Source organism: Nicotiana tabacum, chromosome 17, assembly GCF_000715075.1.
Source record: "Nicotiana tabacum cultivar K326 chromosome 17, ASM71507v2, whole genome shotgun sequence".
NCBI classification, from domain to species: Eukaryota; Viridiplantae; Streptophyta; class Magnoliopsida; order Solanales; family Solanaceae; genus Nicotiana; species Nicotiana tabacum.
The window spans coordinates 72,553,384-72,625,472 of NC_134096.1; the positions used below are offsets into that span (position 1 = coordinate 72,553,384).

At 38.2% G+C, this 72,089-nt stretch overlaps 2 protein-coding genes and 2 non-coding genes across 4 annotated transcripts; all 4 read right to left on the reverse strand.

Annotated features, from left to right (window-relative positions):
• Positions 1-30,616: 30,616 nt before the first annotated feature.
• LOC107786841 (CASP-like protein 5C1) lies at positions 30,617-34,000 on the reverse strand. The gene is made up of 3 exons (XM_016608341.2): positions 33,676-34,000; positions 31,024-31,156; positions 30,617-30,939 (listed from the first exon to the last, which is right to left on the reverse strand). Exons 1-3 carry the CDS (start codon positions 33,804-33,806, stop codon positions 30,745-30,747), a joined length of 459 nt encoding a protein of 152 aa, XP_016463827.1. The 5' UTR covers positions 33,807-34,000; the 3' UTR covers positions 30,617-30,744.
• Positions 34,001-37,718: 3,718 nt separating this feature from the next.
• Positions 37,719-39,819, reverse strand: LOC107786842 (oxygen-evolving enhancer protein 1, chloroplastic-like). The gene is made up of 2 exons (XM_016608342.2): positions 39,439-39,819; positions 37,719-38,644 (listed from the first exon to the last, which is right to left on the reverse strand). Exons 1-2 carry the CDS (start codon positions 39,679-39,681, stop codon positions 37,889-37,891), a joined length of 999 nt encoding a protein of 332 aa, XP_016463828.1. The 5' UTR covers positions 39,682-39,819; the 3' UTR covers positions 37,719-37,888.
• Positions 39,820-40,366: 547 nt separating this feature from the next.
• Positions 40,367-40,440, reverse strand: TRNAI-AAU (transfer RNA isoleucine (anticodon AAU)). Its single transcript has one exon. It is a non-coding gene; the product is annotated as a tRNA-Ile (tRNA).
• A 7,097-nt stretch (positions 40,441-47,537) lies between these two features.
• Positions 47,538-47,624, reverse strand: LOC142172310 (small nucleolar RNA SNOR75). Its single transcript, XR_012701678.1, has one exon. It is a non-coding gene; the product is annotated as a small nucleolar RNA SNOR75 (small nucleolar RNA).
• Between the last annotated feature and the right edge of the window lie 24,465 nt (positions 47,625-72,089).

Below are 72,089 nucleotides of genomic sequence, written 5' to 3' on the forward strand. Positions count from 1 at the left end.
ACATATTCGACTACGGACCTCCAAATTACAATCCGGACACACTCCTAAGTCCAAAATCACCCAACGAAGCTAACGGAACTGACGAAACTCCATTCCGAGGTCAAATGCTAAAAAGTCAAACTTGGTCAATTCTTCCAACTTAGAGCTCAAATCTTGAAGTTCATTCTTCCAAATCGATTCCGGATAACTTGAAAAACCAATACCGACGATTTACGCAAGTCATAATACATCGTGCGGAGATACTCGAGCCCTCAAAATACCGAGCGAAGTGCAGATACTCAAAATGACCAGTCGGTTTGTTACAATATCTCTATATAAAGCCACAATCCCAACATGATATACAACATCCCAAAACTGGTATTACAAGTCATAAGCTCTACTAAGTTCACTAGAAAATTCCTAAGTACAACTGTTTCGGAATAGAAATAAATAGTACAAAATAAACTTCAGAAGGTGACTCTGAGGCCTGCGAACGTGACAACAGGTATACCTTGAAGTCTCCACAGAAATATCTGATTATCTATCTAATGATCAACAAGCTCTGATGTACCAAGATCTGCACAAAAATGTGCATCAAGCATAGCATTAGTACACCACAGCGGTACCCAGTAATTATCAAGACTAATCTCGGTGGAGTAGTGATGAGGAACAGTCAAGACACCTACTAGATATAATAACATGTACAAGTATGAATATAAAACTAATAAGGAACAATATCAATATTAAGCTAAGCATGGTAGAAACGACAAAAAATACTTGCAATAGAAAACTAGAAGCAACAATTAGAAACAAGGAACAAACATATAATAACGCCATAGAGTAAGCTGAATACAGTTAAAGTCCGGTGAAATCAAGTAAGGAAAAATAAGTAACAACCCAATAAACAACCGCTTTCACACAAGATTTATACAAGAATTTTCGTGAGGTGCTATACCTTATTACCATAATTTGCGGGTCCCAAGTCACGAATCATAATCACTTGGTATCCTGTGCCCACATTAAAATCACAACCACACGGACAACTCACGTTTTACACGGACAACTCACATGTCAATACCATTAGTACCTCATATCTACACAGACAACTCACGTGCTAAGAGAGTGATAATATCTCATATCCGCACGGACAATTCACGTGCTAGCAATAACAATACCTTATAACCGCACGGACAAATCACGTGCCAATAATACAACTCTCACACAGAAGGCAAGTATACGAGAATACATGAAAATGATCAATAAACATCATGGTTCATCTTTTTACACCGATATGCGTGATTAATTACGTGTATACTTGTAAAAGTGTTCTATCACAACTCGAGTCAACAAGTAAGAGCAGAGACAACGAATGGCACATAGGAAACAATACAACCAAACGTAAAATGCATGACTCACACAAGGTAGGCACACCACTACTCAAATATCATCACTAACAATGTCCCCAGGCCATTACAAGTTATCACAAATCATCCCCGATATAGCCTCTTTGTCTCGCCATATGTGCAACAATAAAGTAAATGCACGCCTTGTCTCGCCGCACGCGCATAATAATATTTCCACCTTGTCTCGCCACATGCGCAAACCCACATATATAGCCCGCCCTCCCCCATATATATATATATATATATATATATATATATATATATATATAGCCCGCCTTGTCACGCCGCATGTGCAAATATCAATAATAATAATAGCACGGACAACTCACGTGCGAACACCCCGACAAACCTCTCAATAATATCATGTGTGCCAAAAACATAACAACACAATATAACAACTCGCACCATATGTGCCCATATGCCACAATATTTCCTCAAAACAATTCCATTACCACGACCACACATAACCCTCGACTCAACAACACTAAGTACAACAACAACAATAATATGGGAGTACGACAAGTAAATCAACACAAGAATTTCTAAACACAAATAATGGAAGAACGAGCTCACAATGAAGACATAACAAGTAATAATGGTTTCAACAAGAATAATTCAACAATGAGAGAGATAGTGTATAACAAGGATATCAAATAAGAGTAAGTCAACAATGGAAGAGGTAACATATAACAATGACTTCGATAAGGATAAGTCAACCATGGAAGAGATAACAATAACTTCAATTAAGGATAAGCAATTACGGAAGAGATAACATGGCAATAAAAGAGGCAACAACTTCAATTAAGGCATATAAGAGTATATTTGGCAACAAGGGTAGAACATGAATCCAATCAACTTCAAATAACACATGTAAGGGTAAATTTAACAATGGAGGATATAACATGATGAGACAACTTCATTTTAATGTACATGAGAACCTAAGAGTCTAAGTCGGTCAAATTTTCTCATATAAGCCTTGTACACACTCGTCACCTCGTGTACACGTCTTCCACGTAGTTCAAAGAGTGAAAACAAACCAATCCCTACAGGGTAGTTTCCCCCACACAATATTAGGCAAGATACTTACCTCAAAAGCCCTTAATTAATACTCATAAATAGCTTTTCCTTTACAATTCACCTCTACTCGACGAAAATCTAACCAAAATCGACTTAATAACATCAAATAATGCAAGAGAAATCAATTCCAAAAAATAAAGCTATGATCTTTACATAATTCCTCAAAAGTCAACAAAAGTCAACCCAGGGCTCGACCGGTCAAAATCGGGTCAAATGGCAGATTCCGACTATCCATGACCCCACGAGTTCATATATGTGATTAGTTTCAAAATCAGAATCCAAATCGACTCTCAAAACTCAAATTCTTATTTTTCAAACACTTGACAAATTCTCACAAATTTACACTTTGATTCATATGATTTTGATGTTAAAATCTAATATACATTGATAGAATATGATTAGAACTAGATTAGAACCACTTACCCAAAGTTTGTAGATAAAAATTTCCTCTCCAAATCGCCTCCTACCGAGTCTAGGGTTCAAAGATGTGAAAATGAGATTAAAAATCCCGTCCCTCAATTTTTTGTTCATTCGCAGTTGTCGCAAATGCGAACCCCGCAAATGTGAAGAATGGTTTGCAAAAGCAAAGGCCTCACAGTCTTGCTGACATCGCAAGTGCGACGTTTTGTTCGCAATTGCAAATAATGGACATATCACAAAAGCGATCAAATTGATCGCAAATGCGACTCAGCCTATCCCAAGCTCCCTATCGCAAAAGCAAATTTTAAGTTCGCATATGCAAACCTAACAGATTCCAGCCTTTATCGCAAATGCAATCCCTTTCTCGCATTTGCAACAGTCACAAATGCGATTCATATCTCGCAAATGCGAGACCTGAAGCATCTGTGCAAAACCAACAATTCTAGAATTCTTCCAAACACTCCGCAACGCGTTTGAAACTCACCCAAGCCCTCGGGTCTCCAAACCAAACATCAACACAAGTCTAAAAATATAACACAAACTCGCTCACGTGATCAAATCATCAAAATAACATCCGGAACCACAAATTGGACCTCCAAGAGAGATGAAATCAACAGGAAACTCAAGAACTTCTAAAAACGCAATGCCTGTCCGATTCCTATCAAATCAACTCGGAATGACGCCAGACTTTGCGCACAAGTTCCAAATGACAAAACATACCTATTCAAGTCCCGAAATAAAATCCAAATAGGATAGCTATAAAGTCAATCTACGGTCAAACTTGTAAAAATTCTAAGCCTTTTGGGTGTGTTTGGTATGACGAAAAATATTTTTCCATTTTTCACTGTTTGATTGCACAAAATAGTTTGGAAAATATTTTCCTAAATATTATATTTTTCTGAAATTGAAGGAAAATGACTTCCTTAAAAAAAGTTAGGAAAATATTTTCCAAAAACTCTACCTACCCTCACATCTAACTCCAAACCCCTCCAACTTCAATTTTTTATTTTTTTTGTTTTTCTACGCCATCCACCCACCCCAACCCTGTCACCCCACCTCCACCATAATTTTTTTTTTTACCCTTTTTAGTATTTTCAATTTTCTGTTTTCTGTTTTTTCGTTTTTCTGCACCACCCATCCCCGCAATTTTTGTTTTACTTTTTTTTTGTATTTTTAATTTTCTGTTTTCCATTTTTTCATTTTTCTGCACCACCACCCTCTCCCGCAATTTTTTTTTAATAATTTCAGTTCTTATTTTTTTTATTTTTCAAATTACAGATTCGAAATTTTACGAGTTCGGAGGTTTATGTGTTTGGAAGTTTGCGGGTTCGAAAGTTTGCGGGTTCGAAAGTTTAGCAGTTCAGAAGTTTATGAAATTTGTGGGTTCGGAAGGTTGTTCGTTCGAAAGTTTATGGCTTCATGTTTGTTGTATCTAAATTATTTATGAATACTCTTGAGAAGTTATTTTCTTTAATTTGCATACCAAACACCGGAAAATGAGTAAGATAACTACTTATTTTCCAAGAAAATATTTTCCATTACACCAAATACACCCTAACTGCAATTTTTAGGCAAAACAACACAAATCAACCTACGAACCTCCGAAATTGATTCTGGACATATGTCCAGGTCTAAAATCACGATACGAACCTATCGGAGCCATCAAAATACCGTTCTGGGGTCATTTTCTCAAAGTCAGACATCAGTCAATGTTTTCATTCCGAATCATCCGAAAATCAAATCCAAGCATGCACGCAAGTCATAATACACAATATGAAGTTACTCAAGACCTCGAACCACTGAACAAAACCTTAAAGCTCAAAACGACCGGTCGGGTCGTTATATTCTTCCCCTCTTAAACAAGCATTCGTCCACAAACATGCCAAGAGTCTTTCGCAACCCATCAAATCACCGTATAAACTCTCCATGCACATATACACGGGTGATCCCATGTCACCCCAAACCACATAAAAACCGACAACATCATCTCAACCGGAGATTATTCCTTTTACTCATGCCGATAAGTCATAGAATCACATTTCCACATCTACCAAGGGCCCTATTATCACACAAACACACTGTAAAATCCTCAACTAGCTGCAACATCTCATGCAATCACCCACAAGGTATAATCACACGATATAACACATCATCCATATGCCCATAGCAACAACTCTGACCACTATAGCTGCCTATTACCAAGCCCGGTACCGGCAAATTGACTCATATCGACTAGAACCTTGTTCCAAACCTTCACAAAGCTGAAAATAATGCAAGAAACATGCAAAACTCATAACTACTCATCCGATCAATAAGCCACCTCAAACGCTACCTGGGCACACATATCGCAATCCAAACCCAATAAGCACAACTCGAATATGACTGAATATGAAAATAGGAACATATGAGAGGACTGTCAAACAAGCCAAACATGTACAACTCCCCACTGATACCATATTGCGGATCCAATCCACAAGGAAGAAGCAATACACATGCAACAACCACAACAAATCTTACCTTAATATGACCTCACCGCGGTGCATAGCCTGACACCAACACACCTATTCGCAAAGAACACCAGGTCCCCATCATCCACTCAGAATCACGAGTAAGGTAAACATCTCAGCAACTAAACCATTCTACTAACTCAACCTCGTAGAACCAGAACCAGAACCACAACACGTAACAACTTCCCATACTTGTAGAGCACCCAAACCACAAGTCCGGCTAAACCATCTGGAGATCATATCAAATCCTACCGTGTTTAACTAACAGAAAGTCCATCCAAGTCTCATGACCTACAATAGCAACCAAACCAGAACGATAGACACGGGCTATCACAATAAAATTCTCAACTGGCATGAACAAATGAACAGAGTACAAGAATCACAAAACACTACTATATCTGAAGCAAGGTAGGAGGAATCTTACCAATAAATGGGACCGGATCGAAGTAACACAAACACATCTCTATACTCAGTTGAAACCATACCTGTAAGGACATCATCTGGTGTATCGTCCTCTGCCTAACCAGGAAGAGCATAACAATGGGTTCGGCCTCCCCCTCTATGGCGACCTCTACCCGCCTAACCTCCACCCCTAGCTGGCGGTGCAGGTATAGTAGCAACTGGAGCAGAACTCATAGCTTGAATACCCCACTGTGACATATTTGTCCGGAGTCTGGGACAGTCTCTCACTATGTGGCTAGTATCTCTACACTCAAAGAAACCTCTCTGCTAATGTGGCTGTGGAAGCTGTCCGGTACGGGTACTCTAGGACCCTGAATTTCTGAAGTACCACGTGAAGCCTGAAGTGAAAACTGAATTAGCTGACCCACAATACCGCTACCATGATGTTTTCTTTCTCTAAAATAGGGATCAGCAGATCCTCCCGTTCCACGAGGCCTCTTAGCCTCCCTGTCCTCTCTCTCCTGACTCCGTATACCCTCTAATCTATGAGCGATCTCTACTATATACTGAAACAGAACATCCATCTCCAACTCCTGAGCCATGCTAAATTGGATACAATAATTAAGTCCCTCAATGAACCTAGGGACTCGGTCTCTAATAGTAGAAACCAAAGCACGTGCATGCATGGATAGGTCACTGAATCTAATTGTAAGGCCTTGTGAAAATTTTTACTTAAAATCCGTGGTTTCGTGATGTCTAGGTGGACTTATGCATTGATGATTGTAGACATTTCGCGGGTCAGATATTTTTGGTTGAACAATGCGTTAGGGAGTTGAAGAAAATCTTTGGAAGTGTACGGCATTTTTGCGATTCATTCTGCGATTGCAGAATCACTCTGAGGGCCGAAACTTTGCCGCAGAGTGGAGCAGAAACATGAGCTAAATTTTAAGGACCATTGTGCGGTCCATTATGCGGCTGCATAACCATTTTGCGGGCCGCAGATCCCATCGCAGAGCCAACATGAGAATATTTCGAAGAAGGTTATGTTGTCCATTATGCGACCACAGAATAGGTCTACGGACTATAGACCAATCGCAGAACGAGGCAGAATCGCAGATCTACGTCGAGGTTTCTTTTTTTAAAAAAATTTTGACCCGACCCTATTTCGATATATTGAAGTAGAAGGACTCTTTTGAAGCAAAAATCTGATATTTTAGAGAGAAGTGAGAGTGTTCAAGAGAGAGAGAGAGAGGAAACCCTAGGCTAATTGTTCATTTATTCTTGCTCAAGACTTGAAAAATTCACAAGAAAAACTCACAAGGTCTTCATCCAAGAGGTAAGGTTCAAACACTAGTCTTCAATTTCGAGTTTGGGTATAAGATGGGTAATTTGGGAATATAATTTTTGGGTATGAGAGTTGTTATTTATGCATGCATGTGGCTATGAGGATGGTGGGGAGGTAATTGAACTAGTATGAGTAAACTCTTGGTGTTGAATTAGTTGTGGAGTGAAGGAAATCTCATGGAAGAACCTTGTAATCAAATTCGCACACCTAGTGTTTGATAAAATGCTCCAATGAGTTGAAACCATGAATATCTTCCTAATTTGTGTTCAATTTTGCTATGTCTCTAAATAGATCAAAGTTGCTAGAATTTTTGGAACTATGTCGTGAATTGAGGAAAGCTCAAAGCGAGGTATGAAGGCTAAACTCTTTTTTTCGTATTGGAATTACCGTGTTCTTACAAAACTCCATCGTGTAAAATTCGGACATGGAACGTTATTGATGTGGAGTATTCTAACTAGTAAAATTGATTCCCGATTGGCATAACGTGTTAAAACCCTCGTGTGTTAATGATTCTCTATTTTGACTTAATTATGTTATACCCCTTTGGGAAGAAGATCTTGTATGAAATTAATGTGATTAAACACTTAATTCTCATATGATGAAACTTTATGAATTTACACTTGCTAAGGCCAAAGGTGCCAAACAGTTGATTAGAAGGGAACTCTTTTGTACATATTATTATCATTTTGGGAACTCGAGCTGTGGCATTGTGGTTAAACCCGAAGGGTATGGGGAACAAACTCTCTCAAGAACATCACTAAAACTGAGTCCATGAAAGTGAAGTTGCATCGGTTGGGCTACCCTCCTCGTAAGCCCGCCTCCACTGATACGCTGCTCTCGATAGCTGGAATGTAGTAAAAGCAACCCCGTACTTCTCTAGAAAACCGTGTGCATCCTCTGAATCTAAGCCACTGAAAGTAGAAGGACGATACTTCTTGAATCTCTCAAGTCTCAGTTGCTCCTCCTCAGATTCCCCTGGCCTGACCTCGGGCTAAACCAGAATAATAGGTTGTACTGGCATGACACCTGGAACCTAACCAGTATTGATCCGCTACTCTAGAGTACGGGCGGCGGGAGTTTGAGCTGCTCCCCCGGTCTGTGAAGTAGCCGGTGCAACTGGAATCAATCCCACTTGAACCAATGTACCAAACATGCTCAGGAACTGTGCTAAAGTCTCCTAAAGACCCGGGGTAGCAACAGGCGCCTCTGGTGTTTGTCCCCTAATCAGAGCTACTGGTGGCTCCTCAGCTGATGCTTTGGCAGGTGATCTAGTTGTAGCACATGCTCCTCCTCTTCCTCTTCCTCTACCTCTGCCCCGGCCCCTAGAAACACTGGCTCTAGGGGTAACGTCATCAGTAACTGCAACTCGTGTTCTCACCATCTGTGAGAGAATAAAATGATAAACACTCAAACTCTGAAATCAATAAACTCGCACAATTGGAATGAAAGAAGTGAAGTTTCCTAATAGTTTCATAGTCTCTCGAAGATAAGTATAGACGTCTCTGTACCGATCCACAACTCTACTAAACTTGCTTATGACTTATAGCACCTATGAACCTATAGCTCTAATACCAACTTGTCACGACCCAAAATCCCTCCTTAGGATTCGTGATGGCACCTAGTCTCTAAGACTAGGTAAGCGTAACACTTACTGAATTAATAACCAATTTTAACCAAATAACTGTTTTGGAATAGAAATAAACAATACAAAATAAACTTCAAAAGGTGACTCCGAGGCTTGCGAACACGACGACTGGTATACCTTGAAGTCTCCACAGCAATATCCGATCAACTATCTAATGATCAACAAGCTCTGAAGTATCTAGATCTGCACAAAAATATGCAGCAAGCGTAGCATGAGTACACCACAACGGTACCTGGTAAGTATCAAGACTAATCTCGGTGGAGTAGTGACGAGGAACAGTCAAGACACCTACTAAACATAATAACATGTACAAGTATGAATGTGAAACTAAAATGGAACAATATCAATATTAAGCTAAGCATGGTAGAAACGACAAACAATACATGCAACAAAACACTAGAAGCAACAATTAGAAACAAGGAATAAACAGGTAATAACGTCGTAGAGTAAGCTGAATTTAGTTAAAGTCCGGTGAAACCAAGTAAGGAAAAACAAGTAACAACCCAATAAACAACCGCTTTCACACAAGATTTATACAAGAATTTCCCTGAGGTGCTATACCTCATAACCACAATTCGCGGGTCCTAAGTCACGATATCTAACCACTTGGCATCTTGTGCCCACATTAAAATTCACAACCACACGGACAACTCACGTGTCAATACCATTAGTACCTCATATCTGCTCGGACAACTCACGAGCTAAGAGAGTGACAATATCTCATATCCGCACGGACAACTCACGTGCTAGCAATAACAATACCTCATAACCGCACGTACAACTCACGTGCCAATAGTACAACTCTCACACAGAAGGCAAGTATACGACAATACATGTAAATGATCGATAAACATCAGAGTTCCTCTTCTTAATCCGATATGAGTGATTAATTATGTCTATGCTTGTGCAAGTATTCTATCACAATTCAAATCAACAAGTAAGAACAAAGACAATGAATGGCACATAGGAGACAACACAACAAAACATAAAATGCATGACTCACACAAGGTAGGCACACCACTACACAAATATCATGAATAACAATGCCCCCGAGCCATCACAAGTCATCATAAATCATCCCCGACATATCCCCCATTTGTCTCGCCATGTGCACAACAATAAAGTAAATGCACGCCTTATCTCGCCGCACGCGCATAATAATATTCCTACCTTGTCTCACCACATGCGCAAACCCACATATATATATATATATATATATATATATATATATATATATATATATATATGCCTGCCTTATCACGCCGCATGTAAAAATATCAATAATAATAATATCACGAATAAATCACGTGTGAACACCCCAACAAACTTCTCAACAATATCACGTGTGCCAAAAACATAACAATACAATATAACAACTCGCACTACATATGCCCATATGCCACAACATTTCCTTAAAATGATTTCATTACCACGACCACACATAGCCCTTGGTTCAATAACACTAAGTACAACAACAACAATAATATGGGAATACGACAAGTAAATCAACACAAGAATTTCTAAACCCAAAGAATGGAAGAATTAGCTCACAATGAAAGAGATAACAAGTATTAATGGTTTCAACAAAAATAACTCAACAATGAGAGAGATAGTATGTAACAACGATAGCAAATAAGAGTAACTCAACAATAGGAGAGATAACATGTAACAATGAATTCAAATAAGAATAATTCAATCATGGAAGAGATAACAATAACTTTAATTAAGGATAAGCAATTACAGAAGAGATAACATGACAATAAAAGAGGCAACAACTTCAATCAAGGCATATAAGAGTATATTTGGCAACAAGGGTAGAACATAAACCAATCAACTTCAAATAAGACATATAAAGGTAAATTTAGCAATGGAGGATATAACATAATGAGAAAACTTCATTTTTAATGTACATGAGAACCTAAGAGTCTAAGTCGGTCAAATCCTCACATATAAGCTGTGTACACACCCATCACCTCGTGTACACGTCTTTCATGTAGTTCAAATAGTGCAAACAAGTAAATCCCTACGGGGTAGTTTCCCTCACACAACGTTAGACAAGATACTTACCTTAAAAGCCCTTAATCAATACTCAAAATAGCTTTTTCTTTACAATTCACCTTTGCTCGGCACAAATCTAACCAAAATCGACTTAATAACATCAAATAATGCTAGAGAAATCAATTCTAATTGTTACAACCCAAATTCGCATATCATAGATCACGCCGTAAGGTAGTCGACGTAAATCCAAGAAGAGATTATCTTTGAGATGATAATAAGTTAATCCTATTGGTCTTAAACGATACAAGGGTGTATAAGAGTGGTTAACAAGTATTTGAAGTTAAGCTAATCAAGGATGTTGTAACCCGTATTTTCGGATAACACTAGAGGTGATTAACTGTCCCAAGAGGTCTTGTTTTAATGTATTTGAATCATATAATATCCGCATCATAAGTCTTGAAGTCAAGCGAGTTATGAAATAAAAGTCGATAAAAGTTGTCGCAACTTAGGTTTATAATTTTACTTAAACTTTAGGTCAAATGTTACTGCATTTTACTCCCAATGTGCTTGGAATTATGGGGTGATCTACCTATCAAATTGAAGATCTATGAGTCTAGTTTCCAACGCATTAAACCGTTCGTCGATACGATCTCGGAATAGATAGATATTCGCATTTTCGCGAGAGTGCGCCAAGCTGCTCTCTATGGGGCCCACAAAGGCGGTTTAAGACATTTGGACATATATAAGATAACTCAACCCCGTTTTAAGTCATTATTTTTCAGTATATTCAGACCTTATAACCCTAAAAACATTCTCTCAAGGTTCTCTCATGATCCAAGACCCAAACAAAGGGCAAACAACACAAATCAAATATCGGGAATCCCGTGGTGCTAGTAAGTTTCTTGTTTTTCTTGTTGTTGCTGATTTTTGTGTTGTTCCAGCTCGTGTGGGAGGTTGTTTTAAGTTCTTTATGTTCTGTAAATACACCTTCAAGTTTTTAATATCAACCCTAGGTGATTTCAAGTCTTCTAAAGTAATTCTAGTGCCGAAAAACCCGAATTAATTGCTAGTTTCGCTTCCTTGTTCTTGTGGCAGAATTGAAGGGATATTTCGTGGAAAATTAAGGTCAAATTGGAGTTGTTCTTTCTGTTTAAAGGTAATTAACCTCTTACTCTATATATATTTAAGATTATCCAAGTTGTGGCTAAGTCGTTGATGCTAGATTTTGTGAAATATATATCGAAAGGCTTGGTAGTAATGTTGTTAGTTGGTGGACTGTTTTGGAGGCTCAATATGATTATTAATGATGTTGTTTGGGCTGTTTGGTGATTGTATTGACTTGTGTGAAGTCATATAAATAGGGGAGGTGCTGTCCGTTTCATCGTAAAATAGGTTGCGGTCGATACATAATAGTTACGACGCTTAAACGATAATGATAGTGTCATTTCTTTTATTGTAGACTAAGAAGTCGTGACATTTGCATAGCTTGAGGTTGGGCAGTATATACAAGGTATGTGAGGCTATCCCCTTCATTCTTTTGCACGACTCCAATTGTACATAATGTAATGAACGAGCTCCCAAAGATACTCTACTCTTAGAAGCTAGCAGTACTTACATTGCTGCCCTTCTTATGAAACGATTGATATTGATGTTACTTCTCTTATTCTTATATTATCAATGTTGTTGGTAGTTCCTGATTCTTATAAGATTCTTGATGAAGAGTTAATCCTAATAACGTGTACGAAGGATACCGACCTTACGTCACTCCGAAAGGTTCAAAATATGATTCCAACGAGTCCAGCATGCATCATATATATGTATCTATTTTACTCTACCGAGCCGCGCTATAGTCGGCCGGGTATGGCACCTATTGTGCAACCACTGATCAGTTGGGTTTTACCGAGCTCCACGTGGCCGGGTACGATTCTACCGAGCCCTATGATGGCCGGGTACGTTTTACCGAGCCTATTATGGCCGGGTACGATATGATGATGATGATGCCCACAAAGGCATATGTTTTAAACGTTTATGTATATATATATGTATGTATCATGTATTTCATGTCAGTAGCCCTCAGAGGTACCCAGATGTCACAGGTTGTATATTCCCTATCACTGTTTACATTATTGTTCTTACTTATGCTATTCTGCCTTACATACTCAGTACTTTATTCGTACTGATGTCCTTTTTATTTGTGGACGCTGCATGTCGTGCTGCAGGTCCTGATAGACGGGTAGACGCAGCTCCCCCATCACAGTAGGCTATCCGGTTCAGCGTTATTGGCAAGATCCTTTCTCCGGACTTGCCGTGGTCTTGGTATGCATTTTTGTTATAGACATTATGGGTATGTCGGGGCCCTGTTCCGGCAATGTTGTAGCACTTATGTTCTTTTAGAGGCTCATAGACAGGTGTCGACTCATGGTAGCTCGTACCTTATATATAGTTTCTTGACAGTCTTGTCGTCCCATGTTATGTATGTTCATGACATTATCTTTCATTGTTGGATGTTCATGATCCATGTCTTTCATTTATATTGGTCTTGTCGGCCCTTAAAGATAATAAGGAAGGTTAGATAAAATGTACGTTGGTGCTCGGCAAGTATGGCCCGGGTGCTAGTCATGACCCTCCAGTTGGGTCGTGACAAACTTGGTATCAGAGCAAGTCTGTCCTAGGGGTTGTCTATGAGCCGTGTCTAGTAGAGTTTTGATTATGGATGTGTAGCGCGCCACATTTATAATCAGGAGGCTACGTGACATCTAGGGTTGTTACTTTCTTCCTGAATCTAGATCGTGCGTAGAGTTGAGTCATAAGTGTTCATATCTAATATTCACCTTGTTTTCTTTTAGCGATGCCTTCGACTAGGAAGAAAGAGATTAGTAAACGGCTTGATACAACTGTGGGAGAGGGTAACATTCAGGTGCCTCCAGCCAGAGCAGGCCAAAGTGAGCCTCAGAGTGAGATGCCGTCTCATACCTCTCTGTCTCCTCCAGAGGATATTAGGAGGCACCCAGTACATCCAGTTCCTCCGTCTGGCACTACAGACCACGATATGCGCAGTGCGGTGCAGTTGTTAAGTAGATTAGTAGCTGCTCAGGCTCAGAGGTAGAATACTGGTGCTGCTGATAAACCGGTTAGTGCGAGAGTTCATGATTTTATTAATCTAGACCCTCCAGTGTTTACCGGATCAAACCCCAAGGAGGACCCGCAAACATTTATTGATCAGGTTCATTGTACATTGCGGGTTATGCATGCTAGTGATACAGAGGCAGTAGAGTTGGCTTCTTATCGGTTACGGGATTTAGCGATTTTATGGTATGATAGTTGGGAGAGATCTAGGGGTCCGAACGCTCCTCCAGCCGTGTGGAAGGAATTTTCTGAGGCCTTTCTTCGTCACTACTTGCCAGCTGAGATACGACGAGCTAGAGCTGATAAGTTCTTGAACCTTCGACAGGGTAATATGAATATACGAGAGTATAGTATACAGTTTGATTCTTTAGCAAGGTATACTCCCCATATCGTGGCCGAGATGAGTGATAGGGTGCACCTGTTCGTGAACGGGTTGGGACCACATCTGATAAATGAGTGCACAACAGCCTCCTTGGTAGAGGGCATGGATATTTCCCGTATTCAGGCTTATGCCCAGACCCTTCAGGATCATAAGTTATATGCTAAGTTCTCTAAATGTGAATTCTTGCTGAACTAAGTAGCATTCCTTGGCCATGTGATATTTGATGAGGGTATTAGTGTCGACACTCAGAAGATCGATGCAGTGAAGAATTGGCCGAGACCTACAACACCGTCAGAAGTCCGTAGCTTCCTGGGGCTAGCAGGATATTATAGGCGGTTTGTAGAAGGGTTTTCCTCTATATCAGCACCATTGACTAAGTTAACACAGAAAGCTACCAAGTTCCAGTGGTCTGATTCTTGTGAACGTAGTTTTCAGGAGCTAAAGAATCGATTGACATCTGCGCCAGTGCTCACTCTCCCAGAAGGAACAGAAGGTTATGTGGTATATTGTGATGCCTCAGGTATAGGTTTGGGGTGCGTATTGATGCAACGTGGGAAGGTGATTGCTTATGCATCACGACAATTGAAGAAGCATGAAAAGAATTACCCAACTCATGATTTGGAATTGGCTGCAGTAATATATGCTTTGAAGATATGGCGGCACTACTTATACGGCGTCCATATTGACATCTACACAGATCACAAAAGTTTACAATACATCTTCAAGCAGAAGGAGTTGAATTTGAGGCAGCGTAGGTGGCTTGAATTACTGAAAGACTATGACGTCGAGATATTGTACCATCCTGGTAAAGCCAATGTTGTGGAAAACGCTCTCAGCCGTAAGTCAATGGGAAGCTTAATACATATTGAGGCAGGTAGACAAGGGTTGACCAAAGAGCTTCACCAGCTGGCCAATATGAGAATCAGATTGTTGGACTCTGATGACGGAGGTGTTACTGTACAGAATACAGCAGAATCATCTTTGGTAGCCGAGGTAAAAGCACGGCAATATGAAGATCCTACCTTAGTAAGATTGAGAGAGGGAATTCAGCAGTGTAAGATTACAGCTTTCAAGATCGGAGGAGATGGGACACTGAGATACCAGGGCCGATTATGTGTGCCTAGTGTGGCAGGGTTGCGAGAGAAGATTATGATTGAGATTCATCAGTCCCGATATTCTATCCATCCTGGCTCGACAAAGATGTATCATGACGTTAAGGAGCAGTATTGGTGGGACAACATGAAGAAGTCTATTGCAGAATTTGTAGCCCAGTGTCCTAATTGTCAACAAGTAAAGATCGAGCATCAGAAACCCAGTGGATTGATTCAGAATATAGAGATTCCGACCTGGAAATGGGAGGTGATTAATATGGACTTCATTATTGGATTACCTCGCTCTTATCATAAGTTTGACTCCATTTAGGTGATAGTTGATCGACTTACAAAATCTGCCCATTTTCTACCAGTTAAGACAACTTACACGGCTGAAGATTATGCGAAGTTGTATATCAAGGAGATTGTTAGGCTTCATGGTGTGCCGGTATCTATTATATCAGACCGAGGAGCTCAATTTACGGCTAACTTTTGGAGGTCTTTTCAGAAGGGTTTAGGCACACAAGTAAATCTCAGCACTGCATTCCATCCGCAGACTGACGGACAGGCTGAACGTACCATCCAGACGCTGGAAGATATGCTACGAGCATGTGTTCTAGATTTTAAGGGGAATTGGGATGACCATCTGGCACTTATAGAATTTGCCTACAATAATAGCTACCATTCCAGTATTAAAATGGCCCCGTATGAGGCACTGTACGGGAGGAGATGTAGATCACCAGTTGGATGGTTCGAAGTCGGTGAGACAGAATTATATGGGCCAGATTTGATTTACCAAGCCATTGAGAAGGTGAAACTGATACAAGAGCGGCTGAGGACGGCACAAAGCAGGCAAAAATCTTATTCCGATGTCCGACGTCGTGATCTGGAATTTGAGGTTGGTGATTGGGTTTTCCTGAAGATCTCGCCGATGAAGGGTGTTATGCGTTTTGGGAAGAAGGGTAAGTTGAGTCCACGGTATATTGGGCCGTACAAAATTCTTCGACGAATTGGACAAGTTGCTTACGAGTTAGAATTGCCATCTGAATTGGAATTTGTCCACCCGGTATTCCATGTATCTATGTTGAGGAAATGTATTGGAGACCCTTCTCGGGTCATCCCTATCAAAGATGAACAAGTTACAAAGGATCTATCATATGATGAAGTGCCAGTGGCTATATTAGATCGACAAGTCCGCAAGCTGAGAACAAAGGATGTAGCTTCCGTGAAAGTATTATGGAGGAACAAGAATATAGAAGAAATGACATGGGAAGCAGAAGAGGAGATGAAGTCTAAATACCCTTACCTATTCCAGAGTGAAGATAACGAGGATGCCGGGGGAAAGAAGGACGCATTATAAGGTGAAACGGCTCTATGAGGTAAGCAATAGCTTGTGAATACTCTTTTTTTAATACAAAATGGTGATATGCAGATAATGTACATATCCATAATGCTTTGTATAGTCTTGTATGGCCATAGGTTGGGTTTAACTGCTTGCAAGTTTTGCTAGTGTCCATTTTATAAGGGAAACTCATCCAGAAATCTCCGTCGGAATCCACGATAAGTTAGACACCCCATAAACCCTTACATTCGAGGACGAATGTTCCTAAGGGGGAGAGGATGTTACAACCCAAATTCGCATATCATAGATCACGCCGTAAGGTAGTCGACGTAAATCCAAGAAGAGATTATCTTTGAGATGATAATAAGTTAATCCTATTGGTCTTAAACGATACAAGGGTGTATAAGAGTGGTTAACAAGTATTTGAAGTTAAGCTAATCAAGGATGTTGTAACCCGTATTTTCGGATAACACTAGAGGTGATTAACTGTCCCAAGAGGTCTTGTTTTAATGTATTTGAATCATATAATATCCGCATCATAAGTCTTGAAGTCAAGCGAGTTATGAAATAAAAGTCGATAAAAGTTGTCGCAACTTAGGTTTATAATTTTACTTAAACTTTAGGTCAAATGTTACTGCATTTTACTCCCAATGTGCTTGGAATTATGGGGTGATCTACCTATCAAATTGAAGATCTATGAGTCTAGTTTCCAACGCATTAAACCGTTCGTCGATACGATCTCGGAATAGATAGATATTCGCATTTTCGCGAGAGTGCGCCAAGCTGCTCTCTATGGGGCCCACAAAGGCGGTTTAAGACATTTGGACATATATAAGATAACTCAACCCCGTTTTAAGTCATTATTTTTCAGTATATTCAGACCTTATAACCCTAAAAACATTCTCTCAAGGTTCTCTCATGATCCAAGACCCAAACAAAGGGCAAACAACACAAATCAAATATCGGGAATCCCGTGGTGCTAGTAAGTTTCTTGTTTTTCTTGTTGTTGCTGATTTTTGTGTTGTTCCAGCTCGTGTGGGAGGTTGTTTTAAGTGCTTTATGTTCTGTAAATACACCTTCAAGTTTTTAATATCAACCCTAGGTGATTTCAAGTCTTCTAAAGTAATTCTAGTGCCGAAAAACCCGAATTAATTGCTAGTTTCGCTTCCTTGTTCTTGTGGCAGAATTGAAGGGATATTTCGTGGAAAATTAAGGTCAAATTGGAGTTGTTCTTTCTGTTTAAAGGTAATTAACCTCTTACTCTATATATATTTAAGATTATCCAAGTTGTGGCTAAGTCGTTGATGCTAGATTTTGTGAAATATATATCGAAAGGCTTGGTAGTAATGTTGTTAGTTGGTGGACTGTTTTGGAGGCTCAATATGATTATTAATGATGTTGTTTGGGCTGTTTGGTGATTGTATTGACTTGTGTGAAGTCATATAAATAGGGGAGGTGCTGTCCGTTTCATCGTAAAATAGGTTGCGGTCGATACATAATAGTTACGACGCTTAAACGATAATGATAGTGTCATTTCTTTTATTGTAGACTAAGAAGTCGTGACATTTGCATAGCTTGAGGTTGGGCAGTATATACAAGGTATGTGAGGCTATCCCCTTCATTCTTTTGCACGACTCCAATTATACATAATGTAATGAACGAGCTCCCAAAGATACTCTACTCTTAGAAGCTAGCAGTACTTACATTGCTGCCCTTCTTATGAAACGATTGATATTGATGTTACTTCTCTTATTCTTATATTATCAATGTTGTTGGTAGTTCCTGATTCTTATAAGATTCTTGATGAAGAGTTAATCCTAATAACGTGTACGAAGGATACCGACCTTACGTCACTCCGAAAGGTTCAAAATATGATTCCAACGAGTCCAGCATGCATCATATATATGTATCTATTTTACTCTACCGAGCCGCGCTATAGTCGGCCGGGTATGGCACCTATTGTGCAACCACTGATCAGTTGGGTTTTACCGAGCTCCACGTGGCCGGGTACGATTCTACCGAGCCCTATGATGGCCGGGTACGTTTTACCGAGCCTATTATGGCCGGGTACGATATGATGATGATGATGCCCACAAAGGCATATGTTTTAAACGTTTATGTATATATATATGTATGTATCATGTATTTCATGTCAGTAGCCCTCAGAGGTACCCAGATGTCACAGGTTGTATATTCCCTATCACTGTTTACATTATTGTTCTTACTTATGCTATTCTGCCTTACATACTCAGTACTTTATTCGTACTGACGTCCTTTTTATTTGTGGACGCTGCATGTCGTGCTGCAGGTCCTGATAGACGGGTAGACGCAGCTCCCCCATCACAGTAGGCTATCCGGTTCAGCGTTATTGGCAAGATCCTTTCTCCGGACTTGCCGTGGTCTTGGTATGCATTTTTGTTATAGACATTATGGGTATGTCGGGGCCCTGTTCCGGCAATGTTGTAGCACTTATGTTCTTTTAGAGGCTCATAGACAGGTGTCGACTCATGGTAGCTCGTACCTTATATATAGTTTCTTGACAGTCTTGTCGTCCCATGTTATGTATGTTCATGACATTATCTTTCATTGTTGGATGTTCATGATCCATGTCTTTCATTTATATTGGTCTTGTCGGCCCTTAAAGATAATAAGGAAGGTTAGATAAAATGTACGTTGGTGCTCGGCAAGTATGGCCCGGGTGCTAGTCATGACCCTCCAGTTGGGTCGTGACACTAATAAATAAAGCTATGATCTTTATATAATTCCTCAAAAGTCAACAAAAGTTAATTCAGGGCCCTCCCGGTCAAAACTCGGATCCAATGTTTGATTTCAACTACCCATTACCCCACAAGTTTTTATATGTGATTAGTTTCAAAATCCGAGTCCAAATTGACTCTCAAAACTCAAATTCTTATTTTTCAAAAACTTAACAAAGTTTAACAAATTTACACTTTGATTCACATGATTTTGAAGTTAGAATCTAAGATATATTGATGGAATATGATTAAAAATATATTAGAATCACTTATCCAAAGTTTGTAGATAAAAATTCTCTCTCCAAATCGCCTCCTACTGAGTCTAGGATTTATATATGTGAAAATGAGACTAAAAATCTCGTCCCTCAACTTTTTATCCAGTCGCAGGTGTCGCAAATGCAACAAGGGGTTCGCGAATACGAAACACGCAAATGCGAAGAATGGCTCGCAAATGCGACATGGGATTCGCAAATGCGAACCCAGCAAATGCGAAGAATGGTTCACAAAAGTGAAGCCCTCACAATCCTACTGATGTCACAAATAAGACGTTTTGTTCGCAATTGCGAACTTTGGACATATCACAAAAGCGATCAAATTGATCGCAAATGCGACTCAGCCTATCCCAAGCCCCCATCGCAAATAGGACTACTTATCGGGCGGATCGGACGGTTATTTACTCTTAACGGTTTGGCTTATCGGTTATCGGCTTTTAAATGTATTAATCCACTAGCCACCCGATAAGATATCGGGCGAATTGGTATCAGTTTAGCTATTACCGGACGGTTATCGGTTTAGATTGTGCCTTTTTAATTAGTAAATCATATAATAAATTGAAGTAAAAATCTATGACACACAGAGAAATAGCATTTCAGATCTGCACGAGTTCCAGCAGCAGCATCACATTTGAGACCTTTCTTCAATATAAAACTTGTTCCAGTGAAGTTCACTGAGTGAACAAGCATGTTGGGTCAAAGACTCAAAGTTAAAAGTGTCATTTATACAAGTTGGGAGTAATAATTAAACACATGTTTGGACTGACTACTTTTATTATGGGACCGAACTGATAAAATTAAATAAAAGGGCTACTGGAACAAATATTTATAACTACAATACCTCTGCCCAAATAACTAATTAACCCTCTACTATTCTCTGAAAACCCCATCCTCTCTCTGTCACTTCTTCTTACTTCTCCAAACATGGAAATTACATCTGTCAAAATGAGTCCAGAAATCAGATATCCTGTCAAACAAAGTAAAAAGAAAATGAATCAAATACTATTCTGCCTAAATACTAGTAGTATATTGTATGAACTTTAGAATATCTTCTCAGCAAACTCATAGATAGGATAGTTTAGAATACTTTAGAATCAGATAACATGAGTGTCTGGTGATACTTTTGAACCTCATAGATCCATTCCACTGAATTTGATAGAACTCACTGGTTTAACCTGCACTTATCTTTTATTAGGTGGGGGAAGTTTGTCTTAAGTAGTAGTTAGGATAGTTTTTAGTGTTATGTCATTCCCCCGTACCCCTGAAAAGAGCAAGCGATAAGAGTCTATGATTTCAAGATTTGAGACACCTAATTCTTTTTAACTGGTGAATCATCATTGAAAGAGAGGCCATCACTGAAATCTTAAAGGTAAAAGTTGTCTCGGTAGGTTCCATGTTTACTACGTACTATGAAAGAAGTGCCACATGGGAAATGTTCTTTGTTGGGCTCCAATATAGGTAAGAAATGCAGGCTAGACAGAGCTATTACATATGCTTCACAGAGCTATAAACCTGCACTTATCATGATATTAGCCATTACATATGCTTCACATAGCTATAAACCATAAGGAAGTAATATGACTGATGCACATCCATAATTCGAATTCTTACCAGATATATTAACACTACACGTCAATTACGGAAGGGTCTTTTCCATCGCTAGCTAAATCTGAAGAAAAAAATTAAAATAATGAGTCGTGCGATAAATATAAGCATATCTACAACACTTATATACAACAAATATAGTAACAATATTATTACCTTGTTCACGCTGCTAGATTTTATCAAGATCTTCCTCAACACTAACAGGTTGTTTTAATTTTTCATTTCGAAGCCAATCTTGAAGACATACTAGAGCTTGCACCAATTTAGGAGTTAATGAACTCCTAAATGAATCAAGAAGAAGTCCTTCCGTACTAAACGCACATTCGGATGCCACACTTGAAACCAGAACAACTAATACATCACGAGCCATCTCCGCAAGAACAGTCACATCATTTGAGCTTGCATTATCAACTGTGACAGTGAAGATCTTATTTATCCCTCACTCACGTAAGCGCCCACCAATATCATTTGCCATATCTTCGCCTTTATGACTAACAATAGGACAAAAATTAATTATTCTCTTATGCATATTCCATTCACTATCAATCCAATGGGCAGTGATACACAAGTAATTGATTCTTTGTATAGAAGTTCATTTATTAGTGGTAATACATACTCTTTATTTCGTTTCTATAAAAGACCTCTTCAACTTTTGCTTTTCTTCATTAAAAAGATCAAAAAAATCCCTAGTTACAGTACTACGGGAAGGGATCCGAAAATAAGGTTGTGCCGCTTTCATAAAGTCTCTAAAACCTTCTTTCTCAACAAAGCTGAAAGGAAGCTCATCAACTATTACCATATGACATAACACCTTCCTACACTCTTCTTGATCAAATTTCCAAGTAATAACAACTAAGTCGCCCTGACTACCCCCCGGAACAGATTGAAAGCCTAAATTTGATTGTGTTTTATCAATCATAGCAGGGCATTTAGGACACTTAAACATACGAGAAAGAAGTGTCGATGTACCGTCTTTGGTCTTAAAACAATACTCAATAAAGAAATAGTTACATTTTGCTTTTGTACTCCCTTCGGAAGTAATAATTTCTGTAAAATGATCCCCTGCATCAGAGCTTTTTTTCCTTTTCTTGGTTATATTTGACTCTGTTGTTTCAGCTTGACTTATTGCATTTGAATTAGATGCCCCACTTTCACCCATCACCTTATCACTTTGTATATTTTCAGCCATGCTACAGATTAAGGAACTAACTGCAGAAAAACACAAGATCACATTAAGACAGAAACAATAGTTAGTTTGAGGAAACGATTGGCAAGGAGCTAAAAGAGATAAAACCCTCAACTAAAAGACTCGACCCAAGCTTTGTTCAGATAGGAAAAAAATAAATGAGCCTTACCAAATATTATACTAGATGGTCTAAATAATCATTTTTTTTCTCCAACAGCAATTATAACAGAAATATCCCAACTCCAAGCCACACCCCTCCAGAATACCTCCAGAATATATTTCTGACAAACTCAATAGAAAACAATGGTAAATACAAAAGAATAAGGTCATACAACATTGCCTTTCCTGTGTTAATTTGGAAAGTTCAGAGGATTATCTACAGAAATATTTCATGCCAAGCAGCAAATGCCAAACATACATGTGATTCTACAGGGATTTAACTGCAGACTAGAATGAAACTAGATGCAAAAATAATCCTAATAGATACTTCAAGAATGATGTTATTTTCATATCCTTCAAATGGCTGAATACTTGAGATACACTCTGATTTTAAAGGTGTAAACAACAGTGAGGACCGAATATTCTGAAGACATCAACAAGAAAAGAAACTTACCATCTGCTGCTCTGGCTATGGCGAGAGGCGAGAGGGAGACGGCGAGTTGGCGAGTTGGCGAGAGGGAGAGGCGAGACAGCGAGAGGGAGAGGGAGAGGCGAGACTCCAGAGGGTTGACTGGCCGCTGGGTTTCTAAGGGAAATTAGGGACTTAGGGTTTCTAAAGTGTAAATGTCTAATAGAGTAATACCTATTACTATTCTAAGAAAATAATTACAGTAAAATCACATTAGTTTTGTGTCTTAAGTTTAGTAATATATGGATAAAAATAAATTATATATATATATATATATATATATATATATATATATATATATATATATATATATATATATATATATATAGGATTTTTATTATTTAAGTTTAGTAATATATGGATAAAAATAAATTATATATATATATATATATATATATATATATATATATATGGGGGTTAATGGATTATCCGTTAAGAAAATTAAATAATCCGCCCCCAAACCGATAAGCAGTTAATAAAAAAATTTCAATATGTTACCCATCCGTTAAACTGTTAACCCGATACCAATAAGCCATTAAGCCACTTTTGTGGTTCGATTTTCGGTTTCGGTTCGGTTTTGAACACCCCTAATCGCAAAAGAAAACTTTTAGTTCACATATGCGAATCTAACGGAGTCCAGCCTTTATCCTAAATGCGATCCTTTCCTCGCATTTGCGACAGTCAAAAATGCGAGACCTGAAGCATATGTGCAAAACCAGCAATGTTAGAATTCTTCTAAACACTCTGCAACGCGTCCGAAACTCACCCGAGTCCTCGGGTCTCCAAACTAAACATCAACACAAGACTAGGGAGTAAGGTGCTTATCCTGTGCTTGTTTTTGGGATTGTTCTGTGCGCCCGCAATAATTCTGGAAGTATTTCTGGCCACAGTCCCTTGTCCTCCTCGAGTTTCTTCTTTATGATGTTTAAGATAGACTTGTTGGAGGACCATGCTTTCCCGTTGCCGACTGGGTAGTAAGGGGTTGAAAGTATCCTTTTAATGTGCCATTTTTCGAAAAACTCGGTGATTTTCTTCACATGAACTAGGATTCGTTGTCGCAACGTATTTCTTTAGGTAGGACGAATCGAAAGATGATGTTCTTCCACATGAAGGCGATTACATCTTGCTCGCGAACTTGGGCGAATGCGCCTGCTTCCACCCATTTAGAGAAGTAGTCAGTCAAAACTAAAAGGAATTTAACATTACCTTGTCCTGGTGGAAGCAGTCCATGATGTCCATTCCCCACTTAATGAATAGCCATTGAGAGGTGACAAAGTGGAGGTGTTCGCCTGCTTGGTGGATTATCGGGGCGTATTTCTAACACTGCTCGCATTTCTTTACGAATTTCAGGGCATCTTTCTTCATGGTGGGCCAATATTATCCAGCCCGTATGAGGCACCTGACTAGTGCTTGGTTACTGGAATGACTGTCGCAGTGGCCTTCATGGACTTCCTCGAGAATGCGATGGGTTTGATTTGGGCCCAAACATTTTGCTAAGGGGCCGCCATATGTTCTCTTATTCAATTTGTTGCACCAGAGGCATTATCTAGCGGCTTGCATTCTCAGCTTCCTGACTTCCTTTTGTCATTTGAAAAGGTACCATCCTACAAATAGTTTATAATATAATTGCACCAGTCCAAGTTTACTTTATAGATTTTACCTCGATGTGGTCTAATATTGAGCCGAGGAGATGTACCATGCACCTATCCCCAGGCCGCCCGCCTTGACATTCTGAGTTTATAGAATCTAGTCGAGCTGGCATTCGTCGAACTTGGGTAACAATTTGCATATCTCTAGATGGTATTTCTACAACCCTTGCTCTTTGATCTGGAAAGTCTCGGTAACTTGGTTGACTACAACTGAGAATCACAGCGTAGCTTTATTCGAGTTCTAGTCTCAATCTTGCAATTACAGTCTCATACTCGGCCTCGTTATTAGTCATATCTGGGTATCTTATTGACTGGTGAACCACTTCGCCAGTGGGAACTTTGAGTATGAGTCCCAGTCCACTCCCGCAGGTGTTGGACGTGCCATCAATGTGTAAGACCCAGAGGTCCTATGTTAGGTGAGAAGCTTGAGTAGTTTCCTTCTCATCCTCGGACATCACTTTGGCACTGAAATCTGTGACAAAGTCGGCGAGCACTTGTGATTTTATTATTGTGTGAGGCTGATAAGTGATGTCGTGCTCACTTAATTCGATCGCCCACTTGGCCAGCCTCCTCGATAACTCGGGTTTGTGCAATATGTTTCTCAAAAGAAACGTGGTGACGACCGAGCTTGGGTGGCACTAGAAAAATGGCCTAAGCTTTTGTGAAGCTACGACAAGGGCCATGTCTAGTTTCTCGAGGTGAGGGTACCTTGTCTCGACGTCGATAAGTGTTTTACTGATATAATAAAGCGGCTATTGCATACCTTTGTCTTCTCAAACAAGGACTGCGATTTTTGCTACTTCTGAAATAACAAGGTAGACAAGGAGACGTTTACTGGGCTCAGGCTTTGAGATCAAGGGTGTTGATGATAGTTATTCCTTGAGTTCCTTCAGCGCTTGTATGCATTCAGGTCTCCATTCGAGGCCGTCATCCTTTTTGAGTGTGTTAAAGAACTTGTGACACTTATCATATGACCTCGAGATGAATCTAGACAGGGCGTCGATTCTGCCCGTCAGTCTCTGGACTTGTTTCTTAGTAGTTAGATGTTCTGATATCCCGTCAATAGCCTTAATCTGATATGGGTTGACCTCGATCCCACGCTATGATACCAGGAAGCCCAAAAACTTACCCGAAGTGATGCCGAATGTGCATTTCTCGGGGTTTAGTTTCATCCCATACTTCCTCAATATTTTGAATGTTTCTTTTAAATGGTCGATGTGATCCTCGGCCCTCAAGGATTTAACCAACATGTCACCGATATGTACCGTCATGGTCTTGCCAAGCTGGTTTGAACATCTTCATGACCAGCCGTTGATATGTAGATCAGCGTTCTTTAACCCGAATAGTGTGACCCTGTAGCAGTATGTTTCACTGTGAGTGATGAACGTAGTTTTCTCTTGGTCATCTTCCTCCAAGAGTATCTGATTATAGCTTAAGTAAGCGTCTAGAAAACTTAGCAACTCATGTCTTGTTGTCTCATCGATGAGCTAGTCGATGTGTGGTAACGAGAATGAATCCTTTGGGCAGGCTTTGTTCAGATCGGTGAAGTCCACACATATCCTCCATTTTCCATTATTTTTTTTTACTATTACCACATTAGCAATACACTTGGGGTACTTCGAATCCCTTATAGAGCCATTGGCCAATAGTTTCTCTACCTCCTCAAGGACGGCCTCGTTGATGGTGGGATTGAAGTTTCCTAGGACTTGCCTTACTGAGGGTAGAAGGGGTCGACATTTAGCTTGTGCGTGGCTATCTCTTTGGGGATGCCGGGCATATCTACATGGCTAAAGGTAAACAAATTGGCGTTAGCTATTAAGAATTGACTAAATTTACCTGGGCTTTGGAGTTTGCAACCGATGTAGGCTTTTTTGCCGGGGTAGCTGGGGTCTAGCTGGACGGGATCGAGGTCCTCTATGGTCGATCCTGCAGCTTCAACCATTTCTAGGTCCATAATGGTATCTTTGGCTTTGACCTGCAGGGATATCGACCATATTGATTGCTATGCTTCTTTTTCCTTTTCTTTCTTTTGTTTGGTTATCGTACCGTCCAGGGCGATCCGATAGTGTTCTCGGGATGTGCGTTATTCCCCTTGTATGCCGAATATTCCCCATGGGGTCAGGAATTTGATCACTTGGTACAAGTTGGAGGGGACTGCCCTCATGGGATGTATTCATGGTCATCCTATGATGGCGTTGTATGCGGTGTACTGATCCATGATATGGAATGTGGTCTCCAGTGTCACCCCACCGGTGAGGATGGGGAGTGTGATCTCACCCCAAGTTCGTTCAACTGCATTGTTAAAACTAGTTAGTGTAATGCAGCGCGACGATCTTATCCTCAAGTTGCATCTGTACGAGGACTCGCGGATAGATGATGCACTCTCCGCGTCCGTTGTCTACCATAATTATCCTAAAATCAATATCAAGAATTCCTAAAGTAATGACAAGTGCATCATTATGAGGAAAAGTCAAACCGTCAACATCTGACTCATCGATGATGGTACTTTTTTCGAGTCCATCATACCGTTCGTGGGTGATTGATCTCTTGAGTTTGTGAGTGGCGGTGAATTTGATGCCATTGACGGAGGCATCGTCATTTCCACCAATTATCATGTTGATGGTGCGAATGGGCGAAGGAGGCTTTGGTGGGCCTGGGTGCTCTCGGCCTCTTGTTAAGGTATTCCTGCCTTTGTCGCTAAGTAATTCTTTGAGGCGTCCTTGTTACAGCAAGTTCGCTACTTCTAATCTCAGAGTGTGGCAATCTTCCATTTTGTGTCCACAGTCCATGTGGAACTCGGAGAAGGCGTCGAACTTCCTAGTGCTTGGGTCGTCCTCATCTTTGGTGGCCACTTCACCTTGGTTCCGAGCTTCTCAAGTGCGTAGACCACCTCTGTAAGTGACACATAAAAATTATGATCAGATAGTAAGGGGCATACCTTGATTGTTTCTGTGAACATCTAATCTCGGCCTAGAGGGGTCGTCTTCATGACGAAAGTTGGGTACGAGTGCCCTAACATAGGGTTGATGCCAATCTCTGTCTGATCGCAGTACCAAAGGGTCTCTCCTCGCGTTTTCCCTTCGTTCCTTCCTGGGTTTGGATTTTACCGAGATGAGTCCTCGGGTTGGCTCATTGAGGTCTTCGTAATCTACCATAACCTCGGCACAGTAGGCATTGTGGATCTCATCCCAGGTGGCCGGTGGGTACTTCATCAATCGGCTCAATAGCTTTCTGGTCGCCTTCAAACCTTCTCTATTCAGCCCATTTTGAAAGGCTGCCACGACCATTCCTTGTTGCCTCACCCTATTGAATGGGGCGAGGAAGTCCCTCAGTCCATTCCCTAGGGATTGTTTGATAGCGAAGATGTCATTCACCCTCGTTTCAGCTTTCTTGGCCCCGGCATGTGTTGTTACGAACTTGTCGGCCATCACTTCGAATATTTCTATGGAATAGGCTGGCAGCTGTGAATACCATGTCAACGCCCCTCCCGTGAGGGTTTCACCAAAAAGTTTCAGCAAGATGGAGGACACCTGCTCTTTGGTGAGGTTGTTGCCTTTTACGGCGGTGACATAGTAAGTTACATGATCCTCGGGATTAGTCATTCCATCGTAGATTCGGAGATACGGGGGCATCTTGAATTTTTTTGGTATGGCATGAGGAGTCACCTCCTCCCTGTATGGTTGTTCCATGAACCTGCCAGCGTCTCTTTTTGGTAATAATTTGGGGGCACTGGTATTTTGTCTACATGTTTCTGGTGCTCCTTCATTTGTTCCTTGAGCGCCTTGTTCTCGTTTTTCATTTCCTCCATTCTTTTCAGCACGGCGGCGAGGACGCTGTCACCTACATTGTTAACAATTATATGAGTGTTACTTGAAGTGGGAGAATTTGTTGGTCGTCTCGTTCGTTCATGTGATGTGCTACATGGATCCTCGTGGTTTATGTGGTCGTGCATGGGGCTTGTTTACTTATCACGCTGACCAGAGTGTCAGTTAACTATGCTTCGAGGAGCTTTTTCATAACGGGTGGTGCCCCCTCTCCCGTGGACGTAGAAGCCCTCTTTTCATTTGGTTTGGTTGTGTTGTAGAAGGGTGTAGGCGACTTCCCTAAAAGGAGATGTCGTGGGGGTCACCTCCTCATCATAGGTGTCATACCCTTCGTCGATGGCACTCATAAGGTTAGGGACGTTGTCTATCGCTTTTGTTCTATTTCCTTGGTTACCTGCCATGGAGTCTTTGTATACACAGAGAGAAAGGGTAACTCTACAGCACATTAGCTTAACAAATCACGAAAGTTATAGATTTGAATGGAAACTAAAAACTTGACTAAGAAATCCTCACATACGGTGTCAAACTATATAAGCCAAAATTTAGATATAGGTTTTTATACAATTAGATTTATAGAGAAAATAGTTAATCTAACTCAATATTAATATTTAAATGATAGATCTAGTGTATTTGTGAAGAATAACAAATGTATGTTGTTAGTTAGCAATATCTTGGAGTAATAATGGAGCAATAAATGATTTAATAATATGAAAGATAGTAATAAATGACAATAAATGGCATTTAAATAAATAATGGAACAAGGTTCACTCGACAAGGGTGAGATTTTTCATTGATTTCTCTGACAATGATGGATACTGATAAGCACTTGAATATTCCGATTCTTCTTGGATCGGGGGAGAAAAATAGACAAAGAGGTGTAAAAGTAAACTTTGTATATATCGGTAAAGAGAGAATCTTCAGAGAATGTCAATGTTGTTCTTTACAAAAGTGTTCAATCCCCTTTCTAAAGTTAGATCCTTTCCTATTTATAAGAATACATGGGCCACAAAATACTAGATAGTACAACAGAGAGAAATATTCTCTACGGAATTTAAATCCTTAAACTAGTTGTTACTGCACGCCGAGGACGGATGTTCGCCCTCGTCCTCGTCTTTTATCGGGTCACCTCGACCTCGACGACGATCTGCCTTCTCCATGTGACTTCGACCTTTTGAAACCAGTTTGACATATCATATCGTTGACACGACACAACCTTCAAAGGCTTTATCTCCGTTGACCTGGTCAACATATGACATGAAGTTTTTCGCCCATACACTACCCACTTATGGGACCGCCATTGAAGTTATACTCGCGCTGCACAAAAATTTACAATATTTTCCCACCAAAATCTTAAGTTATTCTATCTTTCAAATGCAACTTTAGAAAATTCAAATCTTAAGTAGTTCAATCTCTTTAATGCAACTTCAGAAATCAAATCTTAAGTTTTTCTATCTTTCATATGCAACTTCAGAAATTCGAATTTCAAGTAGTTTAATATATTCAACGCAACTTCAGAAATCAAATCTTATGTCATTCTATCTTTCAAATGCAACTTCAAAAAATTTAAATCTTAAGTTGTTCAATCTATTCAATGCAACTTCAGATTTCGAATCTTAAGTTCTGAAACATAAACTTGTTCTTCGAATTTTAATAACCAAACACATGATTCAATGCCCAAATCTCTAATCCTTCTTACTTTAAAAAAAATAAATAAAAAAAAATAAAAAATTACCCAATGATGCAAAGTTATATTTCTTTTTCAGGAGATGTTTAACATTAAGCTCAATTTTTTGTCTGCAGTTCACTCTAGTGCTCAAATTGTAGTAGGATGATCGACAATGCTGACATATATACGACTCCTAAAATTAAAAAAATTAGGAGTCTTGAAACTTGATTTCAACCTGCCTGCACCATAACTGTAACGCAACAAGGTTCAAAGTGGATTTTCGACATTGTGCGCAATGCATCACTGGAGTTACTTTCCTTCAATAACATTTCATCTTTTATTCCGAACCATGTGTGCCATCTACAATTAGCTATGAACTCCGAAAGACTATATGCAAGTTGTGCCATATACAAAGCTACCCAAATTCTCTCAGGGTTAATACTATAAGATGGGAAGAAGCCAAAGATTGAAGAGGGAAGACGCCAATGACAGAAACCAAGACAAGAAAGCCATGGCAGCAGAGAGTTGATATCGGCTGCATATATTCCCATCGCAGAATGGGCTACCAGAACGAATCAGGAGGTCAGCTGCACTAGCCGTTGAACATGATGCAGCTAGTGACAGAAACGAAAGGACCTGTTAGATGTGAGAACGAGAATATTTTGTTAGAAGAAGATTAGTTTTAAGCAGAATTTCCAGTGTATTGAACAAGGCGCTTACCCAATCCCCTAATACAACAACTGAGATTATCCCAGGCTGACGAGATGGGCGTTTAATAAAAACCGAGAATGCATCCACCATTGCTAGTGTCAAGCTCCATGATATAACCAAACCCATCACTGTCACCAAAAAGCTGCAAGCAACAATAGTTGAATTAGGTAATTAACAGATAAATTTTGCCTCGGCAAGTAGAAGATTATTATCTGATACACCTTGATATCTAGATATTACTCTATGAGAGCAGATTACTTCATGTAAAGAACATATTATGATGATTCTAAGAAAAATGTAGTATATATGTGAATTAACTACAATAGCTCTTCATCATCAGGCTGAAGAACAAATTCTTCAACTTCCTTATGCAGTTATGCTATAGTGCCATGTTTTTCATTTCCGTTTTCAACCTGAAATTCCAATCTTTGGCATACTTCAATTCTAGACTTGAAAATTTCTTTTCTTTCTTTTTTGATAAGTCAGAAGTAAATTTTGTATTATTTTAAAATAGATTGAATTTGGTCGAAATTAGAAGCAAACTATTTCTATCAATAATTAAGTCAAATTCACATATCTATTTTAATCACATTCTGTTTTTAGAGAATAACCACAAACAGCCAACCACAGATCTATTGGCAGAATCTGAATGCACTATCTTACTTTTCTTGTTTACAGAACTCTTACAAAAGAGAAAAGGGGCAGAGACTGAGATCATAAAGCGCCATACCAACCCTATATTGGCTAATGATTCATCAAATCAGTTGTAATTTACTTGGTGGTACCTATTACTAATGTAATCAAAGAGGTTCTAGAGACTATGTGCAAGCAACCCCGACTACTCCTTGAAAGAACAAAAAAGGAAGAAGAAATGCAGGATAACACCTTATGAACAAAAGAGTTGTAAGTTTTGATATCATCATCAACCAATAATACTGAAACATGGGCTTAAAAATGATAAGCCTATAATATTTAAATGAAGAAGCACATGAGTTCCCCAGAATTTAAGGAAATTATGATCCCAAAAACACTTCCAACTGGAAGATCTTAAGACGAACTCCAATAACAGTTATAAGCAAACGCTGTAATCAGCTCTACATCTCTAGATGCTCCTCTGGAAAAAAAAGAGCTAGCAAATACAAACTATCAACAGAATCCAAGGAAATATTCTATGATCACTTCCTCAATGACATGATTGATACCCGCTAAACTGAACGAATGAAACAAAACAACCGTATATACACTCCCCATAAGCTTTCTAAAGTAGGTGTTACTGTTGTTCAGAACTTACAAGACTGTAAAATTAGAAACCAACCGTAATACTCACATATTAGATATAGCTAGCTTTATTCACAGATCCTTTGTCTATCTATACCTAAGTTAACTTTAAAGGTCACATAAAGCACCGCTTAATAGCCAACAGTGCTCTCACCGTCGACCCAGGATTTGTTAATGCATTAATGTATAAAACTGAAGAAAGATACGCCAGACAAAACAATAAAACAACAGATACACGGATCACATAAGCGACAAATGGAAGGGAAAAAAAAAACTCCAACGTCAATGCGTCTCACGTCTCATTTTAACCCGAGAAATCAAGTCAATATGCGTTACGACAGAAACATAAATGATGATGACGAGGAGGAGAAGGGGCTGGATTCTCTCATTCTTCATAAACTTGAACCGTATCAAACTCGTCTATAAATGCATAACAGTTGTCGCCGCCTAATTAAAACTAGCTATTCTTAGTCCATACATGTATCAACACGTGTTTTACAAGGTAACGTGGATTCCCGGAAAAAGAACAGCTGACATTCCCACAGCAAGTTCTTCTTCCTTGTCACGAACGACGTCAGATGACCTCTGGCAAATTATTATCTCAATGACCTATTCTTCGCACTCATGTGCTCTCACACTCGCCTTGTTCGTCTTCTTTAAAAAAATAATTTTCCTGGTGTTATCCTTCCAATCCTTCCTTCCAGCCCTCATCCACCTACTCATTATCTATTTAATAGTTTCTTCTATCTACTTAATTTAAAGGGAAACCAGCCGCCACTCGATTTGGGGCCCTCCATCCGTCATAATAGATCAACCAAAGCAGTCTATAATTGCTGGTTTTTAGGAATGGAATTTATAGGAGATGTCTGTGAAGCAGCTAAAGAAAGTGGCGCCCCCCAACCTTCCAACTGGAAAGACTTGACATAAAATTCAATTTCCATTGCAGACGTATGCTCGGTTAAAGCTGCCAAATGACTACAGGATCATCGGTCTATTCTACCTCAATTCACCCTGTAATTTGAACTAAGTGCCTTTCCAAAGTGGCAAAGCAATTGAGCTGTCAAACTAGTTTTCTCCACCCCCAAAAGAAACAAAAATACCAACTTGTCAAAAATGATGAACAGAAGTTGCAGGGCAAAAATAGAAAGGATATTAATTCCATATAAGTTGGCAGCTCAATCTTCTGTAATCCATTCAAATTCAGATATCATCAGGATCATCAAATTTTATACACATGCATATGGAACATAAAACAGTCAAGAATTCTCCTAAAAATACAAGTACCCAAATATTCAAGAATCAAAGATATGCATAATTAAAAGGAAAACAAAACAAGGGATTGAAAAAAGAAAAGTAAAGAAAACCCAGAAAGAGAAATATTACCAGAAAGAAGTATAGCTATAGAAAGCAACATCCAAACACATGAAAAGAAGTGAAGCAACAGAGAAGAGAGACTGTCCTAATCTCAAAGCCAAACTAGCACTTGTCCCCAAAGCCCCTGGAACTTCGTCCATATCATCACCGACATGCCACAGACAACTGCTTCACTTGTTTCAATTTTTTTGCTAAGATTATTATTAAGATCACACTTGTTTGTCATATCCAGTTTTAGCTTTCTCTGCAGGCCATGCCACGTTGAAGAAGCAACCGAACAGAGAGAGGCAAAGTGGAAAAGGAATTTTCGGAAAACTAATGATAAGAGATGTCTGTAATTGAAAAAAAATAATGTTACTATTATACTCTCTGTAATGTCTTTTTAGGAACTTTAATTGACAAGTTGGCAGTGGACTTGTGACTTTTTCGTCCGTCTTCTCTTTTGGCTATACTACGATTCCCTTTCACAGAATTATTGATCTTTCCTATTATCATTTCCCCACCGCACTTTTTTTCCTCTAATCTGACATTAGTAACAGCCTCTCCTAAGTTATTGTTAAAATTATGTGACTTGTGTTATTAAGATTTTTTCCTCAAATAAAATTGAAAATTCATTATCAAAGGGATTAAAAGTTATTAATTGCTAGCCTAATAAAATATTTTCTGAATTAGATATGATATTTCCTTCTTTGTTTGTCTTTTATTACTGAATGACGTGCTTTTGTATTTTTAGACATTTCAGTGACTTTGAGGTAAATTCCGAGTTAGAGTTACCAATCTCGTCAAATATTTAGCAAATATTCCTTAAATGTTCAATGACTAAACCCTTATGCCCAGTATATTCAAATGGTCAGGAATTCAATGGCATCTGCTTGTGAAGGAGTGTAAAGAATGGTGTAAGTAAAAAAAGCTAATCCAACCATACTAACACCTAGATTTGAAATTAGATTTAAAAAACATTTACGAGTCTTATTAGACCGGTGGGGTAACGAAAGCTAATTAATAGAATGGAATTGAATGTAGTGTTTTTTATACACCTAACGTCCTATCTAGTTTGAGATTAAGATATAGTGAAATTGATTGATTGTTCTAGTTTGGTCACTAAGTGTTAGACATTTAGGGTGTGTTTGGCATGAAGGAAAATGTTTTCTATGGAAAAAATTTCCTGAAAAATGAGTGATTTTATCACTTATTTTTCTTTGTTTGTTTGGTGAATGAAAAAATATTTTCATAAAATATTTTCTAGTGTTTGATTAGAGAGTATAAAATATTTTTAAGAAAATAATTTTTTGTGATACTCTCCTCAACCCACCTTCCCAGAATCTTCATGTTTCATGTACTCCTCCCCCTCCCCCCTCTGGGACTCTACTTTCTTCAAGAATTTAATTATTTTTTTCAAAATTCACACAAAATCAAAGGAATTAATGTGCTACTTTACTTTTTTACACGAGGACAACGTTGAAATTTGAGCTCGATAACTAAAAAGAAAATATTGTTTATGTTGAAAAGAAAGTATCATTTCTACAACACGAAAGAAAATACTTTTTTTACATCATGAAAAGAAAATACTCAGTTTGTTTTTGAAAGAAAATATTTTTTTTACATCATGAAAAGATAGTATTCGTTTTGTTGAAATGAAATAAAATACTTTTTCTACATCATGAAAAAAAAGTGCTTGTTTTGTTTAAATGAAAGGAAATATTTTTTCTACATCATTAAAAGAAGTATTCGTTTTGTTAAAATGAAAGAAAATAATATTTTACATCAGGAAAAGAAAATACTTAGTTTGTTGAAATGAAAGAAAATATTTTTTCTACATTATGAAAAGAAAGTAGTCGTTTTGTTGAAATGAAAGAAAATACTTTTCTACATCATGAAAAGAAAGAACTCGTTTTTTGGGGGGGGAAACTTTTTCTATTTCACGAAAGGAGAATACTTAGTTTGTTAAAATAAAAGAAAATATTTTTTCTACATCATGAAAAGAAAATACTCGTTTTGCTTAAATGAAAGAAAATACTTTTTCTACATCATGAAAAGAAGTACTCATTTGTTAAAATGAAAGAAAATATTTTTTCTACGTCATGAAAAGAAAAAAAAAATACCTTTTTTACATCATGAAAAGAAAGTACTCGTTTTGTTGGGGAAAAAAGAAAGGAAAATACTTAGTTTGTTGAAATGAAAGAAAATATTTTTTCTACATCATGAAAAAAAGTACTCATTTTATTGAAATGAAAGAAAATACTTTTTCCAACATCGCGGGGTCAAGTCCCCCGCTCAACGAGAATGGGCCCAAAATGAAGGGGTAAGTATAAACGTACATAAAACCCTTCTTAATGAAGGTCACTCGCTCCACCAGGCGGGAGCAATGATGTTCACAGTGTGGCAATCACAATTCTCCTTCACAACAGGAATACTGAAAGGGCGAATAGAAGAAGGATATTTACCAATAACCCAAGTTCGAGGGTTTGAAGTGAGGAACTTCTCCTGAAAGTCATTAACAGTGTTCAGATGTTTGGGTATGATGTTGCTCCCGTGGGAGGATCAGCATTAGCATCAACTTCCTTATCCTTGCTCCTCTTGGGGCCTCCACCGAAGAGAAAACGAGAGTTCTTGGAAGATTTAGTAGGGGAAGCCATAATAATAAGGAGATGATAGAGCTTTTTGAAGAAGATCAAAGAGAGATGAAAGCAGAATCGTGGTCATGATTACCTCGAGAACCGGCGAAAATATTGCTAAATCATGGGGTAACACATGTTCAGAGTATTAAATGCGAGGAGATGTGCGTCTTATCAAGCGTCATAAACTGTTCAGAAGGGTTCAAAAAAAAATTCGCCAAGAAAGAATCTTCACCAACTTTTCGATGACACAAAGATGTTCCACTGGGAAGCATGGGGGACTATCTGTATAGGATAAAATTGGTTTATATTAAATGCTCGAATGATGGCGTGACACGTGAAATCGGAGGCAGACGAAAGATAAATCAAGTGGAAACCAAGACCGAGGACAACAGCTTCTGTTGGTACCGGGTAGATCCCGAAGGGAATGCGGTCAACGGAAGCAAACGAATATTTGTCACCACATAGCATTTAATGAAGAATATTCTTCAGTATTAAATATGCAACAATTGCAGAGAATTTTGGCATGCATGGCTTGCCGTTACATATTCATCAATGACCCCTTTTGTTGTCATTTAAGTGGGAGTTGATCCTAGGATCTTGCTCCCTAGGTATAGTTATAAATAGTGGCTTCAACAACCATTGTGGGACAAGAAAATCTCTGGAAAAATTTATGCTACCTTTTATTCTCAAGTCAAATAATACAATTTTATTTTCTGTCTAGTTGTTCTTATCACTGTCTTCGGAAGCCTTGCTCCCGGAACCAAGCTTGCCATTTTCTTCGATTTCAACGATGAGCCTTGTTTTTCATTTAATTTATTTATCATTTTGGGATCAAATTAGTTCGATTGTCTATAAACCACGCAACAAATTCAACTGTACTAATTTACGGGTAAACAATCACCATAAGGGTAAAACCGTAAAATATAAGAAAATTAGGGCAACATATCCAATTAGGGGTCCTTTGGTAGGGAAACAAGTTATTTTAAGATAATTATCGTGGTATTAGTTATCCCGTGATTGTTATCTCACCCTCCCATAGGGATAAAAATAAAACTACAGTCCCACGATAACTAATCTCAGGATTAGTTATATTGCGATTTTATCCCAACGAAACGTTTGATAAAACCATCTCAAATTTAATTCCGAAATTAATTAATCTTTATCCCTCGTACCAAACGAGCCCTTAGGGTGAGAAATACCAAAACAATTTTCAAATTCATAACCAGGTATCACTGCATCATTATCACTTGCTGTAATTTCAGGTTGAGCTCATCAGATGATCAACCACAATCATCTCATCAAGCTAATGATATCATAAGCTTGTCAGCTCTTCTCTTAGTCTCTTACTAAGTACAAAAAGTATAGTTTTATGACCTCATTCAATATATGACAGTACTTTGCACTATTTCTAAGTAAATATGAGCATTAAAACCATTTTGCAACTCACTATAAGAATGGATTATTAATTACTTATGCTTTATAATATACAGCAAGATAGTTGTCTCATTACTTGTCCAATTTGGTCACAGAAAGTTCCAACCTTAGTAACTTAGGACAAAATTAAAAACAAAGAAATGAACCCCAAGGTCTTAAAAATCTCTCTATTAGTCAAGTTGAGCATACCAGATACCCTGGATTTTTACATCCTTAGGTACCTTTGCCCCCAAATCAGTATCAGATGGCTGAATGCTCTCAAACACTCCAATCACCTCACCAGTCTCTGGCTTGCTCTGTGTAACACTCAGTGTGATCTTTCCTGTTGAAGACGAAGTGTTCTTTACGTTCTCCTTCTGGAGCTCCTCCTCGTCTCCTCTCCCTCCAGCTGGCAATGCAACAGCATTATCGTAACCAGTAGATCCACCCCTTCCCTTTGGGTCAAGGAATGATGATCCTCTGTATGACGGCACAAGGAACTCTCCACTAAAGCTGTCGGGCTTTCCAGATGCCACGAGCTGTTTGATTGTGAAGAGGAAGGGAACGCGCTCACCACCAGGAAGCTGAACTGTAACAGCAGCATAATCAATTCCGTCTTTCTCCTCAAACTTAACGGTACCATCAGGAGATACTTCAAAGGGTCCTTCAATCTCATCAAGAGTGTAGGTTAAGCGCGTCATTAGCTTGGTTTTTTGGAATTCTGGGGGTGCATTCTTGCTTACGCTCTCTGCCTTGACGGTGAATGAAGTGGGCTCTAAGCAGAACTTCTTGGCATTGTATTTGCCTGGCTTGAAGGCAAAGCTCTCAACACCTCCATCTATTGTTGGGCATTGGTTGGCAGTTCCAGTTCCTTTTACTTCCATGTATGTCTTGCTCTGGATTTCGTCATAGGTTAGACGCTTAGGAACTCCTTCAGCATTTGCTCCCTATACGACCAAGTTGCACAATCTTTAAAAATCTTCTTTCCATAAACAAGAAATCAAAAGAAAAATAAGACGAAAAGCATGAAATAGTTAATCATTACAACAGCATCAGAAGCTCGTTGAGAAAATATTGAACTTCCTGAATAACATATTCTTATTAGTTATAGACTTCTGGTAGAGAGATCCTATGTAACTGACAAATTGTACTTACAAACCTTCCCCCATACAACACTGGAGTATAATTCACTAACATGTTTTAAATCAAGGGAATCTCAATCCTTGACATATACCTGAAATTGTCCTATCTAGGATTCACAACACTTAACTATACAGATTTGCAATAGATGGGAAATACGAATATGAAGCAAGGTGGAACTTGTTGAGACGTAATTAAGTAAATAAAATTGTGACTCTCGAGAATTCAAACTTTCTTTTTGATGTTGCCATCGCATAAAAACATAAACTTTAAGGCTTAATAGCTAAATACGTGGCAATTGATTGAATCTTGTGATCAATTTGGTCTCCTTTCTAACTGATCCATTGTCTATCACGCCATCCTATCCATAGAGGGAAGAAGGCGTATGCTCAAGTCTAAAATATTTCCTACTACAGTCTTTAGTAGACAAGGTCCTGAGTTAAGATCTTTGGTTACTCATTAGGATTTTCACGTAAAGAATCAAGTCCACATGTGAAGGAGACGTATTAAGACATAATTAAGTATAAAGTATGCTCTCGCTAACACTTTAAGCTTTTTAACAAGATAGTCTTAATTTAGCAGAACTACAACATCAACTTACTGAGATAACAAGGGCAGAAGTGGCAAGAGCAAATCCAGCAATCTTAGCAGCATCAGTGCACTTTTGAGCCAAATCTTTAAGATCAGATTGCAAAGAGCAAGTCAGCTTAGCAGCAGCTGGTTCAACACCAAATGCCTTGCTCACACTTTGAGATGACCTCAACTGCAAGTTGTTTCTGGCTGAGACAACACCAACCTTTGTTGGTTGCATAAGAGTAGCAGCTGCTTGTAAAGAGGCTGCCATTTTTTTTTTCTGTTCAGTCTTTGGGCTCTTCTTTGTTTCTGTTTATTAGAAAGTAAGAAGAGTGGCAGTTGGATGCTGAGATTGCAGAAATTATTTTTGGTGGCTTTGCTGTGAGTAGTAAGATAAGAGATAGGATAAGGTCTTCTTTCATTGGTTAGCCTGAGCTAATATCTCTGGTTTGGTAGCTTGCCATGTGGCAAAGTTAGTATTTAGGATATAGAAACTCATTCCTACTATCTTGCAATAAAATTGATTGACAAACCACGTTTTTATTATATTTGTTATTAAGAAAATTCAGATGATAAATACATAAAAATTTACTATCTCCGTTCCATAATAAGTGATTTTTAATCTTTGACACACCCCTAATAAAATACGAACTCTTAAAAAGAAAAAATTACCCTTAATTAATTGTTACTTTAACACATTGGAATATGTAAATAAGAACAAATTTTGGAAAAATAAAATTAATTAATTCTTGATTATGTAAAAGAACACTTATTTTAGACTAAAATAAAAATGTTAATCAATAGTTCTACTATCCGAATCTTAAGAGTCGCTCGCTTCACATTTGTATTTGTTTGACAGGATATATTTGGATATTGCAGAACAGTTAATAAACAGAGGAGTATTTAATACACTGGAAAATGTCAGCCAAAAGGAGAGGCATAAAACAACACTATTGTGGCCCATGCAGGTCTCGAACCTGCGACCTTCGCGTTATTAGCACGACGCTCTAACCAACTGAGCTAATGGGCCAGATGTTATACTCATTATCCATATATTTCAAATTTACTCTTCCGCCTCTTTCCCCGGTGGATTCCTATACGACGTTCTCCCTTATCAGGGTAAGAAATTATTGGATAATTCATAATTCATTAACCCAATACGTTAATACATAATCATAATAAAGATATTAATAAGCCGGAAAAATTATTAAGAAGATCACTGACTAGTGTTAGAGTGCAAATCCAGGGTAGTTCAATTTACTTTTTTTTTTTTTTTTCTTGAGCTATAATTCTCTCAGTTGGTAATAAAATTATTTATTTACCAAAAGAATAGCTTCTCAATTTCTCGTTTCTACGGAGTATCTTATGCCAATTTGGGATTTTAACTCTAAATCGTGCCGGCCAGACCTTCAATATTTTAACGAGAAGGGTAAAAGTTTGAGATTTTTACCCTCCTATACTACATATGAAACTTTATTACCCTCCCTAATCAAGTTTTAACTTAATTATATGGCCATATACAATTTACCAATTATATACAAATTAGTTTTAAATGAGTACCCATTTATATTAGAAATTAAATAAGGAATCAGTTATTTCTCATCCTTGTTCTCTCTCTCCCCGTCTCTCTCTCTCTCACCTGCGCGCTCTCCCTCTCCGTCTCTCTATCTCTCGTTCTCTATTCTTTCCCTACTTTTTCTTCCTCTAATGTTCACTACTTTTTATCTTTTCATGTTGTATATATTTTTAATGGAATTCATCAATGGATTTCAATCGTTTTACTATAGAGTTTTAACTTAGCAATTTCCTTTCATGTTGCACAATTGGTATTCAAATTGAAATTGTCAATCAATAAATTTTGAAAGTGTTTTGACTCTCCACCATTGACATGCATTAAAAAGCTTTGAAACTTTGAATTCGAATTTGGGTTATCAAATACCTTTTTTTTTTTGGATTGGGTGTTGTTGCAAACAATTGGGAATATTGTTTGGAGTTTATATCTCAATTTTGAGGGTGTTTGGTGAAGATTAGACTTGATTTTGGCTGAATTTCATATTGAAACTCGTCGAAGTCGAAGAAGAAGAAGAAGAAGAAGAAGAAGAAGAAGACATGACATGGAATATACTTACGAATTTGTAGTAAAGTTGTATTATAATTGTATGTAAATTATATTTTGTTGTAGTTATATGTATTTTTTTATTTGAATGTTGTATGAAAGTTAAAAAAATAGTTGTATAATGTATGAATCATTGTACAAAATTTATATTTAAGTTATCAATACTATCTTTTTACATAAAGTTATTGATATGTATCAAAATTGTATTAAGAGAAAAGGCTTTGATTGGAATTTCAGAGAGGAAGAAGAACACACCACATACAAAATATATACAAATCAGATACAAAATACATACAAAAGACATATTGTAGAAAATTTATATGAAAATTATATTTAAGTTGTATGATGTATTTAACTGGGAAAAAATAATGTATGAAAATTATAGATAAGTTGTAAATAAGTGTATTCAATATAATTAGTTGTATAAAATTTGTTTTAATATGTATGTTGTTGTAAATATATCAATTTGTATTAAGTTGTACCAAATTTAATTTTAAATTTGTATGTTGTTGTACCATATATTGTTCGAGATGCAGAATTTGAATTCAAAGTTTTCAACTTTTTAATGACTGTCAATGATGAAATATGCCGAATTTAAATTATATGTTATTCTAGTTGTATGTAATTGGGTAGTACATTAGTCACAGTTTGTTCATACTAATTAAACTTAGGGTTGTTTAACGAACGGATCGAACGGTTATTTACTATTAACTGTTTGGTTTATCGGTTATTGGTTTTTAAATATATTAATCCGCTAGGCACGCGATAAGATATCGGACGGATTGGTATCAGTTTAGCTATTATCGGGCAGTTATCGGGCGGAATGAGCCATTTCAAACCAACTGTACTGTCCTTACATTCTTGTGCATTTATCTAATTATAGTTTTACCTTGTTCAATCTGATCTTCACTCGAACAAGACGAAAGGAGCACTTTTGTTATTCCACCATCTGGATAGCAACCTTCATCGATCATTTCCTCGAATATTTCTAAGCATATTTGGTACTATTTCTTTTTAGAGTATGCTCCAAGTCTGGAAGTCCAAGTAACCACATCTGACTTCAAGTTTTTAGCAGGACGTGATTGGAAAATCTCTTCCATTTTTTTGATAAATCCTGATCGTTCATATGCATTGATCAGGATATTGTAGGTACTGATATCGGCTACATAAGATCCAGCTTCGATGACAGTTAAGAATTCTTCCATTTTTGAAAACTGACCAAGACGACCATACAAGTTGAGCATGTTGTTAAGAAGAAAAGTATCTAGTTTAACCCCTTCTTTCTGCATCTACTAAATTATACCATGAGGCCATATTTCTATAATCAAATACTGGATATCAAAAGAGAAGTAATCTATAGAGATCCATCACTGTACCCATGATGAAAGATTACTTTGGACGAAATACCTTATTGGAAAATAAACATACGATACTTCTTTTATCTTCTCATACTACATTCAAGTGGATGGTAAGGGATTAAGAAGTGCACAACAAAATACATCAACAGTATCATTGAACAAATTTCTTATTGTTTAAGAAGATGACCAACTATTAAAAAACAAAAACACAATGGCGAGAGGGAGAGTGAGAGGGAGAGGGAGAGAGTTGGCGAGTCAACGATAGCCGAGAGGGAGAGACGAAACGGCGAGAGGGAGAGGCGAGAGGGTTGGCTGTTGGGTTTAGATACTAGGGTTTCTAAAGTGTAAATGTTAATAGTTTAATACTGATTATTGGTCTCCACTCTCCACTGGGGAAGAGACTCAATGGCCAATTAGATACTTCCAAGCACTTTCGTACAATTCACTTTGCACTTCATATAATTGTCCAGAGCACTTCGTCGTATTATGAATAAGATAGAGTTTAGGAAATTGAGTTCTTACAACTGAGCTCTACTACACGATCTAGAGTAAGAAGAAAGAGTGACAGTCATAAATTCCATGTAGCCTCCTGCTTATAAGTGTGGGGCACGACATACCCATAAACAAGACTCTACTAGACACGGCTTGTAGACTCCCTAGGACAGAACTGCTCTGATACCACTTTTATCACGACCCAAACTGATGGGCCGTGACGGGCACCCGATACCTTACTCAACCGAGTACCAACACAATGTATCTTTTCGTATCATACTATCATAGATAACTGAGTCGGAGATGCTGCCGTGAGATAAGTAGAATACAACATGAAATACCAACTTATACATAAGACATACGGGCCTATAAGACCAAAACAACCACTCGTACACTGAACATAGGCCAACAAGGTCATACAATCTTTTACGTACATGATATTTGTCTACAAGACTGTAAGAATTTATATTTGTCATAAAGGTCGGGACATAGCCCCGCCATACCAAACAATACACGTCTAAATCATATTGACCAAACAAGAAACTCCGGAGCAAATGGAGCGCACCAACACCTTTCGCTGAGCTGATAGCTTACTTGGAGGGCTCATAACCTGTCTATCAGGACCTGCGGGCATGAAATGCAACGTCCCCAGGCAAAAGGGACGTCAGTACAAATAATGTATCGAGTATGTAAGGAATAAAATTCAGTAAATAATAGACATGATAGAAACATGGAGTAAAAGACTCAACATGTAAATCTGAATAACTATGTGAATCATTGATATTTACAATGCCATGCATATGCGTATAAATGTCATACCATGCATAGGTATATGCGTTCATAACATCATCAAGCCTCTGAGGGCATCCCATCATATCATCTCGACCACTGTGGGTAAATCATCAATGTATACCAGATGATCAGGTGGTGGTGCGTATATAATGTCGTAACCTTTTTCATATCCCATATATATATATATATGCACATATAATGCCATTTGGTCATGGGTCAATGTGCATATATAAATGCATGAAATGCATATGAAACACGTTAATAAGATTTATTTTGTCATAAAAATAATATGCATGTCGGATAAATTTTATCAAATACGTATTTTTCTGAGACCCATGAACAGAAGATATAATAATAATTCACATGGGGAATCAAGAATATAAACACCCCTAGTATTTCTATTAATAGAGTCATTTATGGAAGTTGTGCATTTGCTCGCTTCGTTCGTGTCGTATAGATCATGCCAAAAAGAAAGAAGGGATAGCCTTAACATACCTGAACCGATTCTCTTGACAATTCCTTTAACACCATTGATTGCGACAAATCGTAACGGCTGATCGAAGTAGGGAAAAATCCATATGATATTACGTAGTATAACTTCTTTTGCTGAAAATCCGTTGCTTGGTAGATGTAAAACATCTACATTTTTGTAGTTTTGATCATAATATTGCATAAGTTTCCTTGCTGTAGTTCATCTATAACTTGAAGATGAAGTATCTTTATTTTTGTCCATTAAAGAAGTGATTTGATGACATTCTTTAATCCAAAAAGATAAGGTGCCCATCTCTTGAGTGTTGCCACCTTGCAAGGTGATTCAAGAGTCACCTAATATATTTTCATGTGGCTGCCACGTTTTGCCTTAGTCTTTATCCAAAAGACTTTAATTAATCAATCACTAATTATTAATTAACTTCTTAATTCTCCCATTATCCAATAATTCACATAATTAAGGATTATCTCAAATTACTTAAAATACTACCCACTTTTAACATACCTTATACACCTTACTATCATGGTCATGTGATACCTTATATGGCACTAGTCCATAAATATCGGGTATTTTAGCTCGAGCCGTATTTTATCCCAACATGTCAAATTTTGACGAAAATTCATTTTCTTTTATTTGCTTATCCACTCACATTCACGAATGTACTCATCACTTGTTTGAAATAACATAATGCTTATAATCTCAAAATAATCTCATTCCTGAACTTACCTGATTAGCTTATGACGGAACTTTAACTTAGAAAATGCGGAAGGTAACATCTCATTTCCGAGCTTATATCAATTTACTTATGGCGTACTTACACATACGAAAACATGGGGTGTAACACTGAGTAATATAGAAATTATAGTTTAATATCATTTGATCATGATTAGTATTTCTTCCTCTCTTCTATCGTTTTATTTGTGACTTTCTCATTTACCAAATTAATTTTCGTTTAAGGATTAGTATTACACTAACCTTCTCTTATATTGACGGTTTTTGGCCGTTTTTACTTAATCTCTCGTTGGAATAGTGTCATCTTCAAAGTTCGAAAAGGAAAATGCCAGATTACATGGCTTATTATCCCTATCTAGATTTTGAGATGTAAATTGCCGTCAAGTAAACTTAACAATTAAAGACTATTGATTGAATGATAGTATTGTGTTTTCTCCTTTTTTCTGTTTTTATTTTTTAACAGTCACGATTGACTAGTATTAATTTGAAACATAATCTCTTGTATCGTTTTATTTGTGACTTTCTCATTTGATCTCGTTTTAATTTGCTTGTGATCACAACTGAATATTTTTGGATTATAAATTCGGGTGTAACAAAATTCAATCATTTAAGGTATTAATAATGGATTGAACATGGAAAGAGGCAGAGATAATAGGATAAGAAGATAGGAGAGAAAAAAGGAAAAGGGTATAACCAAATCCCCTAATAATAAATTGTATAGAAATGGTAAGAAATCTTTGTTTAGGATGGGTAATATACCAATTTGGGATAATTTTGTTAAATAAATTTTAAATATTGTATAAGAACAAAATAAAAAAATTTCATTATTGCAACAATAAGAAGGCACCCGGCCTACAAGGAAAAATGAATAATTATACTGGACTAGCAACCCATTTAGGATATAAACTTTAAATGGCCTCATTTTACTTTTAGAACTCGTATTTTACTGTTTCTAGCCAATCAACTACGTTGATCATTTGGATTAGGCTACAATTTAGGAATTTCCTATCCAGTTACCTAAATGAAAATAGTATCTTTCATTCTCTTTTGATCTATTCTCTCTTTATTCTTGAACATTCTATACCCAATGTCCAGGTCTCATTTTGAAGAGTTTAGAATTGTCATTTTCTCTGTAGGTATGTATTACATACATTTTCATTCACTGAAATATCGTGGTGCTGGAAAATTCCTCCATTGCACAGATGTAGACATACAAGGGAATACCTATTGATTTCATAACAATAAGTTTATAATCCATATACGTAATTTATACATTTAAATCAAAATACCTCTGAAACTTTAATCGGATATAGAACAGTAGTATTTATACATGAGATATATATATATTTATACACATTAAAACCACAAATTTCAAAAGTTAATTTTTAAAACCACAAATTTGTGTGTGTATACCACAAATTTTTTTAAACAGTCAAACAGATTCATATAAATTAAAACGGAAGAAAGTAACATTAATCTTGTATCACTAGCGTTCAATCGAATGATTATTTTCTAAAAATAATATGCCTTTTCAATTGCAGATTTACAAGTCTCTCTCGTGCCTCTTGTGTTTTTTTCCCTTTATTTGTATTTTATTCTGTTGATCTAATGGTTTCCATAAATTGATTGTAAGTGAGTTTTTCGACCATATTCCCGCGGAAAAGTATCTATCCTGATTTCCCTAAGTGATATAGCTAGTAAATTTAGGTCTATATAGTGTAAATCAATTTTTCCGGCCATCAACTGTTGTAAACTCTAATTGGCTGGCCATTTGTGTTTTTTCCCAGGAAAAATAGCAAGTTCATAGCAATGGAGGGACAAGTATTAGGAAAATATCTAATTGACTTCTGGTATGAATAGGAAGGGTTTTTTTATTTAAAAAATTTCCAAAATCGTACCTTCAGAAATTTATCACCTAGCATTTGAAGCAAAAAATTTATCTTCGCCGTTAGTCTCAAAAATCAGAAAAAATAAGTGAAAGTATAAATCAAACTTTTAAAGCTTCTTCTCAATTAATCTGACACTGAAAACAAAAATAATACAATGAGATTAAATAATAACAGTCACTCAAAAGTAGAAATAGCCAAAAACAAAAACAAAAGGCAATACTAAGAAAAGTAATGAGGAAGAAGTAGCAGGTGGGGAGTTCCTCTCAGACAAATGCCTCGAATTGTCCTCATTATTTTAAAAGAATGGATTCTCAGACTCGTCATCTGTTTTGTTCATCACTGAGGAACTACTACTTCCCACCTTCTCAATTCAACAAAAAACAAAGAAAATTTGGAAGTTCAAAAGATAAAAACTCATCCCCTACTGATGTGTGTGTGTGTGTGCGCGCGCGGGGGGCGCTATAATAAACATCGATTACCTCCTTCACAGCAAGAGTAGGGCAAACGTAGATTGAAGCAGTTGTACTTATAGGCGCCAGTAGGTTAGGGTTTTTGCAACCGAGAAGAGCCGTCCAAATTAACACAAGACTTGAGGAAATACACTGGGCCGGATTGCGTAGCCCGACTTACCACTACTGGGCTTCTTTGTTGCTCTGGACCAATTTAGAAGAATTAACCCAAATAGTCGCCCACCCTACAACTTAAACTAAAAATAGCCAGTAAATATATATTATATGCATAATTAATATATTAAATATATATAATTATGTATAATTAATATATAATTATTTTATGTATATGACTAGAAAAAGTAAATAATTAATATGGCCGGCTATTTGTATAAAAATCCGACCAATTTAAGCACTTAAATGATGTAAGGAGATTTTTACTTATCTATACTACTTTTAATACTTATTTATGAAGTTTTAACTTAATTACAAGTTGATATATAATTTACCATTTATTTAAAAAGTAACAGTATTAGATCTAATCTTCCCCATTTTCTTGCCTTTTGCTTTTTTTTTTGTTATCAAATTTTCATTGCTCTGTCACTTTGCTATCGCTTCAAGATGAAATCTATCCAAAAAAAAGTTATATTGGATATTTCAGAATAGTTGTAAAATATATTAACGCACTAATTTGCCAAACTAATATAGAATTAACAGTGTTAGCTATTTGAACAATTCAATGCACCCCTTGAATTTTCAGTTTTTCAAAAGAAAATATGAAATAGACCTTCAAAATCTTCTCTAGAATTTGCTAATTTGGATGTCGGTTTAGTTTAAGGCCAATGAAATGTGAAGACATGAGTATAAACTCCATTGACAATCATTAAAAAGTTTCGAAACTTTAAATTCAAAAATCAAATTTTGTGAATTTGTTATTTGTTGGATTAAGTGTTATTGCAAATGACTGGGAATATCCTTTGAAAATTATATCCTAATTTTGAGATAATTTGGTGAAGATTCAATGTGCTTTTGGTTAGAATTTTATATTAAAACTCGACGAATATGACATAAACAAATTAATATTTTGTATGTCAGGTGTAGAAACAACATACAAAATATATACGATTAATATGAATGTATAAAAATTGTAGTTTTTTACCAGATTTTGTACAAAAAGTTTATATTTAAGTTGTAGATAAATTAAAGATTTTGACCGGATTTGTATATATTTTATAAAATACTTTAGTTGCTTTCTGTAAATATGAAATCTTAGATAAACCGGATAAATAAATTTAAAAATTCATATATATACAAAGAAGTCCCTGAAAGAGAGTATAACGAAATTATGACCCACTAAGATTATGTTGGAAAAGAAAAAGGAAATTTTACCTCTTATACCAAACTACTACACCCTATTTATTATAAACCAAAATAATTTCAAAATATTATTACTTATAACTACTTTTTCTATTTTATAGCAAATTGGTATTTATTATATACCCTACCAATTAGACGTGAAATACGCCAGTTATGTTCTTTCTCTCTCTCTCTCTCTCTCTCTCTCTCTCTCTCTCTCTCTCTCTCTCTCTCTCTCTTCCTTCTCTCACTCTCTCTCTGTATGGGTCAAAAATTACCTTTGATAAGATCAAAGGTACGTTAACATTAATGAGGCACTCACGGACTGCCACGTGCCACCAGTACGACTTCAACAAAGACTGACCCAAGGTCGTAGTAGTATTTGAAGTAATGAAGGGTTAGGTCGAAGAGTTATCGTAGATCAAGGTCAAAGTCGAGCATCTTAAACAGAGTTATAACAACTAGTTTTAGGATATGACGAAAAATATAATATTCTGGTGGATATTCTCTATACATGTACTATTATGATTTTAGGAATATGTTCCCTTTAAATAGAAAGAGACACAATGATAAGGGACAGAAGATTCATTTGTAAGAAAACACATTGACTCTAACAGGAGAATCTGGCTGATTTGCAAACACACGAGAAAATATCTTTTCACTAAGATTCTTGCATAACATTTTCACTGGATCCAAGAACTACTTGAATATTCGAATGCTCATCAATCATTCTTCATTGTCACAAGGAATATCCGCAAATCCCACCCATTTTCGGGTGACTCGCATGTTCTTATTAACTTAAATGCCATTATTGTCATTTAGTATTATTTAATGTTATCTTTCAACTTTTAGGTCATTGAATATTGTTAGTATTGTCCACATTTATCGCCTTTCGATCAAACATATATATTGTCTATTACAAAATCAGTTACTTTATCTTTTGGGTATTAATATTAGCTAAGATTGACTCTCTTTTATTTAAATCTAATTGGTTGAATCCGGATCTTAATTTTGGGTCAAACAATTTAGCGCAGTCTGTGGGGATTTCTTAGCTAATCCTTTATTTTCCTTTAGATCTACAACTCACGTGAGTCGCTAATCTAACGAACCACAAGATCTCTCTTTTTATGCACATACAGAAACCTACATGGCAGGTAACCTAGGAGATAGGACCAAAGTGACATGTGACTTGCCTAGCAACCTCATGAACGCTATTAACGAGAGCTGTGAAATGTTAGGCGATGACGTGACACCTACTTCCTCCCCCATGCGCGATAGGTCGCTCTCCCCCATTACAGCATAACAAAACCAAATGGAAAAGGGGCCTCCACGTCCACATGAGAAGGAATGCCACCGGCCATGAAAAAGCTCCTCGAAGTATGGCTGATCGATATGTTAGCAAGTGTGCTCAACAAACCTTCTCCATGCACGATAATAGAGGTCGCAAGAGCCTACACAGTGCAACAAACAGACGAGCAGGACAACCAACCAGACCCTCCAACTCCAGGTATAACTCAAAATATTACTAACAATGCAGGTGATGGCGTCCTCGCCGCTGTCCTAAAAAGGATGGAAGAAATGGAGAATGAAAACAAAACACTCATAGACCAGATGAAAGAACACCAAGAACGAGTCAACAAGATACCGGGCGTCCCTAAGCTACTGCCAAAGAGGGATGCTGGCAAATTCATAGAGCAGCCGTATAGCGAGGAAGCAGCACCACATGCCATGCGAAAGACCTTTAAAATGTCGTCGTATCTCAGGATATATGACGAAACGACAAACCCCGAAGATCACGTGACTCATTATGTCACTGCCGTGAAGGGCAACGACCTCACTAAGGAACAAATGTCCTCTGTTTTGCTGAAGAAATTTGGAGAAACTCTCACGGGAGGGGCATTAACATGGTATTCACATCTACCAGCCCGCTCCATAGAAACCTTAGAAGAAATGGAAGATAAGTCTGTGATGGCGCATGCCGGGGCCAAGAAAGTCGAGACAAGAGTAAACGACATCTTCGTCATCAAGCAGTTCTTAGGAGAGGGTGAGGGACTTCCTCGCCCGATTCAACAGGGTAAGGATGAACCTACCAAATGTGTCTGAAGGGATGACAGTCACAGCTTTTCAGAACAGGTTGAGTAGTGAAGGTTCAAGAGCGACCGGAAAATTACTGAGCCGGTTGATGAAGTATCTTCCAACCACTTGGGATGAAATCCACAATGCGTACTGTGCCAAAATCCGAGCAGATGATGATGACCTCAATGGACCAGCTCGACAGCTTATCTCGGTACAAGTCGAGCCCAGGAAAGAATAAAGAGATAACATAAGGAGGGATCACCCGATCTCATGACCAAACAGGGAATGACATCAACCGTATGTCAAGGCTCCCGCCACTCCTTCTTTTCGCTATGATGAAGGTCCAGCTAGGTCGAGGATGGAGACTCACCGGAATGAGAGAGGTATGCCTCCCTTATTGTCTGCTCATAAGTTTTATGTGTCACATACAGAAATAGTCTACACCCTAGAGAAACTCGAAACGAAGGTAAACTGGCCACCAAAGATGAGGTCCGACCCGAGCACCAGAAAATTTGATGCCCTCTGCAAAGTCCACCAGGAACGTGGACACAAGACAGAAGATTGCATCACCCTCAAGCAAGAGGTTGTGAACATGTTTCAGCAAGGACACTTCAAAGAGCTACTAAGCGACAAGGGGAGAAACAACTTCACCAGAGGTCGTGAACGCCGAGGCCCACCGAAGCCACCATCACCAGCCCGCACCATCGACATGATCATCGACGGCAGCGGCGATGCCTCCATCAATGGTGTTAAATTCACTGCCACTCATAAGCTCAAAAGATCCATCACCCACAAAACGGTATGATGGGCTCGAAGAATGTATCATCTTCGATGAGTCAGATGCTGACGATTTGACTTTCCCTCATAAACGGTATGACGGACTGATGTCAAACATATCATGGTAGATGATGGGAGTGGAGCGTGTGCATTATCCATCCCCGAGTCCTCGCCCAGATGAGACTGGAGGACAAGATAGTGCCACTCTGCATCACACTAACCGGTTTTAATAATGCAGTTGAACAGACATCAGGTGAAATTACACTCCCCCGTCTTGGCCGGTGGCATAACTTTTGAGACAATGTTCCGCATCATGGACCAAGCCACTGCATACAATACCATAGTAGGACGACCATGGATACATCCCAAGAGAGTCGCCCCCTCCAACCTATACCAAGTGATCAAGTTCCCAACCCCTTGGGGGATATTCAACATATGAGGAGAACAACGCACGTCTCGGGTATGCTACCACATCACCCTATATATCATGACAACCTAATAGAAGAAAGTCAAGGAAAAAGAGGCATTGCAATCAACATGGTCGAGGTTGACGCAAGGAGAGACCGGGACTTCATCATGGACCCAGAACCGGTCGAAGCCGCTGACTCAACTCTAGATGACCTCAACCTCATTCAATTAGACCTCAACGACTCCAGCAAAAAGTCGTACATCAGCTGTAAACTCTGAGAACCATGTAAATTTAGTCAATTTTTAATAAATAATGCAATCTTGTTTGCCTTCATCCATGCTGATATGTCGTGCATCCCCAAGGAGATCGCTACATACAAATTAAACGTCGGTCCATTCTACCCCTAGTAAGGCAAGTCAGACGAAAATTCAACCCCGCCATCAACGGTGCCGTTCACGAGGAGGTGGAAAAGCTATTAGAAAATGGCTCCATCAGGGAGTCAAAATACCCCAAGTGGATCGCCAATGTAATGATGGTCAAAAAGCAAAACAGGAAATGGAAGATGTGTGTAGACTTCACAAACTTAAATAAAGCATGCCCTAAGGATTCGTTTTCATTTCCACATATCGACCACCTCATCGACACGACAACCGTGCATGAGCTACTGAGATTTCTAGACGTGTACTCGAGCTACAACTAGATACTTATGGAATAAGAGGACCAAGAGAAAACCACGTTCATCACCCACCGAAGAACATATTGTTATATGGTCATGCCGTTTGGGATGAAGAACGCAGGATCTACCTATCAAAGATTGGTCACAAAAAGGTTCAAAGATCATCTTAGCAAGACCATGGAGGTATATATCGACGATATGCTGGTAAAATCCAAAAAGGTGGAGGACTATATCGACCATTTAAAGAAAGCTTTCGACATACTGAGAGGGTACAAAATGAAACTAAACCTAGAGAAATGCGCATTTGGCATAGCCTCGGGGAAGTTTTTAGGTTTCTTAGTATCAAAACAGGGGAGCGAAGTCAACCCAGACCAAATCAAAGTTATAGAAGGGATACCAAAGAAATTGACTACTAAGAAACAAGTCTAAAGGTTGACTAGACGAATCACCGCCCTGACAAGATTTATCTCATGGTCATCTGACAGATGTCACATATTTTTTGGCGTACTCAAAAAGGACAATGGCCTTGAGTGGACGCCCGGGTGCGTACAAGCTCTATAAGAGCTAAAGGCGTATTTGTCATCACCACCTCTACGCTCAAAGCCCGAACCCGGGGAACATCTTCACGTCTACCTCGTTGTCTCCGAAGTGGAAGTAAGTGCAGTCCTAATCCGAGAAAGTAAAGGTACGCAATCTCCTATTTATTACATTAGCAAAACACTCATCGATACTGAAATGAGGTACCCATACTTCGAAGAACTGGCCCTAACACTAGTCATAGCTTCACGAAAGCTTAGACCATATTTCTAGTACCATCATATTTCGGTCGTTATCACCTTTCCTCTAAGAAGAATTTTACATAAACTCGAATTGTTAGGGAGATTGTCCAAGTGGGCTATCGATCTAAGAGAGAACGATATCACATATCAGTCGAGAACAACGATAAAGTCGCAAGTGCTCGCCGACTTCGTCGCAGACATCAGTGCATAGATAATACCTGAAGTCGAGAAGGAATCCATCCAAGCGTCTCTCCAAGCACAAGACATCTGGGTCCTATACACCAACAGCGTATCCAACGCTTCCGGATCTGGATTGGGACTCGTACTCAAGGTCCCTACGGGCAAAGTAATTCACAGTCCATAAGATGCCTAGATATGACTAACAACGAGGCCAAATATAAGGTCGTAATTGTAGGATTGAGACTAGCACTTAATGGTAGACTATAATCCCGAGTTTTAGTCACTTATTACACTATAATTCACTACACTTTATTTGTGTTGAGCTTTAATTGGTAGTGTTTCTGCACTTATTGTGTGTTTTATTCCTTGTAGAAGTGATTTCGAGTTATGTAGATGTTGTAGAGCTAATGCTAGCTATTTGAAGCTTTAAAATCTGAGTAGAAGCCCAAAATATTAAGCCGGGATCATGTTCGGGGGTCGAAAACCAAGTCTGGATATCAAAAATTTGAAAAACTCATTTGTGGCCACAATTTACACTACCTCCATGTGACATGCCCCGTGGGGCGCTAGTGCAAAAAGTGGCCAAAAATCATATTTTGGCACTTTCTGGAATTTCCTACATGTGCGCCGCATGGGGCGGCACGACATGCGGCGCGGTAGCCCAAAAATGTTAGAGTGACTTTCCAATTACGCCAAAAAAGATAGTTTCATCCGGGGTTTATTTTGGGGGCGGCTTAAATACACCAAAACACCATTTTAGATGGACTTTTGATACAGTTTCGGCCTAAGGAGGCTAAGAAGGAGTTGGAAGAATACAAGCACAAGGATTTCATCATTTCTTCCTCACTCAAGATCCGGGTTTGGATTGAATTTATATTTTTCTATACTTTAGTTACATTTGTGAAGAACTTCTCCATGTCTATGGAGTAGATCCTTTTGGGTTTTGATGGATTTGGTGTATTGATAATTTTTTGTGGATTATAACTCTATTTTTATGTATTTGAATCATTTTTGGAAGATTTTATTGTTGCATCTATATTCACTTGTTCTTGTAATCGAAAGAAGCATAACTTGTGATATATTTGCATTATATTGTTGGTTGAGTTCATAGATTCTTCTAAGTAATCGAAAGAGGCTAGTTGAATCATTGATTAAACCTAGTTAGGAGAATAATCGAGAGAGATTCTCCTAAAGACCAATGCATTACGCATTCTTGCATATCTTCACAGAGCTTAAATTGGCTCATATTGAGAGGTTGAGACTTAATCGAGAGAGGAGTTTCTACTAAACAATTGTACTGATAATTAAGTGAATTCAAGAGACTCACTTGAACATTAGAAATGAATTATCTAGAGTTAAATCCCAGACAATTATCTTGCACCTATCCTATCAAAATCACATTTTCTCCCATTGATATCTTCCTTTGCTTAGGCCTTGTTTCGATTGCCATTAGTCAATTAGCTCTAGATTCTTAATTAATTTTAGTATTAACCATATAAATCTCAACTGTTTATCCTTCTGGAAAGCAATCAAGCTAGAAACTACGATAATACTATTTAACTCTAATCCTTGTGGACACGATATTATACTATACTATCTTTGACTAGAGAGCATAATTTAAGTGTGTTTTTGCGCTCGTCATCACTCAAGTATGGGGTGAAGCAGTTGAAGCTCCGTTGTGATTCACAACTTGTAGTCAACCAAGTCACAAGGACTTTCCAAATTAAAGAACAAAGGTTGTAGAAATATCAGACCGAGATCTGTAAGCTGCTGCCCAAGTTCGACGAATGCCAGCCCGACCAGATCCCGCGTGCTCAGAATGTCAAAGCGGACGACCTCACCAAATTTTCGGCAGTCACCAAAAGCATCATGACCAGGGATAAAAGTATAGCCCACCTCCTCAACTCGTCGCTACACCAAATTGAGGTAAGATCTGTAAGTTTAACTTGGGATTGACGTAATCATATTATCGCCTACTTGCAAGACGACACACGCCCAAATGACAAAAAGAAAGCCAAAAAACTAAGAATGCAACCAGCCAGATACAACCTCCTTCATAGCGACCAATACAAGAGGATGTACGGTGGCCCTTTGGCAAAATGTCTGAGTCCAAACCAAACCCAGTGCGTCCTCGAAGAAGTCCATGAAGACCATTGCGGCCCCCACTCCGACAATCAAGCACTCGTTAGGTGTCTCATACGGGCAGGATACTACTGGCCCACCATGAAAACAGAGTTTGTGAAGAAATGCGAACAATGTTAGAAATACGTCCTAATAATTCACCAAGAAGGCGAGCATCTCCATTCAATCACCTCTCTATGGTCGTTCATCAAGTGGAGAATGGACATCGTGGGCCCTCTCCCAGCAGGGCGAGATAATGTACGATTTCTTTTAGTTTTAACTGACTATTTCTCTAAATGGGTGAAAGCAAGATCGTTTGCCCAAATACGCGAACAAGAGGTAATCGCCTTCATATAAAAAAACATCATCTACCGACTAGTATTAATGCTAGTTTCAGGAGTATGAAGGGAGCATGATGTCTTCTGGGAGGAAAAGATTTTGGTTCAACAAACACATCACTGTACTGATGAAGAACTCCTGAGAGTTCTGAAGGAAACACTTCCTATTTTTCCACCTCTGCTGTTGTTACTGTAAATAGGTATCCCTAGAATACCTTCCCTTTCTTGAATAGTTGTTTTATGCTACTGCTAGTCATACTTTGCAACATAGCTTGGTTGTGCATGCCCTTAAGTTCTACTCTTTTGCCTTATGGTACATTACAACTCTAGAGAATACAAAAACTAATAAGACTAGATTATGAGCTCTCATCCAATCTCCTCCTAATATCATATCACAACCACCCAGCTGAATCAGTCTTACTGAATCCTCAAACTCTATCTCTTGTATTTTCCATCTTAACATAGGACAAGAGCAAAGGCTCATCAATTGGTTTCCATTAGCCAAAGTCACCCTCATAGGTCTAGCTTCCTTTAGAATGCAACCAATTTGCCTGACAGTCTCCATATCTAGAAAACTATGGGTGCTCCCTAAGTCTAGTAAGATAGTTAATACCTTTTTTTTGGCCGTTCCATTAAGTGTAATTGTATTTGGAACTTCTATTCTTGATAAGGCATTAGGGCTTAGAGCGTCCTCTGTCATTTCTACCCCTTGTGAGTCCTCAATATACTCTAATTCACTTGGCAAGTTACTTGTTTGTTCTAGTTCCATTGGTTCCTACTCAGATGTCATTGCATTGAGCTGTTTGTTCTTACATTGATGTCCTGGAGTCCATTTATCACCATATTTATAGTATGCATTGTGGTTCTTCTTGGTTCCTGCACCAGATGTATTCACATGCCCTTCCTTAGGCCAATTTTCCTGAGTTCTGTTTATTGTTAGGTTGTTGGTTTGCATTGTACCCCTGTTCCAAGTGATTCTACTTTTCCTATTCTGAGCTTCAATGACTTTCTCCTGATACCTAGCTTTCTCCACAGCCTAACTTAAGGTGTAGGGATTGAGCATTTTGGTAGTGTTTCTAAATTTTCTCCTTAAGACCTTCCACAAAGAACTCTAAGAAGAATTCCTCATGAATAGTAGGTCTTCTAATTAATACCCAAGTCTTGAGTTCCTCAAAATTTTCCAGATACTCATTAATTGTACCCCTTTATTCTAATTTCTTGAATTCACCTATTAAATTGAACTTACTGTTATCTGCTTCTACAAATCTTCTGCAGATTTTTTCACAGAAGTCCTTCCAAGAAATTATTCCACGACTAACCTAGTAAGAGAATAACCAAGCTTCAGCCTTACCCACCAAGTGAAGAATTGCAGCTTCAAGTTTTTACTAGGGATCCGACACATGATTGTATTGGAAGTACCTCACATCTCCTCAACCATGAACAAAGGTCAGATCCCACTCCATCAAAATAAGGGAATTCAAACCTATGATTGAATTGACTTCTACCCTGAGCAGACCCTGTCTGGTCGCCATATCTATTTTGAGTTCCTGAGCTCTCCAGTTGCAACCCTCCCCTTGGAGCACTTCCTAGGATTCCATCTTGAGTTGGAAGGAGTTTCTCTATTAACAGATCCAACTTGCTGCTCAAGTCTTCGAACTTCTGGTTCGTCGAGGCCATGTATTCCTATAACTGATTCTCTACCCTCTTAATGTTTTCTTCAATAGATTTAGATATAGTTTATGTAATCGTTATTTTCTTAGGGCCAAGAAAGAGCTCTGATACCAATTTCAATTTAATTCAATAATGGAATTGTAATTTGATACGAGATAGCGGAAGTCAATTGGAATTTTATTAGCTCAAATTGTATCAACGTATAATACAATGTAATGATTGTAAACTACAAGCTAATCAATAGTGGGCTTCAATAGATTCTTGCAAAAGAAGAAGGAATTGAGGTGAGAAAGAAGAATACTGCCTCTTGTCGAGATCGAGAGAGAGAGAGAGAGAGAGAGAGAGAGAGAGAGAGAGAGAGAGAGAGAGAGAGAGAGAGAGAGAGAGAGATAGAGAAGAGATTACTAGTGTTTTGCATACTCATTTCTATTGAGCTAAGTTATGTATTAGTAGCCTTCTAGAATATTCCCCACAGTTGGATATTATTAGAGCTTAAAATTTGAGCCGCCCAATGTTAAATGCTATGAACGCTCCTGTTGCTGCCATGTCGCCCTCCATTAGTCTTATATCCCTAACCCTACTTCTCTTTATTCATTTCATTTCCCTAATCTCTTAGCCAGCAACCTTAGTTCCTAACATTGATATCCCATAGTGGGTGGCTTAATACCACCGAAGTGGTGAACTAAGTGTATACTTCTCCTAATAATAAACAAATTCAGTAATTTAATTGAGATTGGTGTGGGGCGATTGAGTAACTAAAAGACTAAAAATATCTCTCTGTCAAGGTAACACACGAGAGTAATGAATTTTTTAAGTGTGAAATTAGAAAGAGTCCATACTTATTTAATAGAAATTATTCATGAAAATCACTTTTTTTTTGTTTTGTAATATCAAAATCGCTTTATTTTTGACATTTTACTTACAAAGTTATTTTTCTTTGTTTTATAACAAAAAAGTCACAATGTTTTTACTATTTCACCTACAAAGTCACTCTACACATTCATGTGACATTTCTAGTGACTTTAGTTGACGTGAGTTTTTTTTTAAATCCGAAATTTTTTAAAAATAAAAAATACCCATTATAACCGTTTTATTGATCTGCTCGAACTACCAACTATAAGTGAACAAAACCGTCGATGAATGAGGATTGAGTGGGAGATTCTTACGGCTCTTAAAACTATGAGAAGTTGTTGTGGAGTTGATACCATATTTTTCATGGAAAACAATTACTGCATTAGCTTAGTTCTGAAGAATTTTATCTCTTCTATTTCGGTTAAATTTACAAAAAGATTATTTCAAAAATTAAATAGGGTCTTATATGACCACATAAAGTGCGAACTAATTAACTAGTATAAGAATATAATTGGTCGAGAATTCTTGTAAATTAAGATATTTATATTGCGTGGATATGTTACTTAGTAGTTCGGGTTTGTACGTGTGGATTTTTATATTTTATTTGGGTATTAGTTATATGTGGTCCACAAATGTAAAATGGACTGACATAGTTAATGCCACATTAGATTTGGCTATCGGAAGTTTGAAAAATTCGGTTGTGAACCAGCTTAGCTATTGTCCTTTAAGAGGTGAAGATTTTCATTTTAAAGGACAAACGAACAAGATTTTTTTTTTTTTGTGCGTGAGCAAAAGTAGTAACGCTTCTCATGAAGAAAAATCTAAGTTCAATAACTTCAGCTTCAAGTAAATAGTTTTTTATCATAAAGTTTAATTTTTGTTTTTAAGAAGTGAATACTTTATTTTTTAAGAAGGTATATACGAACTATTTTTCAATTTTAGAGAGCAAAAGTAATCAGTGTATAAAATACTTCTCCTGGAAAAAGAAAACAGAAATTAAATCATACTTTTGTTTCAAAAAATATTTAAGAAATTAAAAATTACCTCACCCATGTTGGGTGAGCTCGATACCAATCACAATCTATCCTCTTTGCCTAAAAATTACATGTTATACATATAGGTGAAGAATTGTTGAATCTTTTTAGCATAAAAAATCTCCCATTTTAACAGTAAAAGGGACTATAATTTCAAAATAATTTAATCCGTGTACCAATCCCTAAGAGTCGGAGATTTCAATTTAGACGACAATATAAAGGTACAAGAAATTTTCTTTTGAGTGAGCAAGTCTATGTAGCACTTCTCGTGAAGAAAAACTGGAAGTTCAATACTTATGCGTTAATTTCAACTTCAAGCAAAATAGATTTTTATCATTAAAACTATTTTCTGTTTAAAGTGAAGACTTTAAGTTTTTGAAAAAGGTAAATTTACTTTATTTTTTCAAATTTCAGTAAGCGAGAGTAAAAGTTTATATAATACTGCTCCTGGAAATTTTTTTAAAAAACTTAGCTCACCCATGGTGGATGGCTCGGTTGCACTAGAGGCCATGTTGATCTCAATTGGAATGATGCTAACACGCCCATGGTGGATGGCTCGATCGGTTGCAGAAGAGGCAGTGCTGATCTCAATAGTAATGGCTAACGCACCCGTAGCGGGTGGCTCGTTTTCACAGGCAGTATTTGTCTCAATTGCAATGCTAACACACCCATAGTGGGTGACTCGGTTGCACAAAACTCATATAGACTGTTTGGCCAAACTTCTAAAATTATTTTATTTTGATAAGTGTTTTTTTTGAAAGTATTTTTTTTAAAAATACTTTCGGTAAGAAACAGTTTGTGTTTGCTTAATTAATTTGAAAAATACTTTTGAACAGTAATTAATATTTGACCAAACTTTTGAAAACTGTTTCTAAGTATATTTTTCTCAAAAATATTTCTCAAAAACTGCTTCTGTCTCTCCTCAAAAGCACTTTTTTCCATCTAAAAGCTTGGCCAAACACCTAAATTTTTGGCCAAAAGTGTTTTTGGCCAAAAAAGCACTTTTGGCCCAAAAAAAGCTTGGCCAAACTGTCTACCTGTTTGACCAAGCTGCAAAAATCAGCTTATTTTGAGAAGTGCTTTTTCTCAAAAGTATTTTTGGTGAGAAGCAGTTTGCGTTTGGCTACTAATTTGAAAAGTACTTCTGAGCAACAATTAGTATTTGATCAAACTTTTAAAAACTGCTTCTAAGTATATTTTTCTCAAAAATATTTTTCAAAAAATGCTTTTGGAGAGAATCTAATTTTTTCTGCTTCTCCAAAACTGCTTCTGCTTCTGCTTCTCCTCAAAGCACTTTTGTTTCTTCAAAAAACTTGGCCAAACACTTAACTTTGGAAAAAAAAAAAAAACACAAGTGCTTCCAGGACTGGAGAAGTTTTTGCAAGGTTGATTTTTGTAGCAATGCTAACACACCCTTGTTGGGTGGTGCACTAAAGCCTAAACTTCTCTTAATAATAAACTGATCCCTTTATTTAATTAAGATCTGTGTGGGATCAACCGGTAATTAAGAATAGTGACATCTCTCTGCCAAGACTCCTTATGTCACGCCAAAAGAGTAACGTTTTCAGGGTTCAGATAATTTTTCCAAAAGGACAAGGAAAATAGACATTCTAAGTTGTAGGTATGTTCTTCTTAAGCACAACTTTTCGATAATCCTGTAAGTGATGATAGCAGATGAGTTTAGAAAAACTTATTTGTTTGACAAAAGAATAGAGAAAACAAACGGCAGCAAGGAAGATATTTTTACCTCCAAAGGGGAAACACAGCCGGGAGACAGAAGAAAATATATGAAATTTAAATTGAAAACATATTTGTTCTCCAGTTTGTTCTGTCTAACATCAACAAAAGCTGCACATATACACTCTTTGGAATCAAAACCACCAAAAAATATGCGCACTCTTACGTTCTAGATTACAAGACAGTTTAACAAATGTATAGTGTGGTTGTTAAGGACAGAAGTTGTGTTTATGGTAAGGGTTAATGGATACTTTATGGGCTCAGGCCAGCCTTTTGTTGGGAATTAGCGGGCTATCTAACTTTGTTTACTTCTGATTAATATGATCATGGCCAGTAGTAAAATCAAAACTTTCGCTAAAAATATTTAAGATTTAATATATATGTATAAAAAAAGTAATATATGATCTATATACAGTTATACACTGTATAAGTTTATGCAGAAGAATGTTCAACTGACCATCTTTCGCTAGCTGTAGCTCTGCCCCTAAATTTCAATTGTGGATAAACAAACCAACCTTTCGTCATTAATCTTCAGAGGCAATGGGATTCCATAAGTTAAGCCTAAGGGCAGGTAGTTATCAGCCGGGGTATCTCTTTTCATATTGAATAAACTTGTCAATGCATTATTGCATTTAAAATTAGACTTATAAAAAGTAAACATAAGGCTGGTAAATTGAATAAAAGATACACAATCCTTACTCTTTGGAATTTAGCAATGTCCGTAGGACAGTCCTAGTAGTATCTTAGTTTGTTACAGCAAATGCATTTGGGGTCTAGGTTCTTTTAGCATAGTTCTTTTAGAAGAGAGATCATTCCCTTTTTTAAATGTTATTGTAATGAAGAAAAACAGTGCCCACTACGGCTGTAGTGTCCAACAGTGAATTTAAGCAGAAGATAGAACTTTTTATATGCTACAACAGATTTTTGGCGGCTAGTCTAGACATTAGCGGGCTGTTTGATAGGATGTATTAGGGAAAATAATATAATAGCTCTGGCATTATTAATTCCTTATTTGATTGTGTTTTTTAAACCTATATAAGTATAACTAATAGTACTTACATTAGTTATTTTTAATACAACAAATGAAAAAGTTAATAAAAAATAATCATAACATAATAATCTTAGCATAACTTATCTCAACATTATTAATATATCATATTCAATACTACTATTCTTATGCACCTTATCAAAGGTACAAGAGATTTTCTTTTGAGCAAGCAAGTCTATGTAGCACTTCTCCCGAAGAAAAAATGAAAATCCATACGACCATACCTATGCCATAAATTTCAACTTTAAGTAGGATAGGTTTTTATCATTGGGGAAATTTCATAAGCATCATGTTTTAAAAGAATATATACAAAATTCTATCACCATTAAGTATATTTCAATGTTGGTAGTGTATTATTTACATAAATAGTAGAAACTCAAAAATAAGTTGGCATCCTTTTAATGTTCAAGAATATTGCAATTTCCTATCCTAAAAATCTCTCCAAAATATTAGGACTTCAATTTTATCTCCTTAATTCTTGCCATGATCTCCTAATTATATTCATTGCAAACACATCATTCCCCACCCCTCATCAATCATTTTTAATTTCTCCCATATTCTTTTACAAATGAACCTTTCAATAAATAGTACAATATATATTATATGCCACTGCCACTATCCGACGGTACCGCTATAGTATATGTTGCTTCTGTAAGAACTCCATCTAGGATATTATTGTTAGCTAAGATTAAACCTTATTTATATAAATTTAATTATTTAAACTAAGATCTATATTTTTTTGTCAAACAATTTGCGTCGTCTGTGGGATTTCTTAGTTAAATTTTTAGTTTCCTCTAGATCTACAATTAACGCAAATCACTAACGTCAAAAAATCTCGAAATCTCTTTTTTTATGTGTGTACAAAACCCTACATGGCAGGTAACCAAGGAGAAAGAACAAAAATAACAAGTGACTCCCAACCAACCTCATGAATGTCATCAACGAAAGCTGTGAAACAGTAGGCGAGGACACGATGCCCAACGCATCCCCTAGGCGAGAGAGGTCGCCACCCCCATACTACAACATAACAAAACCCAGTGAAAAAGGGGCCTCCACGTCTACAGAGGAGCCTCCAGTTGTGAAAAAACTCCTTGAGGCATGGCTAACCGACATGCTAGCAAGCGTCCTTAACAAACCCGCTCCAGGTATGGCTGCAAAGGCTTGCACGATACAACAAACAAACGAGCAGTGCAACCGTCCCCTCCCTCCAACGACAGGTATAGCTCACAATGTTACTGATAGTGCAGGTAACAACGCCCTCCCCGCCATTCTAAAGAGGATGGAAGAAATGGAGAATGAAAACAAGACACTCCGAGACCAGATGAAAGAACACCAAGAACGAGTTGACAAGATACCGGATGCTTCTAAGCTGATGCTGAAAAAGGACGCCGACAAGTTCATAGAAAAGTCGTACAACGATGATGCAGCCCCGCATGCCATACCAAATACCTTCAAAATGCCTCCCTACCTCAGGATATACGATGGAACGACCGATCCTAAAGATCATGTGACTTACTACGTCACTGCCGTGAAAGACAACGACCTCGCCAAGGAACAAGTGTCCTCCATTTTGCTGAAGAAGTTTGGCGAGACCCTCACGGGAGGAGAATTAACATAATATTCACAACTACTAGCACGCTCCATAGAAACTTTCGAAGAAATGGAAGATAAGTTTGTAACCGCCCATGCCTAAGCCAAGAATGCCGAAGCGAGAGTAAACGACATATTTTCTATTAAGCAGTCCCTGGGAGAGGGACTAAGGGACTTCCTCACCCGGTTCAATAGAGTAAGGATGACTCTGCCAAACGTATCCAAAGGGATGGCGGTCGCAACTTTTTAAAACGGACCGAGTAGAGAGGGTTCAAGAGCAACTAGAAAACTGTTGAGTCGATTGATGAAGTATCTTCCAACCACTTGGGACGAAATCCACAATGCTTATTGTGCCGAGATCCAAGTAGACGAGGACTATCTCAATGGACAAATTCACCAGCTAATCTAAGTACAAGCCGAATCTAGAAAAGTACGAAGAGACAGTACCAAAAGAGATCATCTGATTCTGCAACCTAACAGGGAAATGCAACAATCATGTGTCAGGACGGTCGCCGCACCCTCCCTCTGCTATGAAGAAAGCCCATCCAGAACAAGGACAGGGACTCATCGGAATGAAATAAGTATGCCTCATTTATTATTTGCTCACAATTTTTGTGTGTCGCCTACATAAATAGTCTACGCTCTTGAGAAACTCGGAATAAAAGTGAAGTGGCCTCCAAATATAAGATCAGATCCGAACACCAGAAAGTTCGACGCCCTTTTTGAGTTCCACCAGGAACGCGGGCACAAAATAGAATATTACATCGCCCTTAGATAGGACGTTGTAAACATGTTACGGGAAGGACATCTCAAAGAGGTGTTAAGCGATAAGGGGAGGACCAACTTCGCTAGCGGACGTGAACATTAAGGCTCGCCAAAGCCTCCATTGCCAGCTCATACCATCAACATGATCATCGGCGGTGGTGACGATACCTCTATCAACGGCATGAAGCTCACCACCACTCACAAACTCAAGTGGTCTATCACCCACGAACAGTACGACAGACTCAAAAAAAGTGTCATCTTCGACGAGTCAGATACCGAAGGTTTGACTTTCCCTCATAATGATGCCCTCGTTATTACTTTACGCATTTTAGATACCGATGTCAAGCGCATCATGGTAGATGATGGAAGTGTTGCATACATTATCCATCCCCGAGTCTTTACCCAAATGAGGTTTGAGGATAAGATAGTATCATGCTGCATCACGCCAACCAGTTTAAATAATGCAGTTGAGCAAACATTCGGGGAAATTACACTCCCTGTCTTGGCCGGCGGCGTGACTCTGGAGACGACATTCCACATCATGGACCTGTCCACTGCATACAACGCCATAATGGGACGACCATGGATACACCCCATGAGAGCTATCCCATCTAGCCTATACCAAGTATTAAGTTCCCGACACCATGAGGTGTATACAACATACACAAAGAACATCACACGTCTCGGGAATGCTACCACATTTACTTGGACAACACGACCATCCAAAAGAAAAAAGACAAAGAAAAAGAAAAAGAGGCATAACAATCAAGAGGGTCGGGGTCGATACAAGAAGAAACCGAGGATGTTATCATGGATCCCGACACGATCGAGGCTGCAGGTTCGACCATAGAAGACATTGACCCCGTTCAATTAGACCTCAACTATCACAACAAGAAGGCCTATATCGGCTGCAAACTCTGAAAACCAAGTAAATTCAGTCAATTCTTAATAGCTAATGCAAATTTGTTTGCTTTCAGCCATACAGATATGCCAGACATCCCAAAGGAAACCTCCACACACAAATTAAACGTCGACCCATTCCACCCCCTAAGTAAGGCAAGTCATACGTAAATTCAATTCTGCCATCTACGATACAGTCCGCGAGGAGGTGGAAAAACTGATAAAAACGGCTTCATCAGGGAGTCGAAGTACCCCAAATGGATTTCCAACGAAGTGATGGTGAAAAAGAAAAATGGGAAATGGCGGATGTGTGTGGATTTCACAGACTTGAACAAAGCATGTCTGAAGGACTCGTTCTCTTTACCCTACATCGACCAGCTCATCGATGCAACAGCCAGGCACGAACTATTGAGTTTTTTGGATGCTTACTCAGGCTATAATCAAATTCTCATGGATGAAGAAGACTAAGAGAAGACCACACTCATCACCCACCAAGGAACGCATTGCTATAGTGACATGCCGCTTGGACTAAAGAATGCGGGGGCTACTTATCAAATGTTGGTAACCAAGATGTTCAAAGACCAGCTCGGTAAGACCATGTAGGTATATATAGACAATATATTGGTCAAGTCCAAAAGGGTAGAGGATCACATCGATCATTTGAAAGAAACTTTCGACATACTCAAACGATGTAAAATGAAGCTAAACTTGTAGAAATGCACGTTTGGCATAGCCTCGAGAAAGTTCTTGGGTTTCGTGGTGTCGCAGCGAAGGATCGAAGTCAACCCATACCAAATTACAGCTATCGAGTAGATACTAGAACTCTTAACCACCAAAAAGCAAGTCCAAGGTTGTCTGGTTGTATCGCCTCCCTATCAAGGTTCATTTCGCGGTCATCGGATAGATTTCAAAAAAAGATTGGCGTGCTCAAGAAGGACAATGACCTCGAATGGACTTCCGAGTGCGTCCAGGCTCTACGAGAACTAAAGGCATACCTATCATCACCACCCCTGCTTTTGAAACCCGAACCTGGGGAGAAACTCCTCGTCTATCTAGCCATATCCGGGTAGCAGTAAGCGTAGTCATGATCCGCAAAAACAAAGGTACACAATCTCCTATCTATTACATTAGTAAAACACTCGTCGACCCCGAGGCAAAGTACCCACACCACGAAAAATTAGCTCTGGCCTTGGTCGTAACTTCACGAAAGCTTAGACCTTATTTCCAGTGCCACCCCATCTCAGTCGTCACAACTTTTCCCCTGTGGAGCATTTTCCATAAACCCAAACTATCGAGCAGGCTGGCCAAATGGTCTATCGAGCTAAGTGAGCACGATATCACATACCAGCTGCGAACGACAATAAAGTCACAAGTGCTCGCCGACTTTAGTGCAAAAATAATGCCTGAAGTCGAAAGGGAAAATGTCAAAGCTTCCCTCCAAACACAAGACCTCTGGGTCCTATACACCGATGGCGCATTCAACGCATCAGGGTCCTGACTGATACTCGTACTCGATGTCCCAACAGGAGAAGTAATTCGCCAGTCCATAAGGTACCCGGATACGACTAACAATGAGGCTGAGTATGATGCTGTAATTGCAGGATTAAGGCTAGCACTCAAATATGGGGTGAAACGATTGAAACTCCGTTGTGATTCCCAGCTCGTAGTAAATCAAGTCACGGGGACTTTCCAAATCAAGGAACAAGGATAGAAAAAATACCAGCCCAAAATCTGCAAGCTATTGCCTCAATTCAACGAATGCTAGCTCGATCAAATCCCACGAGTGCAGAATGTCGAAACATATGGCCTCTCCAAACTAGCCGCAACTACAAAAAGCATCAGTGTAGGAGATAAATGCGTACTCCACCTCCTAAACTCATCACTAGACCAAATCGAGGTAAAAACCATAAACTTAACTTGGGACTGTCAAAATCGTATTTTCGCATATTTGCAGGACAACACACTCCCATGCGACAAAAAAAGGCCAAGAAACTAAGAATGCAAGCGGCCAGATACAGTCTGCTTCATAGCGACCTATACAAGAGGACTTAAGGTGGCCCTCTAGAGAAGTGCTTAGGCCCGAACCAAACCCAGCACGTCATCAAAGAAGTCCACGAAGGCCATTACGGAGCTCATTCCGGCAATCGAGCACTGGTCATATGCCTCATACGGGCGAGTTACTATTGGCCCACCATGAAAAAAGATGTTGTAGACTTCGTGAGAAAATGTAAACAGTGCCAAAAGTATGCCCCAATGATTCACCAAGCAGGCGAATACCTCCACTCAATCACCTCCCCTTAGTCGCTCATCAAATAGGGAATGGACATCGTGGGCCCCATCCCAGCAGGGCAAGGTAATGTATGAATCCTTTTGGTTTTAGCTGACTATTTCTCTAAATGGGTGGAAGCAGTAACAATCGCCCAAATACGGGAACATGAGGTAAACACCTTTATATGGAGAAACATCATATGCCAATTTGGCCTACCCAAGGAAATCAGTTGTGACAACATACCACAATTCACAGGGAACAAAACTGCCGAGTTCTTCAAGAAATGCCATATCAAGAAGATACTCTCAACCAAATCCCATCCAGAGGGTAACAGGAAAGAAAAGTCCTCCAATAAGTCTATACTAAACATCATGAAGAAAAATCTCGAAGGTGCCAAATGACTGTGGCCGAAAATGCTACCAGAAGTATTATGGGCCTATTGAACAACTCCGAAGATGAGCAAAGGAGAGACGCCCTACTCTTTGGTCTATGGGACTGAGGCAGTATTACCTGTCAAGGTTGGAGAACCCAGCTTAAGGTACTCCCATGAAAGTGGCATGAGCAACAACGAGTACAAAAGGCAGGAACTCGGCGAAATTAACAAACGAAGAGACATGGCCTACATAAGAATGGTCGCCCAAAAATAACAAGCAGAACGTTATTACAACAAGAAAGCAAAGGTTCAACCGCTTAAAGTCGGGGACTACATACTGAAATTCAAAACTCAAGCGAGCAAAGATCCCCGAGAAGGCAAGCTGGGAACAAACTGGGATGGTCCATACAAAATCACAACCAAAGCGAACAAGGGTTTACAACCTCAAATACTTCAACTTTTGAGAGGAAAAGTGTCCCCCAAGTCGTACTCTTTTTTCCTCACTTGAATTTTGTCCCATTTGGGTTTCCTCAAGGAGGTTTTTAATGAGGCGGAGAAGGGAACGCTTTTAGTCGAAGTACACGAAGGTAGGGTTATATTCGACCCTGCTTGAACAAATACCTATCGGCCTTCAACCGCGATTTACCAAAATGTTATGTTCGACTAAGCTCGAACAAACATCTACCAACCCTCGGCCGTGATCTAACAAAAGGTTATGTTCGATTACTATCAAATAAACACCTACCGGACCTTGGCCGCGATCTAACGAAAGGTTATGTTCGATTATATCAAGACCCAAACCGATGGGCCACGATGGGCACCCGGTACCTTACTCAACCGAGTACCAACGTAACGTATCTTTCTTATTACATCATCATATACACGTGACATACGAGCCTAATAGGCCAACATGATCATTTATAAACTCAAAATGTAGGCCGACAAGGCCGAACAATCTTTCACGTACACGACATATGTCTACAGGCCTCTAAGAGTACATAAATATTATAAAGGTCGGGACAGGGCCCTGCCATACTAATCAGTACATGTCCTAATCAGACCGACCACATAAGCAACTCCGGAGCAAATGGAGCGCACTAACACCTTCTGCTGAGCTGATAACCTACTTGGAGGATTCTCGACCTGTCTATCAAGACCTGCGGGCATGAAACTCAGTGTCCCCAGGCAAAAGGGACGTCAGTACGAATAATGTACCGAGTATGTAAGGCACAAAAATAAGTACATAACAGACCTGGAAGAAATATAGAGTAAATGACTCAACCTGTAAGTCTGGATAACTCTGTAAATCATGAAATACTCATAGTGTCATGCATATACGTATGAATGTCATGTCGTGCATAGGTACATATTTCATAACATCATCAGGCCTCTGAGGGCATCCCATCATATCATCTCGGCCACTATGGGCAAAATCATCAACGTATACCAGCTGATCAGGTGGTGGTACGTATATAACATTGTAACATTTTTACCATATCCCATTTAAATATAATATACATATATACGCGTATATAACGCTATCTGGTCATGGGTCAATGTACATGTATAGATGCATGAAATGCATAAGAAATACATTAATAAGATTTTTTCGGAATGCCATAAAAATCCATATGCATTTTCGGATAAACTTATCAAATACGTATTTTTCTAAGACCTATGAATAGAAGATATAATAATAATCCACATGGGGAATCAAGAATATAAATACTCCTAGTATTTCTATGAATAGAGTCATTTATGAAAGTTGCGTATTTTGCTCGTTTTATTTGTATTATTTGGATCATGCCAAAAAGAAAGAAGGGATAACCTTAACATACTCGGACCCCTTAAGCAATTGAGACCTGAGCCGCAGAATCCAACAATATATTTATGGCATGTAGGCTTTTTATGCTGTAACAGAAAGCTGACATTGTAAACTGAAGTATTTCAAGCTACACCGGGAATTCCTAGTTCCTTCAAAGAATCTTTGGCTTATTTTCCATATAACCCATATAATGCATAAAGATAAAACCTTTTTTTGAGTCTCATCCGTCATTTATTTTATCCAAAAAAAAATGAAGCTTAGCAATTTCAAATGAATCCTTTAAAAGGGTTAGTTAGTAGGTCCCACTAGATTAGATGACTTGACCACAAATCTTCCCAAGTTTTGCCACCTTGATATGTGACTTTATGAGTCACAACGTGAAGCTAATCTTGCTGCCACGTGGGGTGGGGGTGGTAAATTTCAATCTTTATCCACTTATTAGGTAATTAGGTAATGTCCACTTATTGCTGCCGAGTATTTTAGCTCAGGCCGTATTTTATCCCAAAATGACAAATTTCGACTAAACTCATTTTCTTCGATTTGCTTACCTTTTTACCTTCACGAATTTACTTATCCCTTGTTTGAAATAACATAATACTTGTAACCTCAAAATAATCTCATTCCCGAGCTTGCGTCGATTAACTTTACGACAAAACCTTAACGTACGAAAATGCGGAATGTAACATCTCATTTTCGAGCTTATATCAATTTACTTATGGCGTACTTCCATGTACAAAAACATGGGGTATAACATCATTCCCCCCTTTGGAATATTCGTCCTCGAATGTTGACTAATGCACTTATCATTCTTATAACCTATAGCTCTTGCGAATACTTTAATATGCTTCTTGCCATTTAGGCAACTGTTCTTTAAATAAACCCAAAGGCAAGGGCATTCCCCCCTTTAGGCCTCTTTCTCGCACCACGGTCTGTGATTGGAATTCTTCCAATCTCGTAACTCTTGCTACCTTCTGTCATGCACATGTATTACTTTTTCCTTGTATGTGCGCCTATGCGACTCTTTTCTCCTCTTTCCTCCAGCTTTTAGTCAAACTCTAGGCTTCACTTTGCAAACATATACAGAGCTTGGTAAAACGTCCCTCTGGGCATCTATAGGTATACTAAATTTCTTCGCTCGGTACTTTTTCGAACTTACGAATATTGTTATACCTTATTTCATAGATCCGCTTATCCATTCGTAAGACTTTACTGTATCTAGGTAGGTCATACTATACCATAACACTTACTTCGATTTATCTTTACTGAGGTCTGCTGCTGAACTCCAGTTAGTTTCATTACTTATCCCATATGTATAAATCTAAGTCCGTTAATGCTTGCTCATTACTTATTCATCTTAAGATTGACGACCTAATCTCACCTCATACTTGGTGACTGTAACGACCCGACTGGTCGTTTTGAGAATTAGAACCCCGATCCCCTAATATCTGCTTTCCCCATTTTTTTTCTATTTTTGTGATTTGCCGGAGTGATTGGTTATGGAATTCGGGGAGTTTTGGGACACTTAGTCCCTAGTTGTGAGTTTAAGCCTTAGGGATTGGACCGTAGTCGCAACTATGTGAAGACG

Coding starts and splice junctions, on each gene's coding strand:
- LOC107786841 (XM_016608341.2), bottom strand. CDS start 33,806: ATGGACGAAGTTCCAGGGGCTTTGGGGACAAGTGCTAGTTTGGCTTTG. Junction 31,157..33,675: donor TATAGCTATACTTCTTTCTG/GTAATATTTCTC, acceptor TGTTGCTTGCAG/CTTTTTGGTGACAGTGATGG. Junction 30,940..31,023: donor TTGTTGTATTAGGGGATTGG/GTAAGCGCCTTG, acceptor CACATCTAACAG/GTCCTTTCGTTTCTGTCACT.
- LOC107786842 (XM_016608342.2), bottom strand. CDS start 39,681: ATGGCAGCCTCTTTACAAGCAGCTGCTACTCTTATGCAACCAACAAAG. Junction 38,645..39,438: donor CTTCTGCCCTTGTTATCTCA/GTAAGTTGATGT, acceptor TTGGTCGTATAG/GGAGCAAATGCTGAAGGAGT.